Source organism: Manacus candei, unplaced genomic scaffold (genome assembly GCF_025592945.1).
Source record: "Manacus candei isolate 608988 ecotype Guabito, Panama unplaced genomic scaffold, ASM2559294v1 h1tg000019l, whole genome shotgun sequence".
In the NCBI taxonomy this organism is placed as follows: domain Eukaryota; kingdom Metazoa; phylum Chordata; class Aves; order Passeriformes; family Pipridae; genus Manacus; species Manacus candei.
Window position 1 is genome coordinate 376,681 of NW_026138067.1, and position 72,089 is coordinate 448,769.

The window sequence follows — 72,089 nt, forward strand, 5'->3', positions numbered from 1 at the left end:
TCTTTTCCAGATCTGACATCTGCTACAGAAATGTCACAGAATTACAAAATGGCTGAGGTTGGCAGAGTCATCAGGAGGTCATCTGGTCCAACACTGCTGTTCAAGCAGGACCACCCAAAGCTGTTTGTGCAGGAGCATGTCCAGACAACTTCTGAATATATCCAAGGATGGAATCTCCACAGGCTCTCTGAACAACCTGTGCCAGTGCTCATTCACCCTCACAGTAAAAAAGTGCTTCTTGATCTCGGGAGGGAACCTGATGTATTAGATGCTGCTATCTGGTATTTCAGTTTCAAACCCAGCCTGAACATACTGTGAGAGATTTATGTTCCTGTTACAACAGGGAAATGACAGTTTTCCTGATAGCACTATCTCTCTTGCTGTCAAGGAGGTCAGCTGTTTTATTGTTAACATCATGGCTAGGCTTCCTGAACAAAGATTTGGGAAGGACTCTACCCACATTTGCTACAAGCGCGCTGGTGGCTAGAGAGGCCAATGTGAGATAGACACGTCTGGTTGCAAAAGGCACAGCAGAAAGACTCTGTATCAGCAAGACACGATTCTTTCTGCATTGTCTTTTCTCCTCAAGAGTGATCCTGCATGCATTCTCAAAAGAAGCAGCAGTGACATAGATAGTGTGCCTCCAGACCTCCCGATTGGAGGCCAGAGTAGACCAGTTATGGTGATCAATATGGCCAAGGCTGAGATGTTGTTTCAGGGAGTCCTTGTATCTCCTCTTCAGGACTCCTCTCTTGCGGCAGCCGGTGGCAAGTTCACCATAAAGCAAGATCTTAGGGAGGCGGTGGTCCTTCATCCTGGAGATGTGCCCTGCCCATCACAACATGTTCTCAGCAGCATGGCCTCAATACTCGTAACTGCTGCCTGTTCTAGAACAGGTGTACTGGTCACATAATCTGACCAGTGGATGTTTAGGGTTGTATGGAGGCAGCATTGATGGAAGCGTTCTAGGAGTCACAGGTGGTGGCGGTAGATGACCCATGATTCAGATCCATATACGAGAGTAGACAGTACAGTGGCTCTGTAAACACTGATCTTTGTCCTTTTCTTCAGGTGTTTATTTCACCAGATTCTTTTATGGAGTTTTCCAAAGGCACTATATGCCTTTGCTGAGCTGTTGTCTATCTCTCTGTCAATCTTACCATCCGAGGAGATGAGGCTACCTAGGTAATTAAACTGCTGGACTGATTTAAACTGCTTGAAGGCTATTGTTAACACAATGATGGTAACTCACCGGGCTAAAGAGGTTCTGTTTGCTGTAGCATCCATCTTATGCACTCACATGGCCTATTGTGAAGGGACCAGGATATTTCGCCTCTTTATATTCTAAACTTCAAAACATTTTTATGAAATATAGAAAAGTTGTTGTCTTTATGTTTTAGCTTGGGAAGCTAGAGACAAGAGAAAGTAAGTAGTTTGTCAAGGGATACACATATAAGTAGCTGCAGTAGAGGAAGGCATTCATCCCATTTCCCAGAGACTCTCCTGCAGTCCTTGCTCACAGGGAGGGTGTGGTTCTTCTCCTCACCTGGTGATGATGACGTCCTTCACTGAAAAAAGACTTTATATAGTGCCAGCTGGATAAAAATTTCCCCTGATATAACTCCACTGCTGTCATGGATGCTGTATGTCACCATGGTTCACTGAGGACATACCTCAGATGAGTCTGGTTCACAGATAGAAGTACTTTTCTAATAGACAAATATTTCATTTTGAATTCTAAAGTCAAAACAAAATGTTGGTGATATTTACTTTTTATATCCGGAGTATTTGATGCAACATTCAAAGGTTTTTTTTTCTTATTTGCATGCATTTTATGGTTATAGAAAAAGACTAAACAAAATATTGATCCAGAAATAAATCCTTCTCATTAGATAGATTTCAGACTGGAGAAACTGAAATTAAATATCCTGAGCTGTTTTCAGAGAAAGAGAACCAGCACATTAAAATCCAGTGAGTACTAGCTACGGATCAAGTGGAAAGTTACAAGTAGACTTTTATTATGTCAAACTTCCACTGCCTTTGCTAGCTAAAAACTGACAATATCAACTCGTCTCCTGAAAATGGTTGCAAGGCAGCAGAAATTGAGTAAAGGGATGTAACAGGCTCCCTCTGACTTAAGAGCAGACAGTAGGCTATAACAAGGGCAGGTATTCTACGAGCTAGATTTTTTTGACAAGAACATTCTTCCTACCAACCTCCATCTCTACATTATAAAATAAAATGCTGGCATTAGCAGGCACCTTCCTATTTGTAATTCCTAACAACATTAGACAAACTCTACTGCCTATTTGTCACCCCTAACCAGAGAGTTCTCACTGGAAATGAGTAAGATAAAAGGGTTTTGTTGTTTTTTCTTACCTCAGTGCTCATAGGTCAGTTACTCTTTTTGCTGGAACAGGAGAAAAGTAAATTGTTTCTCTAACTTCAGCTTTCATAACCCAGCAGCTAGTCAGTGATTTTCAGTAGATTTTGCTGGTTTTGAGTTTTTTGTTGCTGTTGTTTGGTTGTGGTGGGTTTTTTGTTTTGTTTTGTTCTTTGTTTGGCTTTGTCTAGATGCCAGGGCTCTTTCTTGAATGGTCACCTTCTGTCAGGATGAGTCTCACTTTTGCACATTGGCACACAGGTTCACCCTGCCATAGTGGTGGGATATTGGAGTGTTCCTGAGGTGTCAGTGAAAGCTGTGATATTAAAACCTTCTTAAACTCTGACATGAAATCTACGGGAAATCAGCTGTTTTGGCATATTAGAAAGTATGTTTGAATTAGAACTATAGGTTACATCATTTTTATCAAGCCTTTAGAAACATCCTGTTGACATTCTTAAGTAGCTATTTGTAAAACAATTATTTTCTGCCTTGAAATCTAACTTTTCTTTAAATAAACTTATACCTAAAAATAAACATTCATTACTTAATACTCTTCCCATCGTTAACTTTGTTTTTTCCAACCATAAGTAGAGTGTCACTAATATGCAAAAATACTTTGGTATATCTTTAGATTTTTGCAACATGTGTAAGATTCACAGAACTAGTCATACGTAGATTAAACAAAATGACAGGTTGGAATATAATTACCATTGAGGAAACAACTACCTTGCTTTCCTTGGTGAGATACATAACAGAGCTTTATACATCTCTTAAATAATAGCTGGCATCAATCACAGGGTGCAGTTTTGGACTGTACTCTTGCTTTTGAACCCTACAAGCAAAAAACTAATGCATTAACTTTGTATTTCCCCTGCTTGATTTCTCACCTCCAGCCACTGGGGTGAAAGCTTGCTACGTTCTTGACTGCCTGTTTGTAGCAGAGGCAGTGTCTGACAGCTCTGCTTGCTCAACTGTGCAGTGATTGGTGAGGGGGGAGGCACTGCTGAGTTCATCTCAGCTCAATAACTGAGCAGAAGATCCCTGGAAAACCAAGGTAGTGAAAGAAATAGCATGAAAGCCTCCTTTCAAGGCAAACTTTGCTGTGCATGTTAAAAGGTGGCCCTGAGAAGAGTTCCCCCTCCATCACCACCAAGCCTCTTGCTGGTGACCTGGGGAGCCAGGTTCTGCCAGGGTGACAACACCAGAGCACATGGCAGTATGGGACTGTGTAAGGGGATGTATAGATATATATTGTACTTAATCAGAAAACATAGGTGTTTCTTTTCCTCCTACATCTTCAGTATGACTAGAAGGATGGTTACAACCACTCCCTGAAATGCTTGTACATCATCATGAATGGAATTCTATTTTCTAGCAAGCAGCTGACTGTAGCTTCCTTCCAAACACCAAACACCTTCCACCAAACACCATTTCATATCTGCTAAGGCTAAACTATTTTCCTTCTGACATATCTCTGCTAAAGTCTTCTCACGTTCCACAGTAGGTTCAAGTCTGACTTGTCAGCCTTTAAAATCCATCCTTTAATTTAACATCTGCACATAACTCTTGTCATATTTCCTTCCCGTCTTCAAGACAACAGAGACTACATCTTCCATGTCTTTCCACGATCCTTCTCTTTTATGCCTGCTACTGGAAGCTCCACCAAATAGTCAACATCTCTTGCATGAAGATCTCTGTCAAGCCCTTCAGTAACAAATCCAAGAAAGGAAACAGTATTTGCTTTCCTATGTGCTTTTGTCATTCCTTGTTTTCATGGGGTAAAAGCTGATTACTGTTTAATGTTAAATTTATCTATCTCATGCCATGTTTCTAGTGGATGAAACTAATAAAAAGATAGAAGACACCAGAAAATATTAACTTTCATGGCTTCCTTGCTATCTACCTCTTCCTTTCTGAAAAGAAAGCTCTTGAAGTCCTTTGTGCTTTTCGTAGCACTGGTGTTATTCTGCATGCTGCTTCCGAGACCTTCCTGCAGCTCCCCATCCTTCAGCACACTGGGATGACATTTCTACATCTGAAACAGCTACAATTATATATCAGCTCTCACTTCCTCCTGTCACCCTTGCTTGTCTCTCCATCTCACATCTATCAGCATTATTTTAATGTCTGTTATGCCAATAATTCAGTATTTAACCCATTCAGAAATATTTCCCCTTGAATTTAAAAACCTACTTCTTACTTCCTCTGCTGTGGTTTTGTTTGTTTGTTTGTTTGATTGATTGAGTCTTGGGGGGTTTTTTGTTTGTTTGATTGGGGTTTTTTTGTTTGGTTTGGTTTGGTTTGGTTTGGTTTTTATTTGTTTCTTTGGGGTTTTTTTGTTGGGACACAATACTACCACCTTCTCCCCTGAATGTTTCGACTAAATTTATTTCACTTGAAACACAGTTTTAAAAGACACAGTGGTGGAGATGTGAAGGATAACAGATTAGAAGCTGAGACAGCAGACTACCCTTTTCTCACAGGACAGTAAGCATTTGGAACTGGATATATGCTGAGCACACAAGGGTTTGTTTTTCCTTTTTATTAAAAGGAAAGCCATTATCTGTAGACTTGAGCAACCATTTCTGTGTATGCAGTGGGAAATACCACTGACACTGAACTATCTTCTGGGAGAAACAATTAAAGACCTGCTGCTGGTGCATCCCATCTCCAAAAAACACTGTGGTTACTGAAGAGACTCAAGCTTGTTTAAGTGCATAAACAAGTGTATGTACCAAGGAGGTCTTTATACCAACTCAAAGAGATATCAAGGAAATATAGCTACTGGTACATAGGTACAAATGCAGAAACCTGATAGAAGGAAGATAATCTTGGAGAATTGAAATAGCAATATATAAACTAGATGAGAGAATAGGTATTTAAGAATGGATTGTTCCAGCAGGGGAAGGGTGCTATACATTAATGAAAATCTGAAAGGAAATGAGTGAATTTGATCAATTGCCTACAATCTTTATTGATTCTTTGGTGACGATTGCACAGGATCTCCAGCAGCTGCAACTTCAGACCTATAGGAAGGGCACACTATGAAACTATCCTATAATCACCCAGACCACCTGGACTGTGACTGCTTTTAGGGAGCTATTAAAGAATCCACAAAGGCAGAAAACGTTAATAAAGACAGGTCTCATTTCTCCCCTCTTCCTTCTGCACTGTGGTCATTGATGGGACATTATACTGAGGCTATATTTTTTAGCATAGTAGATATTTTAAAGCTATTATCTCTTGGAGCAGCTGGTTACAAAACTCATAAGCAGAGAAGCATGGTTTGATGTAGTCCTCATGGGATCAGCTCATAGGTCCTAGTCTGAAGCATTATTAAACAACTATCTTGTAATGCTGACTGTAATATACTTATATCCAGCAGCCATGTAGAACTGAGAAAAGCTCCCAGAAGACAGGAGAAAAACTCCTAGCCCCACAATCCAATATCTCTTACCTTCAAAATCCAAAACTGCATGAAAATGATATAGTTTAATCAAAGGAAATGAAAAAGTCCTGGTAGGAGAACAAAATTATTGTAGGTGGCAGGGAGATTGCACAAAAGCATTGGATTAGAAGCTCATACTAAATATACTCCTATCCAAATGAATGAGTTCAAGGAACAGCCAGTTTAAGACATGAGTGCTAGTAATAAACATTTTCCAGCCATATCAGAAATAGCACACCTCTTAGAAGACTTGTAGGACCAAAAGTTAGTTGAGTCGTAAAAGGATTTCTCAATCATGATAAAGAAGAAGCAGAAAAGCAAAGTGCAATGTTTCCATCAGCAGTCTGTGTGAGAGCCTGGGCTTGGTCTTACTCCCTCAGCCTTTCTTTACAGGAGAAAGAATAGGGGAACCATCTCAGTCAAAACTCTCAGCTAAAGATGTTTTAGGACAATTTAAAAAAAATCAATAGAGCACTTCCAGAGCTGATAGCATTTGCCCAGTGGATCTTAAATAATTCAGAATTGAGTTGTTCGTGCTCTCAGCTGTGGTGGATAACCTATCACTTAAATTGGCCTCAGTACAAGATGAAAGGAAAAGAGCACGTAGAAGACAAGTTTTTAGTAAGAACTCCTGGGAAATCTGAGAAATTATGGGCTAGGAAGTCGTATTTATGTACTGGGCATATTAGTAGAAGCTATAATAAATAATATTACTAGCAGTATACACAAATTATTAACATTTAATAGGGGACAATTATTGTAGGTTTTGCAGGAAAAATTAACAGGTCTCAAATCTGTTTCAGTACCTGGATAACTCTTTAAACTATTGCTTATCTCTAAGCTAGTTTATTTACTAGGTTTGAATTTCAGAAAAGCTTTTGATTATATACCCATCTAAAAAGTTCTTAGAGAAAATAGATTGGGGTAAAAGGGAAGGCCCTCCACAAGAGTAATAGCTAGCTAAAAGATAGGAAAGAGGACAGGAAGAAATTGTGGGTTTCAAAAGTGCTGTGTTGGGACCTATACTGCTAGGTATTCATTCATACATGACCCAGAAAAGGGGTTACATAAAGTCATTGCAAAACATAAGTATATGTAAGTTTTCTGACTTTACAAAACTATTTATGGTAGTTTAAAATAAAACTGATCATAAAGATCTACAGAATTATATTGAACTAAATAATTGTTGACAACTGCAAAGAAATGCACCTACTAAAAATAAGCCTGGCATTAACTATTACTTTGCAAAAAGATGGATCAGATTTATTGTGGATTGTTTTATGAAAATGTCATATAATACTCACTATAATTTAAAACGAAAGCACATGATTAAGTACTATCAGGCAAGGACTAGAGATCCAGCATTTAAAGGTCATCATAATAGCACATAAACTCATCACACTCCTGCATTCTGGGGTTTGGTTACCTCACCTCTAAGATACAGAGACAAACAAGAGCAAGGAGAATGATCAGAAGTATGGCATGGCTTTCAAGCAAGATAAACTTAAACCAAAGCACACCAAAGGTAACTAGTCTGCAACAGGTTCAAAACAAGCACGTCAAGCTTTTTCAAACCACACAACAAATAAATACGTTGTCAAAAAAAGTCTTAGATACCAAAGTACGAGTACGTTTGACAGCAGATTAAATGAAAATAGAAAAAAAATCTCCAATAAAGCTTCACAATACAAAGATGCAGGTGCCATGCCTTGTTCAGGAAGTCTCTAATCTGCAGCTTTTTGTGAGCAAAGAAGATAACTAAAAAAATATCACTTGTCTTCCTCTTATACTCCATAAATAACCAATACTTAGGATCAAGGTAGATACAATTTGTCTGAACCCAGTTCAGGTGTTCTTATGTTCTAAGGTGTGCAGACAATCAAACTGTGGAGGACACACCTCAGAAAAGGTTGTAATGAGTTTTTCTATAATGACAAATTATGGCTCCCACTGAAATTCATGCAATGTTTCTGAAAGCAGGAGCTACTCAGAGGGTCTAACACAGTGGATGTCAAGCAACTTCACATGCTGTTATCCAGGTGTCCAGTGAAAAGTTAATTAGGAATGTTTTTACACACAAGTAATAACACACACTTGTGCAGACTATTCCTTCTAGAAACATAGAAGTATTTGATTAATAGCACAGCACTATTTTGACTGTATTCAGTCCATTACACTAAAACAGCTGCTGCCATAATTCCTTCATGCAAATATTTGCTTCTTGACATTCATGCTCCTCATTAAACACCAAGATTGAGGAACATCTGGCACTAAACCTTCTTTTTTAAAAATGATTCTGTAGAAGACTTATCAAGACTTATTTCTGTTAGTTTTCTAAAACTCCTTTTGCTAAAGATCAGTGACTTTTTAAAAGAAAAAAATTATGTCATGTCTTCTGAATACCCACTTTATATATTCATAAACATTCCCAGACCAAAATGAATCCAGGATGATAATCAGTTTACTTCTTTGCTCAGCCATGGACAATTTTTTCAAATCTATAAATGTCAGCATTCTGTATGATGATTAAAACTCTTGATGGATCTGAAAGTGTCAGCCACAGACTGCAACATGGAAGTTATTGCAAAGATTTATTTTTATTCTCCTTTTTACACTGGCCTCAGTTTTTGTCTTGTGGTTGAGTAATTAACTTCACCCAGACCACAGGTTTTCCCATTCATTCCCTTTGTTCCTTTATCCTCACTTGCAGGCATTTGCTGTTTGCAGGAAGAGAGGCCACTTCGTTCACTGTGGCTCTTACTCAAGGAAAGCCTCATCCAGTGCACAGTGCTCCCCACAAACTGGTGCTCTATCCGGGTGATCTCCCAAGCGCTGGTAGCTGTCCCACAGAGTGGGAGTAGTTTTTCACATTTTCAGTTAAAAGTTTGGTGATGAGAAAGCCCAGTAGCCTGTAAGAGTTCTTGAGTGCTGAGGACAACACACTCCTGAAGAGGGGCAATGTGTAAGTGCTGCTCTTGATTAGCGGCTCAGACATTCTTCATGACTGACACTGCAGTTTTCTGACCTCAGTTTCAAAGTTCAGATCAAGGAATCAGACCTGGACTTAACTTTCTATTTCGTCTTAGGCTTCTATAAATACACTGGCTTTGCAAATGTAGGCAGTACAGTCATGCCAAATGCTTTCACAAATCTTCCATTCTATTTCAACTATTAAAAATTATTTTGTTTTGTTTCATAAAGTAGGATATTTATTTTTAACATGACTACAATGATGAAACATTTACGTATGTATATAGCTCTGGTCCTTCAGAAACATCCAGAAATAAAACCATACTGAGCTCTAGCCTAGTTTCAGTGACTGCTCAGTGTTCATGCTTCCCTCCAGCTAAAGCAAAGCCCAAGACCCATCTATTTCCCTGCATGGTGCGACACCTCCCTTGAAAGGGGTTGCTGCCCATGTGCTTCAAAATGTTTAACTATCTGTACAGTGTAGAGCAGTTGCATAAGGAACCAGTAAGAATGTCATGCCTCCTGCCCAGGGTACCCACTTATGAGGTGACAAATAATGGGAGGGAGTCAAACTTCGTACCCTTCTGCTGTGCTCTGGGCAGTGCTGGGACTTCTGAGACACCAGTAGGTGGATGAGATTTCAGCTAAATTCATAATAATCTATAGGTATTTGGGAGACACAAATCAGTTGAAAAGGAGGATTCTGTGGGATTTATGCTTTTCTGGAGAAGCATTTTGGTGACCAGAACCTTGTTACAATTGCTGCAGCTGCAACCATACATCTTCCTTTGGGGATAGTCATGAGAAGAGCAGATGTAGTTACTCATTAGGCTGATGACTTTCCAAGGCAGGAAAAGCAAGAGATCCCTCAGTGACCTGGCACTGCAAATCCTTCACCTAGAGCGTGTTTCCGGATTACAGCTGAAGCAGGTAAAGCTCCACTGCACAGGTGCCAGCACAGGTTCGTATTGTGGCTGCAGATTACAGGGTTATACAATCCTTGCTGGCACTATTTTTATGATGTGAACTAGGATTCGACTCTTGCCATCTGAAACACTGCAGTGTAACACAGCGGTGTAACTTTTGGTTGCTTGGCTCTGTATAGCTGTGTTTAGCAAAAGTTTATAAATAACTGTGAACAAATAGACTTACAAAATTGTCATCAGCAAATTACCCATTCTTTGCCTCTTGCTATGAGACCATTAAAAATATTTTAGATATTTATAAAAAAGCTTCCCTCTTTCATGAGAGATGAATAGAATTTTCTGAAGTGTTGATCTGTACTCTTGCATGTTTATTGAATACATTTGGCATGTGAGTATTTATAGGCATTCCATAGATATCTGTAAACATGTTGTACAAAAGATATTTCAAATCTGAAATGTATGATACATATTACACTTATGTTGAGCTTACAGACAAATAACTTTTTATTGAAAGCAAAAAATTTTGCATTGAGTTGTACCTCTCCCAAAAAGGCATACCTCTCCACAAGCGAAATAGTTTCAAATGAAACCCTGGATATTGCTAACACCATTCCCTTACATCTTCCTTAGAGAAAATGTGAAAACTGTTCTTCTAATCCCAAAGGTCTTAAGAATTAATACCTGAAAATACTCACTGACAAGCACACTGAAGGCTGGGGTCAGCCACTGTACTGCCTGTACCAGGCATCTGACGCACCCAAAGACTTGAAGGCAGACTCACAGCAGTTTCTTGGAGGATAAATGGTTGAGCTGTGACCCTTCAACAAATCCTCAAGCCCTGAGCATTCCCCTGATCACTCAAAAGAGACGTGGAAGTCCCCAGATGCACACACAGCTTGAACTGTGAGTTATAAACAACAAAGATTTGCCACAAAGCTGTTCAGAGAAATACTGATAAACTTTCTGGACCTTTGATTGCTTATTAGGAGTTGATTTGCCAGAGACTGCAAGTCTTAAATAAGAACATCCAGGATTTTAAAGAAAAACAGTGAAGGTTTAAACAATTTATAAAAGAAAATGCACAGACTGGTTTAGTATTCTTGGTATCTCGTAAGGTGTTAGTTTTAAAAACAGGAATAATAGTTTTGTTGAACTCTAAAAAAAACTAAAAAGTTTTGAATTTGAAGACCTAGATTCCAGGTGAATTTATAGAGCAGTTTGCAAGAAAAAAGAATAATTGCCATTATTTGTGAAATTTTCTTGACTGTACCAGTGTGAATTTGTCCTGGACATTTCTTTGATGGGGAAAAATATTTTTCCATAACGTGGTGGTTTTTTTGTGCAGCCTCTTTGTCTGTAAGTAAATTAGCAAGCTTTTTCTGAGAGAGATAGGGTTGTGAATGTGCAGAGGAGAAGATGGTGGAGGTGTGGAAGGGGTCTTTGAAGACCAAGATACTTATAGAGGATGTAAGGCCATTTCTTCCAACATGAGTCCCATCGACAGTCTATGCAAATTAGCATAGAGGAGCAAAACAAAACTGTAAGAGAAGCTGCAGCGGAGCTGCCTCTGTGACTGTGGTGCCAGCAAAAATTGCTGCCTCATGATGCCTATAAATTTCCTAATATTAGAAGGGGCTGGAAATCAAGGTAGTAACATCAGGCAAGTAGAAGCTGATACAGAAGCTTTTTCTGTTGCACTGTCTCTGAGAGAAGCTTTCTTTAATCGTATTATGGTAAACCCAGCATCAGGTCTTTCCCTTATGTTGTTTTGACAAGAGAAGGGAACTGGCACGAAGGCTGTATCTATATTAATGAATTAACCAGCAGTGGGAGCGCTCAGAGACCATGGATGTCTGCCCTGCTTGTCAGCATGACTTTGGCCTGGGCCAGCCAGCACTTTCTGAAACACCTCCTGAGCCTGATTTGGCATTAGCACAGGACCAGTCTGAAGAGAAAACATGAAGGTATTCCCGCAACTTCGTGTTCTCTAAAACACAACCAAAACCTATAGAAGTATTTTCTCTGCCCCTGGTTCTCTCTGACTTTTTTTTATTTTTGACCACTGTCAGCAATTCTATTACATAGCTATTATCCCCATAAGCATTCTGCAGATGCCAGAAAGAAATGAGCTATTAAATATCAGTCATTAAGGTATAATTCTGTCAGATTATTTATTCTGGATTTACTGCAAGTCTGATGGATAACTAGACACAAAGTTATCCACAAGTACCATCTTACCAGTGCCTCTTAATAGCATCTTATTTCAAGAGTTACTTTTTACTGCATTATCAACATTTCTCAAAAACTCCATTGAATTTTATTTTCTTCCCTATTTCCTTTCTCCCATTAAAAGGGAAGTATTACAGCTCTATTTAAAGTTTCAGATCAGAGGTCCAGCTGCTTGCAGATGCCTCACACACACCTAGATTAAACTTAACAGCACATGTGGTGATGAAAATGCTGCAGTTAGCAGCAGGTTGGGCAGGTGGGCTCTCAGGATGAGGAACTTGGTGTGGAGCAGCTACTGGGACGGTACTGCCTCAGCTCTGTAAGCTGAAGTACATCTGAGTGCTCATTTATTGACCTGTTGAATTTCACCTCTGAACATACTTTGGATTATTTTGGAGGTCTGGAGGTGCCTGTGGAACAGGAGAGGACTTAACAAATAATTAATACTTAATTAATTTTTTTCCCTCAATGAGTAGGCCTGTGGCTAACAAGGTTTTATTAAACACAAGCTCTAAAAATATTCAAATTAGTGAAATATACCTTGGCAGAAATTTATATGCCATGTTCTCAAGCCACCAAAATATTAAGTACATAATTTACAAAATGATGTTGTCTAAGCTCCACCAAATTCTCACAAACAAAAACTCCTTGACTTTGAACAGCACTGAACAACTTCACATTCTGTCTTACTCAGCAAGTAAATTTAATTTTGAAGGTAAAATGGGAGAGACTGACCAAAATCATATTCACATTAATTCTTCTTCAGGCTTACTATGGCACTGGTTGAAATTGTTGTGTTGAAGACAAAACGAGCCACTTATTTCCACGTGTAAGGTCCATCTCCAGTAGCTCCAGGCAGGATGGGTACCACTGCCAGAGCTGTGAGGCTTCACTGTCTCCCCCAAGAAATGCTGACACCAGTTTCTAACGTGAGCAGGTTTGTCCATAGATGTTTACTGTGAGAACTGTAGCGCTGTCCTTGTCACAGAAAAGCAGCTCCTTGTCCCACCGTGGCAATACTGTTGCTGTTCTCAAGTGCTGCTGTGGGGGATTTATTGGCCAAATAAAAAGATAGGACCTAAAGAGTTACAATAACCCACTACTAGACACCAGAATTTCAATCGCCAGCACTTTTTGATGCTTTTAATTGGAAATCTCATAAGTAATCCACTCTTTTTAACACTTTCTAATGAATACTGAACAAAACTAAAACCAAAACCAAGCTGAGTACAATGCTCATTTCTTAGGCTAGAAACCCAGGTGGTATCAGACATCAGTCTCCTCTCTTCCAGGTCAAAGAAACAAAGAGAAATTCAGCATACGGTCCTGTGGACAAACATCATGGCCCAAAGTTGTATCATTTAATCCATATGCAGTTTAAAACACTAAGACACGGATTCATAAACAAATTCATAAGTGCTTACATCCCTGTAACTGAGATGATATGTAACCCTAAGACTAGGATGGCAGCACCTGTGGTACTGAGTAGTGGATGCCGTTCGTGAGGTATGAAAAGGAGGTGCTCAAGTATCTCAGTGCAACACTGGGCAAGGAGCTTCTGAGAAAATGGTACTCAGAGCTTGAAAACATTTCCTGAACTTAATACTTAAAATTTGTCTTTGATATGCACAAATAGCATAGTTTCCTTTGAAGATGTATCTGAAGTGCACCTCAGTGCCTGTGTGAATCCTCTCCTACATGTATAGATCTATACTTCAAAAATGTGTGTTGTTTTAACTCTTGACCTGAATTTTCAGGCTCCAGAACCAAGCTTCTCCTTTTAGCCAAGACATAGTACAACAGTTTCAGGTTACAAAAGTTCATATCTGCTTAGAAACATACTAAAATCAAAGTCATCCCATAAAGCAAGGTTAAACTAAGACAGAAATCTGTCTGGCAGGTGAAAGACTGCTGCTTTATTCACTAAGCCTTATAATCTTTTAACTTGCAGTTCACTGCCAAAGAAGATTATGGAAGAACTCCAGCCCATATCCAAGTGTTACAAGTCTATATTTGGTACCACATTGAACTTCTGTGATGAAGGTTGAAAAAGATTGCCAAGCGTGAAAGATTACCAAGTAGGTTGATAGACAAGTAGCAGAGCTTCATATCGGAAGATGTGAAAAAACAAGTTTGTACATTTATCAGTATCAACACAGACCCTTTCCTAGCTCTTTCCTATCATGGTTCAAAGCTCAGTGCTGTTTCTGAGCTGTCTGAACTGAATTAAAACTAAAATGCTGAACAAATGATTTAAATGCAGATTTTGATTTTCAAAATTTGGCGACAGGACATTTTTAACAATTTTTTTATTAATTCTTTAATAATTACCTTGATTGGTATACACACACAGAGTCTCTGTGGACTTCTTCAGTAGCTCATTGACTGGCCTCAGGAGCCTGCCTGGGTGCCCTTTTGCCTCACGCAACAAAACATGCTTATGTGAGAAGAGCTGGAAAAGGATGGGAGTCTAGCCCACAATTTACATGCACATTACCCTTTTGGTAACAACGAAGTGACACTAGAAGTCCTTTAAAACCCCAAAAGGCCCTTCTTGTAACCAGATTACTGGAGTGGACTCAGTATTTTGGAATGGGCTGAAGTAATAGAGAAAGGTGAATCACTACCAGAGGAGGCTGACTCAGGATTACCTCTAAAACAGCCCAGCTGCAGGCCGACACATTTTCTGAGAAAAATCACAGCTTTTAATTGTTATTTTTAAAAGCATGAGCATGATGGGCCTTCTGCTTTTACTTGTAATCATGAGGAGGAATGGCTGACCATCTTCTACAGGGTGCAAAGGATGTAGTAACATGTGTGTACATATACTCTCACGAATGTATTTTGTGGGCTAGAAAGGAAACCTAGGGATAGATTAGGAAAGGATTATAGCAAATGTTCCTGCTAACTGGGTGATATCTGGTGTTAGTCCTCAAAAAAAGATATTTTCCTCTTCTGCCGTATTTTCTCTGTAAATGCACAAGTAAACAAATTAAACCTGAAATAATTACAGATATTAAAAAAATGGATTATTACTTAGGATTATTGTTCAACTGCAAAACTTGATCCAACTATTCACATAGGTTTGAAAAACTGCAATCCTCTCATGAGAAATCTATCTAGGTAAAACAAATCCAAACAAATATTCAGATATCACTTTACTATCAGGTGTTTCACAAGGAATTTCTGATCTGCAATATAAAACACTCTAAAATATTGATCAATAATTTAAAACACACAAAGGCAAACTGCAAGCTCTACCATGACAAGTTATAAAGGTGGTTAATTTGGAAAAATATGTCACATCAACCATTGTTCCCTACAATTGCAGTAGAATCAAATAGATCAGAAATTTATAACAATGCACCTTCCTATCTCAACGCCTCTGGAACATTAGTTTTAACAGCAGGGAGCCCTTGCAGAATAAGTATCTGCTGCATGCACAAAAAAATTTGACCACTATCCAAATGCACATACATAGAAGTTCCTGCTTTATAAAACATTTTGATTGAAGACTTATTTGCTCTTTAACATACAAGTATCACACAAGTGAATATTTACCACTTCAGTCAAGAGTAGCAGAAATTTAATTCCCTCATCTCGTTGTCCTCTTCTCCACCCAACCTTGAGTGAAGTCGAAACCTTGGTTATGAACCCAAGTCAAAGGATGGGAGCTGAAGCCAGGCTGCCAAGCAGTGCCATCTAGGGGTAAACCATCGGGATTGTATCTTCTGCATTACTCAAGCTAGAGACCAGATCTCTAGTTGCTGTAGGATAAAACACATCAGGGCTTGTGTCCCCTAAAGTTGATCTGGTTTTCCAGCTCTGTAAGATGGCCTTAAAAAAAAAATCAAAAAAACACTTAAGTCCTTACAGCCTCATGTCTGTGATAACACCTCCATGAAGTCCTATAAAGATCTCTGTTGTACTTTAGTGGGATTATTAATGATGCCATTGTTTGTTCTGACTTATTTGCTTTTTTCTTTTTAATTCTGTCTCTGTAATAAAACTGTGCTTTTATTAATGCATCTGATAGGTCAAAAAGGTCTGAGGGGATTTTGATAAAAGTTTGTATTACTGACCATACAGGTAGAAAAGCAATAAAATAAGAGATCTAGTAGAACATCCGGGAACTAAGTGATGATGATGTGAAGCTTCTTTAGGCAGCTGAGTGAGTGCTGTGATGTGTGCTAGGAGAAGGCAAGTTATTGCAATAATCAAGACTTGGTGCAGCTACCTACTGAGTTTCTTAATTTGCAACATTAATAACATGAAAGCTGCAAAGATGCTGATATGTGTAATGCAAAAAATAACTTTTGTTAAAGTCTACTCTAGCTCAACTATACAAGCCATAGCTGAAATAATGGTTCTTTCACTTGAAAAAGTATATCAAGATGCAGAAAAGATCAATACACGAGGGAGTCTTTTATCTTGACATGATAAGGAGGTTAGAGAAAAGGAAATTTTGTAAACTCCTCCTTGCAACGATGAATTGATATAAGAGATTAAGTGAGTAGCCCAGGATTATTTAGGAAAGCCAGTGTCAGAACCAGGAAACAAAATGAAATAAGGAAGCAAAACAAAATACAGAGTTGGTAGTTTGAAGAAGTCAAACCAGAACGCAGGAGGCATGATTTTGGGGAAGGTAATTGAAGCACTGGAAAAACTGACTGAGGTTGGTCTTGGATTCACTGTCATGTTTGAGTGCATCACACTAGGATGGGAAGTCCTTCATAGAAGATGTGACTCCCCAGGAAGCTACTGACCAGGTGTAAATACCACTCACTGGTTTGCAGAGGCAAACCTCTGTTGCTCTGCACTTTGAGAAGGTCTCTGGCCTGGGCTGGGTAGGAGGACATGGAAGTTTATCATGATTGCCATATCTAACCTTAACCTTGAGGAATCAGAAGACCCTTCTCTGTCACAACAATGCCAGATGATTCTTCTCAGAATATTAAACATGCTAATAATCAGTTAGTTACTAAGTAGCCTAATGATGGATTAGGTACTTATTGCTGAAAATCTTGGCCAGTTCTTGCTGCAGACAGAAGTGACCACAGCTACCCCTTCCCTTTACTACTTGGAACTGATGATACACTGTGCCAGCAGCAGTCTAGGCCTCATGTGAATGTGGGGATTTCCTGGGATGCCACAGGAGAAGAGCAGACTGACAGCTTCAGCAAATCCCTCCTCTGTACTGCTATGAAGAACTGCAGAAGATGCAGGAGAGCTTGGAATGGAATAGCTGATCTTCTGAGAAAAAGAAGTGAGCTGTATTAGGGCCAGCCTGTGAAGGACAGCTGCACACAAGGCACACACTGTGATGTCCGGAGTCTGCTGCTCCTGCTGTGGGCCGCACACACTGCCACAGCACAGCTGCTTTCCCTGCAGCTCACTCCAAAGCCTTGCTGGCTGGGAGGAAGTACTCTCTTGGTATTAGTGTGGAAATCTGTGGCCTGTGATACAGAAGCTCGTTGAGATTATCACAGCTGTCCCTGCCTGCATTAAAATACATTAAGCCGCTAGGTTGTCTAGTTCTCCAGCCTGAATTCCTGCATCACTTACCATGAGAGCAAAACCCACCATGTGTAAGTAATGATTGTAATTCCTGCTTCTGTGTTTTGGTGACTTTTCACAATATGAAACTGTACTGAATAATTCATTATAGATATTAACTGTAATACTATTATACTTTTCAAATAAAATTAAATGCTGAACAGTGTAATATACAATTATAGGTGGTATGCTTTTTCTACTTAACTTCTGACTTAGGTAATAAAAGGTACAGGGAAAAAATCAATGAAAAACATAAGGAAGTCTGTTTGAAATCAGAGGCAGACAATTTGTGAATCTTGTGAATTTTGGCTTCTGAAAGAAGTCGATTTTGAAATACTTTTTTTTTTTTTTTGTGTCAGACTGAGAAAACTTTCCACAAAGCAACGAAAAGAAGGAACTAGAATTTTAAGCCCCTCATCTGGACCAAGGGGGATCATGCTGCATTACATACCTAGTGTCTCTTTGAAAGCTTGTGGTGAATTGCAGTGGTCTGAATCTTTAACCTTGAATTAACACAATCTTCACTTCCAGGTGATTACCTAATACTTCTGAAACGCAATGAAGAGACTCTCCTTCCTCTGCTGTGAGTGGCACAAATTCAACAAGGAATGATAGCAAAAAGAAACAAAAAAAAAAAAGATAGCAAAAAGGTGGCAGCTCTCCTGGCTACATCCCAAGTCTCTTGATGGAGTTACTGAAGGAACCAGGCTCCTGCAGTGGGGAAAAGAAGAAAAATTGAGGAAGAGGAAAAATGAAAAAGAAAACATTTATGAGTGTGATGCTACAAGGCACCTGTCTAGAGAGATATATGGATATGTGGTCTCAGAAATGAGGCATTGCCAAGACTGCTCCAGTATATAATTTGAAAGGAGAAACTTTGTCAGGATGTTAACAAGAATGATGGCCACAATGTACAGTGGGCTATGACTGTAGTCTTTTGGTAACTACTCTGGGAGGGAACAAGGAGGAAGGAGAGTACATGTTTCCCCAATGGTGTATTGTTATCAACAGATGTTGATTAATCGACATTTGTGGGTTTACAAAAAGCTAAGATCAGCATTTCTCGAGAACTTCAAATAGCTCCTTGTAATTGAATTTAAATAAGGAGATGTTTTGTTAGCTTAGTTTTGAATTTTTAGCATTTTGACTTAGTTAGCAGTTAGGTATGTAGGAGCAGTGTGCATTTAAGGCTGGAGAATCTGTAGTGCTATAATTGAAAAATGAAATCAAATCATTCTTAACGGGTTTAGAGTTCACCTGGTAAGAGATTTGGTTTTAATACAGACTTACATGCTTTGAAGCTTTTACATAGATTAGCAAGACTTAAAGCTCATCTCTCTCACCATAGTGTGTTAGTCTTCTGAGTTAGGTCAGTCTCCCTCAGAGACTGAGAAAGAGAAGATCACAACTAGATACTTAAAGCATTAAAGGCCTTAGCACAATAGCAAAAAATGGGATTAGAGCAAACATTGACAACTTCAGCCAAAAAGTCCTACAGACACATAGGCCTAGTGGAAAGGAGATCTAAATTTTTATATCCTGCATTTCCAGGTATGGCTCACCTGAAGGACTCAGGAAGATCTCATCCCTGCCTCATTTTGCCCCAGCCATGTCCTAGTGCCATGTAGAAGCAAGCCTGGACATGCACTGAACTCTACAAATCATCCTCCTTGATCCCCACGAATTGGAAATTCAGACAAAACAGAGCAAGGAAGTGTGTGTGTGGCCCCACAAACAGGATGAGCAGGAGATATGCTGCAAGGGTAATACTGCCCTTCACATCTGCCACACAGATGGACACAGCAGCATCCTCCTGCCAGGACAGTTGCCTCTTACATCTTCACATATTCGTCTAAGATATATCTTTATTTCTAGCCTGATCGCTGAGTGTTTAGTGTAATTTTAAGCTATGGAATGCCATTCTGGCATATCAGGGCTAGGGGACGGTTACCCTGCCCTAGTGATTGAGACAGGTTTGTCAAAGTTACAGGATCTGAGGAGTACAAGACTACATCTACTGCTGCAGACTTGGTCCTATACTCCCCAAAAGACCTAGGTATTTCTGTCAGGCACTTCACTGAGCGACCTGCACTCCAAATGTGCACACATCTTCAGCATAAACACTTTTTGTGTTACAAAGGTGTGCTTGGTAATTGCACAAATACATGTGCCCTGCTTCTGTAAAAACTAAAATCCTGTCACCACATGGAAAAACTACAGTTGGTTTCAAGAAAGACAGATGACCCTGACATTCAGAGTCCATCATTAAAGCAAATTAAAAATCCACCAAACAGTAGAATAGTACTATGACCACTACTCTGATTGCTTGATTCAGAACTGTATACTCACTGAGAATGCTTCCATTACAAACCAGTGCAGAATAAAGAATTTTCAGAGCTCATTCAATGAATAGAGATAAAAACATGTCAGCTAATATAAAATTATTGATTGTCTCTTTTTGCACTGACCTGACATTTATTGAAAGAATTTCGTCACAGCTGGATTGCACAAAGCTTTTGTCTATTTCAAAACTTGCACCCTAATGTACAACATTGTGTATAAAATGAATAGCTTAGGAAGGAGAGTAGAAAATTCTTTCTTTCCTGTCTTATATCATGAAGATCTTGAAGACACTTCATTAAGTTGGAGGAAGGGCGCATTTAAAATGTATAAAGAATATGTCAAGATATATACATATGTATGCATAAAAATTTATCAGAGCTAAATATATTATGGGTAAACTTTATAGAATAGAGCATTATAGAATATATAATATATACTACAAAACATATATGTACATGTGCTTATCTATAAATTACACCAGACCCTGCCACAAGTTAGGCAGGACGTGACCTAATGATTCAGATTTCCTCATACATGCCTGCTTTGATGGTTTGAACACTGAAAATTAATCTCCACAGAAATGGCTGCTGTTGGATGCAGAAACCTGCTTTGTCTGGATCTTGTGACTGGCTGAGGATTACTCTACCTTGCCTATTCTGCTGTTGTGCAAAAGTACTGATAAAATGTTAAATTCAACGCAATCGGCATGCCTTGGATATTGCAAAAAGAACTGTAAAAAACCACTCAAAGTGTTCTCAAGAGAATTTGTATATTAGTGCCTCTGGTAAGAAAGTTTCATGAACTATTTTCTACCTTGGTATTGACATGAGGCAGAGCAAGGGTCCTTATATTGTCCTAGCAGAGTTCTACTTTGAGCTGTGTAACAGCTCCTATCTACAGAGCAAAAGACCAATATTATTTTATTTATTAGAAGTGCACTGTATTTACATATTGTACACAGGTCATGGGCTACAATTTCTCAATGCAAACATAAGTACATTATGGTAGCAAGTGTCTAGCAGCCCTATAGATCTTAAATCTGAATAACAGGTTTCAAGCAAGGATACATCTTTGCTGTGAACTAGTCTGATACTATGCTTAATACATGCTGAAGAGCTGTATCCTGTACCAGTGCACACATCTCTGCATCAAACCTATAATTTCTGAATGAGCTATAGTATAACTTTTAGAAATACATTCAACCCTGAATTAAGCCTTTCGGTGGCGGAGAACACAACATCTGTTAATTGTCGTCATAGAGAGAAAAAAAAGACTTTGTTTCTAGACGTCATTAATTTATATTTTACTTCTGATCACTGAATCTCACTGTGTCTCATTCTTCTGAACAAAAGGCCTCTTTCTTATGAAAGGTCTATTCCACATATAGATATCTGCAGACAGAAAGCAAGTAGTTTAATTTGTCTTGAAAAAAAAATGTCTCCATCTCTGTCTCAGGCGTGTGTGTCACATAGAAAACAGTTTTGCAACTTTCTTTAAACACTTTCAATTTTCATTCTCTCTGTGAAGTAGGGTCAACATAAGTGGACACCACATCAATATTGGTCCTGTCATTAGCACTGCACAAATGTGAAACCATCCCCGTAGTCTTCCAAGATATTTCCCTGCTGATAAAGTCAAGTGTTTCTTAGCTCAAGACACACATAGGGACTTCATGTTCCAGTGGTGTCCACAAACGCCTTAATCAGACAGAGTTAAAGCTGGACAGCTGGAAATGGGAATAGAACTAATGGCAAGTTGAAATTATTGCTCTCGAAGTATCATCAAGATTAGATTGTCCAAGTTTTCTAGCGTACTTGTCAGATATGATTGCTGAGATGAACAGCTGCACCAACAAGCTACAATGTAGTTTGGCATGACAAACTGCTCTTTTTACTCCACTTCTTGTGGAAAAATGTTGTGGATTTTTTTTCCTAAAAGACAGATCCTAAATTTATTCAAATAAGGTGTGCTCTAACTAGGCTATGAGGCACTCTACAAGACCACCCAGTCTTGCTATTATTCTATGCTGTAATCTAACTTTTAACCTACTAGTTTCAGTGGTATTTTTTGGCTCCTAGATTGTGTGTGATAGGAAAAGAGGAGAAAATATGTTTTGGATTTTGGTTTTTTGTGTTGTCAAGGTATGAAAAAGTAAAATGTAAACACTTTTGCCCCATCTCCGTTCCTTAAGCAGAGTGGTGGGAAGAGTCTTTCATGTCTTTCTGAGATTTGGAGAAAACAAAAATAACCATACCTCAAGCTTTCTTTCTTTTCTTTTTTTAATCATATTCATTGCATCTCTGCCGACCCTAGAGATGTTCAGTGAATGCTGACACTGACTTTGTAGCATCTAAATTAACATTTGTCTGACATCCTGTTAATCTGCAATGATAATCAACTGGAGTTTTGATCTAGTAAGAGTTGAACGGAGATTAGGACAGGATGGACAACCCTTTAAATTGATTAAAATGATAAGCAGAAAAAGAGTGAGCTGCATTCAAAATCCTACAGCTCAGTGGTCAGAGGAGTGTGCACAGTATATTTTTTAAATCCCCAGTGACTAAGCAGCTTTGACTAAGATCCCCTGTGAACTTTGGGAGTGTAAGAGGGCACAGGTCTTGAATTTGCAGATCGGGAGGCATAATGATGTCTACAGCAGTTCTGTGTTCTCCTACAGGGAGAGCATCAGACGAAGCATATGTAACAGATTAAAAGATCAGACAGCAGCTGTAGGTTTGCATGTCAGAAAATCAGCTTTTGTTGTTCAGGTATCGGGGGAAAAAAGGATGATTTATTTGCATGTCTATGCTTAAAATACACATGCACTAGGGTAACCAGTAACATCAGTGAGAATTACCCCTTTAGATTTATAATTATCCCTTTAAAAACTGTACTGTAAATTTTAGATACACAAATGATAAAGAGTTCTATCCTGGGTTTAAAGCACCTCTATTTGCTTTCTGATGAGCAAAACCATACAAAACCTCAGAACAAATGCAGACCTACTGCAACGCAGACACTCCTGAGAATATGGTTAATGTATACCTTCAACATAAAGCTATAGGAGGGGACATTTAATTAGGTGGTCAACTAGTGAAAGGAAAAAATCAAATCTGGTGATGTGTGTACAACTGTGACAGCAGCCATCAAAGTTATTTCTTATACAGTAAAAAGAAACATGTTTTAGGACTGTTATTTTCCTGTGTGTCTCACTGACTGTTGCCATACAGTGTGTATCTGCAGGGGTTGTTGACAATGTGCAAGTAGGCACACACTTAAATAATATGGAGAAGATGGTAAAAAAACGGCTTACACTGACAGATTGAAAAATTTCCTACTATTTTGTATTGCGTTGTGTGTGGTTGCTTCAGAAATATGGGATCCTTTACAGAACAGAGTCACTGGGCTTTTCTACTTGCTCAGGTATCTGATGTTCTTCTGGCTGTGTTCACACTAGGTGGGTTTTTAACCTGTGGAATTTAGAAACAAGGCCAGTGTGGAGAACTCCTTTTGAGAAGTGTTAGCCAAACACACACACGCAAAAGAGTCTGCATCTCAAAAATTACACAATGGGTAATTTTTACATGGAAGGTGCACATAGTGAAGCATATGGGAATAATGAGAGTATTTGATAGAGTAACAGGCAAAAATCTTTGCTGTTGTCAAGCATTTTGCTTTCTTTGAAATAATCAACTTGAAGAACTTAAAGGAGAGAATGTGAAGGAGGAAAATTGAGTTGATCTGATGTATTTATGGATACTATGAGAGGGAGACCTAACAAGACCATACTCTGCCATGCTTTAAAGTTGATTGCTGATGTGTGCCACGATCAGTAAACAGAGATGGAGAAGAATAGCAGTGCTTTTCTGCAGAAGAACGTTATCTGCAAAGCATCAGGTTAGGATAGTGGTCAGGGGAATTTCTAAAATCACTTTCAGGTTTGTTCCCCTAGGAACTTTATTGTAGACTGTGCATGACTTTAAGCAGCAGTATTCACATTGTGCACAGCAGCATTTTTATGGATCTCTGAGTCAGTTCTTAATCCATTTCATGCATCTTTGACTTACTTTCAGTGTAATAAGTTTTCCAGTCATCTGGGCTGCTATTCTCATTATTCTCTGCCTCTGCTGATCTTCTTGGCCATCACTTCTCTGTTATGCATAATCTGGACCATAATCAGTCTTTACTATGTCAGTGAATGATGTGCTGTCTATGGATATAGTGAATGAGCATCTTTGCTCTGCTGAATGAGCACAGGCTTGTTTTCATCAATCTGCACTGAGCACTATTTCAGACTACATACCTGTGGCACAGAATCACCTTTAGTCAATGTCATCTGATTTTGGAGTAAAGCTGAAATAGAGTCTTTTCCTCACAAACAGTTTCTTCTCAAAAGACAGGGTCAAGCTGTTGATAGTGGTGTTAAGCAAGCCATGGGCTTCCTCTGCTAATCAGTTGTCATTTATCACAACATTATTCAACCCTCAGACTATTTAACAATTATTTTATCCAATTGTTTTTTAATATATTTTCAAGTATTCATGGGATGCTATATCAAATGGGTAATTAAAATCTACCCAATTCATCTCCTATCTTCATATAACCTAATAATTTTGTAACAGCCTTAGAGCACTAACTGTTAAATATCTGATTAATCTGTTTATTGTTTCTAATTTCATCATACTGCACATTCAGATTGTTTTTTCTTAATATTTATACCACTGATAACATCTAGATTTCATTTTATCAATATCTGGTTTAAACAAGCCTTTACTGCTTCATAATTTATCAAACTGCTGTCTTTAAATATCAGCATCCAGGTTGCCATCAATTTTGTCTTATTTACCTGTAAGCCTCTATGATACTTAAAATGTCTCTGTGTATTACTTGTAAAAGACTGTCTGACTTCTCACAACCTTTTTACTAGTTTTACTGCAATATATCTTTAATTTTTTCTTTTCTTATAGATCTTTTCTCATTGTATATGTAGTTAGACAACTGTCCCTTACCCAGTTTCATCAATGCACTTCACAGTCAAGTTTCTTAATACTGGACATTGGCCCAATTCTCTTATGATTTCCATAGGTCCTGTATTCTCATTTGTGGCATCCTAGCGTCTGCGTAATCCTGATGTTTGAATATAAAATGACAAGAAGCTCTTGGCATATCTTAAGGCAGTGTGCTGCTGAGACTGGGTAAACACTGTGAGTGTGCTGTGCTCAATTATTTGTGTTCAGTCTTAAGATGACAACATGATTAATAATTACATTCTACAGGATTTCAGTTCCCATCCTGCTAATTGGGCTGGGATGCTCATGGCTCACCATTTTTTCAGTCTTTTACCCCCTCTGGTGTGTCTGTTAGAAAATCACATCTGACCACTTGTGTAAATCAGTGTGTCTTGTTACTGCAGGTGCTTAATTAGGTATTATGTCTTCACAATAAACTGCAAAGGCAGAATTAGCTTCTCAGAATTTTATTTAGTGAGGGGAACTGGGATGGAGATTTCACTTAAATCATGACTTAATTTCCTCGACAGATGTTCATAAATATATACACCTGAACTGGAAATATTTTTATATTCTTATTACCTGCTTCCCGATGTGATTCTTAATCTGTGTGTATATGTCATAGAGGCCAATGGTCTTGATTTGTTTGAAATTTTACTCTTTTTTTAATTGATGTCTAAATATTAAAGTGAGCATTTGTTCTACCTTCCCTTAAAATAGAAACTCAGGGTTTTTTACTTCTAAATTAACCATCATTATGTTTACCATAAGATTTAGCTGTACCTGAAAAATTCATTAGGTTCCCTCATTTTTGCAACAGATTGAAAACTTTGGCTGCTCCCTGTTTGTGACTGCAATAGCTCAGGCTGTAGATTTTTCCTGTATATCCTGACCAGGGCTACTAAGCATCATGTGTACCCCTATGGACTCCCTTTGAGATGCTAGGACAGAGACTGAACACTCAAATGCACTGGAAGAGGAGGAGTAGCAGCAATTTAACATGATGGAAATAGATATTGACACCTCTTAAAATATGCCATTTAATTTCAAATGTCTCACTTTGAAGAAGAAACTACTGATTAAGACAGTGGGATTTCTGAAAAGTAGATTCATATAATGATGCAAAATGTTTGGTATCTTGCTACTGTCACTTAATCTGGTGGTTATCTAGTGCAATATATACAGAAAAATCCAGGAGGAGGAGAACTTTGGACTTTATCTTGGCTGAATACTTCACCACTAGATAATACTGCACTCTGTTTCTCCAGCTTTACCAGCTGTACAGTGGCTCAGCTTCAAGGGATATTGCAGAAAGTGCCTTTTCTTGCAGTAACTGTGATCAGTGTATATGCTTTGGATTCAAATGCCTCAAACAGGGAAAATACAAGCTGGGTTTCTTCTGGCTGAGACAAGTGCTCTAGCCATTTGTATGCTGGAAAAAGGTACATCAAACCTGCTCCAGTAAATTTTTAAATAAACATATCAGAACATTTTAGGCATGCTCACATAATTTTTACTGAATTAAATGTAATCATCTCTCTGAATAACCTTTGACTTTCACTGGTGCTTAGGAAGAAGAAAATCTTATAGATCTCCAGACCAAGGAGCTTCTAAAACATGTGGGAGGTACTTTAGGTACCATGAACAGAGATGAGTCTGGGATGACTTTAGAGGTGCCTAGAAACTTTCAGGACTTTTGTAAGTCAGGTTCTGCTGTGAAAGAGAAATACTTCTTGTTCCCTAGCCTTGCAGAGTTGTTTAAATTCTGCCAAATTTAGGCAAAGTGTAGGTGTAGGCGTAGTGTAGGTCCTTGTCCAAGGAGTTAATATATCAAACTCTTATCTCCTGACTCATTCTGTGGACCTGACACAATTAAGGAATTTATAGTGACAGTCCCTTAAACTGAGGATGCTGGTGACCTGATAAGGTTGAAGTTCTTGCATCGTTAGTCAACACCTCACTCAGAAAGCACTTGCATTCTTTAACTGCTAGCTAAGCTTTTCATGCAAGTTTGACTAAGCAGTGCATCAGAGCAAGGAACACTCAGTCTCTAGAACAAAACTTACAAGAACTAACATTGCTTTCATTTAAACTATTTTAATGACAAAGAATACATTTTAATATGTTATGACCACAAATCCAGAGAATCTATTAAATAAGGAAAAACACCATAGACATTTATCAGTAGTTTCTGAGAATAATTTATAATTGGAAAGGATATGAAGTTTATTGATCTGCATTGTTATTTTTGCAAGTGTCTGAGGCTAAACAATTTCTACAGGGTTTTTCAGCAATCCCTCTTATTCTGACAAATGCTGGAAGAACAGTTCCAAAAAGGACAGGTCCAAGGATGAAATTTTTTTTATCCAACAAACAGACCTGCACAGATGTTTTGAGTATTGTCAGGGATAAGGAAGTCTTGGTGGGCATCCACACCTGTTGAAGGGGAGTATAGTCAGCTTTCCTAGCAAGCACATCAGAACTGCTCCCAGTCATACCCTTATTCCAACTGGCAGGAAGAAGCTGTCTCTCCCTTCAAATAAACATAAAATCTCAGGACTCCCTTGTAGTTTCAGGGATGTGGCAGCAGGGTGGCTCAGGGGCAATCACCTTAGCTGCCTTTACTCTGCCTTTCTGCTCATATTTTTCACACCTTCCAAAACAATGAATGGTTCTTCATTTCATCCTAGGGTAGTATTTTTGGGCAAAATGTCTGTTGTTTAATGGCCATTACTTACCCCACATCATATTCTTGATGAAGAGCTCTAAAAACTTCTACCTGTACAGTAAGGAACACATGTTTTTTAGCTATCAACCCTGTTTCTGAATGAGGGACTTCTTTCTGATTTATCTGTGGTAACAAGTTCGTTATTTCCTTTTAAATGCTGTGATCCACTGACCTTTTTTTTGCCATGTAATTCTCAATTGATATGTCAGGACATCCCATCGTGTGGAGACGTGTCATAGATTATTTAGATGTTGCTAAGCAGACAGACCATTTTCTGAAAAACAGGACACTCGAGTTTTAAATTTTAAATGTATTTATCCCTTTAAAATCCAAATTAGGCCTCACTTCCCACAGACTAGAACATTTTGTCGATGCTTTTAAAATTTGTCTTTCATTTATACATTCATGTCCCACATCACTAATTTTCACTCTCCCAAAATCTTTTTTCTATCTTTACTAAAAGAAAAGTAGTAAATGTCTCTCCTGTTCCTCCATGTCAGACTTGCTGACATTTTCACTAAAAGACTTTTTCTCCATGTTATATATGTGGCTGTATCAGGAGGCATGTGCACATGCTGGCACCTGGCATTTGTGGACAGTTTCAAAGACTATATGTAGTAATCTAAAATAGAAATATTTTACCTGTCAGGGCCCTACAGTGTGTGTCCAAATAGCCCAGTGAGCCCATCGGGTACCCCTGTGGGTTCATAAGTAACGGTGGGACATCCTTCCTTTCTTAGTAGAGAAGGAGGGAAGGAGTGGAGTTGGAATGACAATAGCTTTAAACTTCATCTGGTCAAGTTGGAAGGAGGATGGTGATTATTAACTGTGTACTAAAAACTTGTGCCTGCAGCTGTTCAGCAGAAAGACATCTCCATCTACAGAATGTAATAATTTCTTCCTTCGGGAGTTTCTTGCAACAAGATGAAGGGAATGCCCAGGTCACTTCTCTCGTGTTAGTCAGGTAGTAGGCTCTTTGGCTTTCTCATGCCCAAGCTTTTATGATATTTATAGAGAACCTTCACAGATGAGAAATGCAGCATTGGGACACATAAAAAACCCACCTGAAAATCAAGAAATTGTTTGATGGGTGTTGGCACTACAGTCCTGAGACAAATACACTCACACTTTTCATAATAACCAAAATGCCTGGGTTCCTGTTGATATCCAGAAAGCTGGAGATATTGATGATCATCCAGCCCAGAAAAGCGTGTCTCTTCCTTCATGGTGCCTTGACAGATGTGTTCATTCTGTGGTAAAAGAGGGAGCCAGATTTGTTAAGGGTCTGGGTGTAAGGGGAGGAAATAATACCTCCTAGAACCAAGATCATGGCAGAATGGGTAGTCAGTCTGTTCCTGAGCAAGTCACTGCAGCCCATGCTGCCCTGCTTGTGGGGAGTCTGCTCAGCCTGTGGGGTGCTGAAACAACCTCTACATCCCCTCTGCTTGTGGTCATCTGCTTCCTTTGATATTCCTGGGCTGGGAACTGCAGAGCAGAGTCAAGGCCAGAGAGCGGGAGAGGTAAGTGGCAAGCTTGGGGTGGGTAGAAATGGCAGAATAAACCCACAGCAGCTCATGTCTCTCACAGGCATGGTCTTCCTTCCAAGCCATCAGTAACAAGCAGTTTTAATCCCCAAACCTGACAGCTTTTCTGCAATTTACTTAAGAGTGATTGTGTTTGCTGGGGACTCACAAATCCATGCACAGACCGCTCTTCCCAGACTTTAAATGGCCATGCAAGGATCATGACTCTGAGTTCCCATGCAATCAAAAATAGCATATTTTTCCAAGCAGGAGAATGAGCATAGAATCTGAGCATTTCTCTCTCACTGTACAGAATTCCAGATTTACACAGTGCAGCTTGAAACCGTAACCAGTCTAGTGAGGAAATTGTGCAGTCAGCTGAACATTAACTGTTTTGGACACTATTACTATAAAAATAAATAATCAACCAACTTCACTGCTGAATGGACAATCAATATGGTAAATTAGGATGTGGCTGAAATTATAGATATAGTAATTAAAGTTACTCTAGAATAGAATAGAAAGTGCCACTAGACAGAAACAGAATAATACTGTGCAAATGTATAGAAATTGTAATTTTTAAGAGAAGTTCAAATTGGCAAGAGATGTGTTCGTATTCTCCACTGACACTTTTCACAAGCTTATAATAGGTAGCTGTAAACTATTGTTGGAGAGGAATTTAATTTAATCACATCTCTTCCTTATGAAAAGCACTTTCTAAAGCCCATTTAAAGTCAACGCTAAGGTGTCTCTAAATTACCATTTAGACAGAGTTTATTCACTTCCGTTGGCCACAGTTTGACTGTATTCTCCTCTTTGGTCTATTACTCTCTTTTAAATTGCAGAAATTGTATTATGAACAAAGTAACCATAAACCCTGCTGTTCCAGCTCAGAGGCTATTCCCAACCAATGCTGGAGCTGCTTTTTACATAACAGAAACTGTTATGTAAAACTCCTGTTGGAAGTGACTTCCAACAATGAGATGCAGAATGTAAGGCAGTCGTTTGTTCTGGCAGAATGATTCCCACATTTTTCCACATTCCACAGTCTTCAAGTATAATGAGATTGTGCTGAATGAATACATGACTGTAAAACTAGCCAAGAAACCTGTATGTCATTTGATTTCTACTAAATATGTAGGTTCGGATTCATTAGGCTCTATGAACGTGTCTGATTTCAAGGTACATAGACAGTATGACTGAGGTCCTTTTTGCCCAGATCTGATCTTACATTCCTCTGTGTTATCAATGCTGATTACTCAAGCTTTCCAAGGGTAATATTTGTCTGATAGAATCTCATGCATATATTTTGATATTCTTTCTTTTTTCTTGTGTAAATTCCAGTGACATGAGAGAAGATAGCTGAGGCTGCTCTAATAATTTTTTAGCTGATGGGAACCTCAACAGAAAATTTTGTCTTAGATGCGTGTATGTGCAAAATTATAATGTGGGGAGGGGGTATAGGAGAAGATCATACAAAACACCAGTATAAGTGAGTTATTTGTTATCAAATTAATACCAAGAAGATAGGAGCATACAGTTGTAATACATTGGAGACAGAAAAAAAATGGCCATTACGTAGCAGAAAACCTTTTAACATTTTTCTGTATGCCCTTTTCTAATTGTCACACTGCTATCCTTGTGAGCCTAGGACAGACATAAAATCCTCTCTGAGGGTACCTGTCCAGGCACATAAGTCCATGAGAATGCTGTGACACTTGCTAAGCCTGCTTATCAAGCCTAAAACACAGAGAAAACCCCATATTTAATCTTAAAAACCACTTGATCATAAAAAGGAGGCTTGAACAGACAGGGATACCTATAGTATGTACACCTTCATCACTCTCCATCCCATATGGAATCCCTATCACTCCTCCTGACAAACCAAATCAGTGGGCAGCAAGTGTGTTGGAACTCTTCGAATTTTCTGTGGTCCAAGTGTAGGTGACACTCATAAAGATTTACTGAGAGTTACAAAACCCAGGTGGGGATGGGTTGCACTAAACCCCAGGGGAGAGTCAGTGCTGGAGGATATGACAGAAAATTTAAGGGTTTATATAAAAGATGATTATGCCTGTGATATATCTTCTTCTCTGGCAAATCTTTGGATTCTACAGCAGTTTGCTAATGATCTGTTATGTTATAAACAATCTTGGTTTGTTTTGTTGTGGTTTTATTTATTTTTTAATTCATCTGTTTCTAATGATTCACAATTAATTATAACAGCTCTAAATTTTCAATTTAAAATACTTTAAATTATTTTCCCATAGGCAGAGGCATGTTAGTGTTACAGTCCTGGTGAATAAGATTTCACAGGCGTTTTGAAATGAGTACAACTGCAATTATGCTCAGAGAATCCCTGCCAAATTTTTAATGGTTCATTTTTATTGTAAAAAGATCTTGTAAATATCTTAGTTTCTCCTGGGATGGAATTATTGTTTTAGAGTGTTCTGCACCAAATTTTTGCTTAGTATGCTACCTAGTAATCTATTTCTCATTACATAAAAGTCACAAGTTATATTTCAATAAAATATTGAACAAATAAAAGGTAAAATGCTGAAAATAGAGGTATTTGTGTTTGCTATAATATGTCCAGTAGTTATTATTTCTATGTTACTCCTGATATTTTAAAGTGCTATGCAAACATTAAGAGAATCATAAAACCGAAGAACTCATTATTGCTCTATCCTTATTTTACAAACAGGGAAAAAGAGCACAGAAGTGCCCTGCCCATTGCAACAGGGAAGAAAAATTAGAACTTCTGTTCTCACCTCTCAGCTGACTCCTGAAAATGCTTTGTGAATAACAACCCATCTTGTGAGAAAATTGTCTTTGATTTTACTTCTGCAATAAGATTTGGACTTTCTGTTCCTTCATGATCACAGAAAAAAGAGAAGGTGCTTACATTTTATTCATTGTGTTGATGAATGTTGTGCATCCAAATTTTGCACCATTCCTCCACTGCAGCTTGAAATCCAAACGAATACTAAGCAGGGCTGGTCACCAAAGCATAGCTATACTATTTTTCATCAGACCACATTATGGATATTAAACTGGCTCTGAAGGCTTCAATTTGTATATTTGAAGTTCAGCTTCCACCATGAGCAACCCTCTGGAGTGTTTATTTGCTTATAGAGCTGCCACTAAAAACAAAGCAACAGACACAGTAGGAAATAAATTAGATAGGTAATTTTTTTTTTTACTTTATTAACAATGTACAAGAATTAAGCACAAAAAAAACCATTAAAAACATTGATGGATAAAATGTGAATGTATTCATGACCACATCTTGATCTTACAGTATTGTCTTAGAGTAAAAATGCTACTTAGATGTTCTGAATGAGATGTAAATCAAATACCTTCTAATTTCATTGAGTTTAATTTCATTTGATTAACTTTCTCATAGGTAAACCATGATCCACTGACACTTGATTCTGAAACTCATTCATTTTGTTAAATTTAGCTTTAGCAGTATGCTGGGCTGAGGCTCCAGTCACACCTTTGATGGTGGCACCTCTCTCATTTGCCATGAGTCCAGTGTGACATCACTGATCAGTAATAACATTATTTTTCTTTTAAATATTTCTGTATTTACCTACATCTCACTTTTGCAGACTGTGCTAAATGTGGTTTCCCCAGTCTCAGAAGTGGTATCATGGGAATATGAAGGTATAATATATGAAGGGGAGAAAAATATTTCCCCAAGAAATGTGTTCTGTAGCTCAGCTTGTGGCACCATTTATTATAACAGCCAATATTCACTTCTTAAATACTTGCATACCTACACACTTTATCTTTGTATTTAATTTGATCTAACTATGATTTCCAGGTTTTATGTTAAGCAAGCATCTTCCTGGAGGATGACAGAGGACATCAAAGCAACAAAGATGATAAAGTAAAAAAACCCAAAGAAGATATGAATGATTTTCCATTCAGGCCAAGCAGGATTACATGGAAGTGCTAAATTTTAGAAATGCACGTGTCTTCTGTAAAATAGCTATTGAAGTAATTATGGGATAATCTGTACTATATGACTTGTTAACACCTTTAAAGATTAGTATTTTTTTTCTCTCAGTGGTGTTCATTCCCATTGGATTGATCCAGAAGTGCAAAATATATTTGTTTAGTCATAAGGACTCCTGCTAATTGTTCGATGGCTTCTGCTGTGCTGGAGAGATTTTATATTCATGTTGTTGCTCTGAACGCAATGCACTTCTGATTTATTTTAATGTTGTTTGGACAGCTGTGAAGAGAAATAAAATGGAACAATATTGTTTTCCTATGCTGCTCTTGAAGTGACATAATTACTTCAAATATTGCCTAAGATACCCACTGAGACAATCAGGGAACTTAATTTCAGATGAAGCAATATGTATCTGAGGACTGAAAGCAAAATGGTGTGTTGCAAAGTAATGGAGGAAGCATTGGAATAGAGATGCCTGCTAAGCACTAGGTTATCTACCTACTCATCCCAGCCAGGGGTTATATATTTTGAGACAACAGCCAACTTTCATGTCAGATATACTATATATTGCCTTAATTCTGTAACTCCCCTTTACAAATATCAGCAGAGATATTGGTGTGCCAATTGATTACTATTTCAATCTTTCACAGAAGATGAACTTTTTATTGTGAACAATGTTTAGTTATTCCTTCAGAGACATCATTTGTAGGTTGATTGCTTTCTTAATGTTGTGAAGCAGTCTTTTGATTAAATGGAGAAATGAGAAATTTTATGCTACTTCTTAACTTTACACCTCTCAGTGTGAAGTGTGTCTTAGCATCACTCTTCATTCATAACTGCTAATTTCTCCAAACACATGCTTCACCTCTACAGCTGACCCCACAGTCCACTTCTCCAGAGTCAGACCTTTTTATTCCTTTTATCCATGCTGGCATTAGATCCACTCTTCACAGCCTTCTTTCTCCCTCATACAAATGCTCTGGTCTCCTTTGCCTTGCAAAACCAGAAGTAAAAGCTGGATGCCTGGACCAGACTGTGAAAGGGTAGCTTGCCTCCTAGCATCGTGGGAGAAACTTTTCATTTGCTCCAAGGTAGAGGTGTGATTCCCACCCAGAGGCAGGAGGAGGTGAGCTATGCTATGCTTGTGTGAGTTAGTTTGGGACCCATGCAGGACTCATGGCATAGCTTAAAGCGAACTCACACAAGGTTTGTGCTGGAATTAGCAGTGCCCTTGCAAACAAGGAAGTCTCTGACACTCTCAGAAGAAATGCACTATCATAGGTGCAAAGGATTAGTGACCTAATACTTCAAAACAGCTTTACATCTCACATATCCTTTACACTTGAGCATACCCTATCACTTAAAGGTCCCTTAGCAATGCTCGGAGCTTCCTGGGGGAAAAAAGACTCAGATCCCAGGAGGTAATTTTTTTATTTTCATAGAAATAATTGGGAAAAACTTAATAAGAATCCACATCATACCTTCTGCAGTTGTTTCCTCTGTTCCTGCAGGGGAAAAAATCTTGAGGGGCATTTGATTACTTCTAATTTTCATGATTCTTGGCAGTTCTGAAACACAAACTAAAGATTTTGGATTCAGAGAATGGGATGGATGTATCCATTTTTCCTAGTATCCTGTCACTACGCACACGAAAGCAGATGCTTAGAGAAGAGAAAAAGAAAAGGTCAAAAACATAATGATGTTTCCTTAGAATATTTTTCCAGCTCCAAGGGCTCCTTGAGTCTGAGACGGTGTCTTTGTAATTAATGGCCCTGAGGTTTTTTTTTCCTTTTGATTTTTTTCATGCATCTTTTGAACTCACATAGATGTTTTGCATCTGAAAAAACCTGTAGTTTACCTGCACAATGTGAAAAATCAATTTCTTTCATTTGCTCTGAGTCTGCCATCTGCTCACTTCTGATATCCTGTAGTTCTGCTTTGGCAGAGACTGTGAGCAGTCATTCCCAATGTAACTCTGTGCATTTCTTTTAATGTGATACTTCTCCCTACTTCTCAGTCCAACTTGTCTCTATGCTAAGCTAATGTTTACTCAGTAACTGTCCCATATTTTCAAGAATAGTTCCAATTTTTTAATATTTTGAATATACTATTTTGAATAGTATATTTTTGAGTATATCTGTCACACTACTCTCAATCTTTCCCAGTTATACCCTCTTTTTCTGAGATCACAGGATGAAAACTGCACACAACAGTTCAAGATATAACTAAACCATGAATTTATGCAGCTGGGTAATGAGATTCTCTGCTTGTTTCAAAGGCTGCTCCATCTTAAAACTGATTAACCAGCGTGGACTTGCCAGCTCCTGTATGCATATTGTTTGGAGACCTGTAATTATGTAAGAGTCTCAGCTTGCATTTATGAGTTGCATAAACAAGTTTCTATTTTCTGTGACTACAGAAAAATTCTGCAGGATGTAAAACCTATAACTTTGAAATTGGAAACTAAATGAAAAACAAAAGCAGATTATTTGGGGGGGGGGGGTGTTATCTTTAAATATGATTTCCTAATTTGAGCATATATGTAATATTTGTGTGCATTAGTATTGCAAATTTTTGTGCCACTTGGCATACAGATTGGATGAACTATGAATCTCCTCACCCTAGCTCCATAATTGGCATGTCCTTACATTTTGACCTCTGCGTTCTCCACACGGTCCATCTCTGAGCGCAACCGACTTACTGTTAAGAGATGTTCTTACACATGAGCTCCCAACCTGCAGAAACAGTCTGGGAGAGGAATGGTTGATCTGGGATGGCTCACACAGGTTCTGGGGCCTGCAGTCTTTAGGTTTTGGTGTCATAGTAGCATTTGGAAAAAAGAGCAGGGATGATAATCTCTCCATGTGTCTCATTTTACTTTTGATAGTGACATGTGAGCAGCCAGAGTCCTTCCTGAGAGCAAAAACCTAGTCCTGATGATTTTTAAAATAGATTTCTGCCTCCTGCCTGTATTCTGAGGATTATGTCTGTTTGTTCTAGCTCATCAAAGTTAAGGTCAGATTACAATGCTAAACAATACCAGACTAAAGAGCTTTTATCCCACATTGTAAACCTGTAGAAGGAAATAGAATGAAGGCAGAGAAAACATATAAGCAAGGGTTAGAAATAGCTTTGGGGAGGGAGCTGGCATTAAAGCAGGGTCTTTGCCAATAAATGTCAACCAATTTAGGTTAAAGTACTCTTGCTTAGCTGTATAAGGACTCTGCATGATAGATGTGAAATGAGAGTGCTAATGAAGTAGGTACTTATTTTACAGTCTTGTTCTTCTTCACAGAACTGTAATTAGCTGTCTTTTTCAAGGAGTGTTATTACTGTTTTTATTTTTATTGACCCTTGAATCCTATTACAGCAGGTAGAATATTTTTTTAGACTTCTGATATTACTTACTGGATGCTTAGAAAAAGAAAAATTAGAAGTAGCATGTGCAAATAAAGTTTTGAGGAAACAGGTACTTCGATTAGTTTTATCCAGCTGAGGTTTACATTAAGTCTTCTTGGAAATGAAGTAGAAGGAACTATAAGGAGAAATGTGTGGGCCTATGTGCACACATGTACATTCTTGTTTACATTGAAATGGTTGAAAATGGTGAAAACAAATTTAAATTCAGTCCTATCATTCCCACTGCATTAATTCTGTCAAGTTTCTGAGAAATCATAGACCTTTAGTATCTCCAACACTCTTATATCTTCTTGTAACGTTGCATTTTGAAATTATCACCTTGAAAGGTAATGGTTATTTGTAAAAAGATTAGGTAATTGTAATCTGTAAGGGCAGAGATTCTGAATTTCCAAAGCAGCAATTGTATTTATTTAAGTTGATGCTATGTTAAGAAAGCTGAACTCCTGGAAAATTACAAGTCCCATTTCCACTAGTTTAGTTAGGAAATTTGCCTCAAATTACAATGACTATTTTCTGTGCAAAATTTTTGAGCTCCACTACGCTCTCTGAATCTTCTACTGGTCTCACTGACTCTGGGAAACATTCTTCTTTAGATGTTTTAAAAATTTTGTTACTTTTTATAGGATTTAGCAAATTGTTTCTGGAAGTCTTTTCTGGTTTGTAACATTGTGTTTATATACATAAATTGCATACAGAATTCATTGCCTTTCATAATTACTTGTGCTTTTTGAGGGTTGCTTTTTGACATCCAGTATCTTTATTTTGTCATCTGAGTTGTTTTTCTGCATGTGTTTGGTCTTTGTGAAATCCTAATTATAAGATTGTATATAGGTTCTGAATCACCATTTGGGTCTCATTAAACATTCTTAATGGTTCCTTCCACTGTTTTTCTTCCCTTCACTGTTATTGGTAATCTTTCAAGATGTCTTCTTTTTTTTATTCAGATCCTGGTTTTTTTAAAAAATATACCCATGTCAGACTGTTTTCTTTCTGTCTTTTCTACAGAGATGGTTGCTATGATAAAGTGGGTCCAACCTTCAGTTATGCATCATGAACCAGATCCTGTGCAATGCTGGAAAGTATATCAGTCAAGGGCTTCTCCTCTTGTAGACTTTCTGATTTATCTTCTTTATGGCTCCTTCATTGATGATATCTAAAAAAATTGTGTGAGTTGTTTTTGCTTTGTTGTTTTAAGTTTGTGTGGGATTTTTGTTTGATTGGTTGGTTAGTTTTGGGTTTTAGTTTTGTTTTTTGTTTTGTCTTGAGTTTTGTTTGTTTGTTTTTCCCTGGCTCATCTTAATATTTGTCTTCTGCTTCCAGAATATGTCTTATTTCCCTTACTATTCTGTACCATGCTCATTGTCCCCATTTTGGTTGTGTCATCAGTAGTATAGATATCATACTTTTCCTACTTAGGTAAAATACTTTTGAGTAAATATTCAGATTTCCACCAAATTCTTCTTGCTTCACTTGAATGTTTTTTCCTTAGTACAGCCTGCCTCGGCAACCTTATATAGTTTGCATCACAGAATGATACTGCTAAGTATTCCCTCAATTATCTTCTCTCCAACAAGCTTTTGAGGTGCCTGTTCTAGCAATACCATTGTTTAAAGCCAAATATTCCACTGCAATTCATTCTTTGAAACAATATTTGTGAAGTTTTTTTTTTAAGAGCAAAAAACAAAACAGCACACAGTGGGAAAAACAACAGACATTTTAATGGGTGTAAGTCAAATTTCTTCTTGTGAGCTCTCTTCAAAAAATCTACTGGTGCTATTAAAGTAGAATTTAATTACAATGAGGTTTCCTGCCTAGAAGTTCGACAGCATATAGATAACTCCTAATGATAAGGGTCTTACAAGAATGCTGGAGAGGGACATTTCATGTGGTCAGGTAGAGAGACGTGACAAGGAGGAATGGCCCTAAGCTGAAGGAGAGTACGTTTAGAATAAAATTAGGAAGAAATTCTTTACTGTGAAGATGGTGAGACACCGGAACAGGTTGCCCAGAGATGTTGTGGACTCCCCATCCCTGGAGGTGTTTAAGATCAGGCTGAATGAGTCTCTGAGCTACCTGGTGTACAGGAAGGTTCCCTGCCCAGGACAAGGGGGTTGGAACAAGATGATCTTAAAGGTGCCTTCCAACCCAAGCCATTCTATGATTCTATAAGTGCATTGAAATCTAGCAGACACTACCTACTGAGGGTGCAGCATCTCCTCCACTGAATATCTTTCAGACAGATAATACCTTGTACAAAGAATCTGGTTCTGCCCAAGTCAAATAACCCAAACCACATCACCTCTTCCAGCTTTACTTTCCTAACTAAACTTGACTTAGTTAAGCTTCCTAACTAGGTTTCAAACTTGCATAGTCCAGGCAGCTCTTCTGTGTGTCACTAATGCAGCCTGATGCTGACAATGTTTAGATTTCCTCTACTGTAAAATAAAGTCCTCAGGCCACAGTGAATCAATTGACTAATCATCAATAAAAACATTTTAAAAAAACACTCTTTGTAGTAGAAATTTCAAATGCCACATTTGCAACATGGAAAAGTTACTTTCAAAATCCTTATTGTAAATATTGTTTCAAATGCTACAATTTTATATCCTGGATAATTAAAACAAAGAAAATGGAGAATCTTAAACAATCCTTCATTTTTGTTCAAGTGATGCCCTCACCGAAATCTTGTGATGACATCTGGAACTAACATCTAGAATAACAGAACAGTCTGAGTTTAAAGGGACTGACAAGGATCAGTGAGTCCAACTCATAAGTGAATGGCCCGTATGGGGATCAAACCCACGACCTTGGTCTTATTAGCACTGTACTCTAACAAACTGAGCTAATCTCAGGGTCTTGAATTGTGAAATTTATCTCCAGATTTAGTATGTAAATGTAAGTATTTTTGATGGGGCTCATACTAACTATGAAAAGCAAGACTGAGCATAAATGACTCCAAGAGACCACACCTTCAGAGAACATGCACTCAGGTAAGCCCAGCACAGGTGTGGGGAGCAACAGACTAACACCCTGCTTTGCTTTGCCTGAGAGATGACAAAGAGTCTCAAAGGCAAAGGCAAAGATAAAAGACTGAGAGAGTCCACAAAGAGGACACGATGACCCAGCAGCAGGGTGACTAAGTGTGCAGGATGCTCTGGCTCTTCACAGTGCCTCTGTCTCCATCTCTCCTGGCTTCCCCTCATCTTGCACTGAGATGCAGACAGTCTCCATGGGAACCAGCACCTTCCCCACTGCCAGCACCCTGAGAGCCAAGAGCACTGGCTCTGCTGCTGTGTAGGTACCACCACAAAGGACGAGAATAATAAATGCTCCCTTCCAATACTCACCGGGGGGGGGGGGAGGGGGGGTCCAGACTAATAGCTGGGTAAAGCAAATTCTTAAAATGGAAATACTAGAAATACTGGAAGCTGCTAATTTTACAGCTTGCATAAGGATACCTCACATAGCTTTAGGAAGTGGAGGTCAGTGCTTGAGTTAGCAATGGCCTTCCTTCTCTACTTGAATCTACTGTGGAAGATAGCATGGCTGGACACATATCTATTTCCTTCTGAGTAAATCATTTTCACGTCATCCAGTTAAGTCATCCAGATGATAATAACCACAGAAACTAAAGTTCTTTCCCAGAAAATGCTAGACATAAATAGAGAGCAGGAAGAAAAGTGGTCTGGGGTTCTTCCCATTGATTTCAAGTGACAAGAAAACATTTAGTGTGATAGTATCAATCAAAGGAAGACAGATGGAGAAAGTTGTTCTTTTGCAGTCTGCTTCCAAGGATGTGCCCATATAACTTGTGTCCCTCCTCCTCAAGCAATGAGGCAGGCCTTCAGCTTGTCAGACAAGTATTTGTTTGACATCCCTAAAGGTACCCAAATGTCAATATCAGTGAATTCAGATAATTGCAAGGCACATGACCAGGGATCAGGAGCACAGGTTGCAGAACGACTGAGTTTAGAAAAGGAAATGCCAGTTGTGCATGGCCAAATGTCAGTTGATACTGCATCTCCACTCCAAGTTTGTCAGTAAAGGCACTAATCCCTTTAATTACCAACTGCACTGTCCATGGAGCATTTTCCAAGATAACTACTCCTAGTAACTGAGCTGCATGTACAACAAAAGTTAACTTTTTTCCCTTGGAAAAAAAAGTATTGTGTAACATTAAAGGAGATCCTGGCACTTGCTAAGACTCTTTCCTGAAAGCACTAACTTTTCTCTGGAGAGTGAAACCCTGATCCTGTAGAGAGTGAAATGAAACCTCCTGAAGGCTGATGGTTCTTCAGGGCAGTCCTTGCAGGATGGCAGCAAAAGCTTGTTTTTCCTCTCTCAAAGTAACCTGCTGTGACCTATATTCAATGCACATCTCACAGGACCCCTCAGATGAACCATTTCCTCCACTAAAAGTTACCTCCTCTGACTCAGTCAATGATACAGAGAGCTTCATCCCCTTGTAAGCAAATTACTTTAATTACTTTCTGCCGCTAACAGTGGCAGCATGAGCTACCTGAGAGCAGATTTATCTGAGCCATGCCTAGTCAGACTTTGTCTCCAAGCTCCAGTGGGGCAAAGGAAATGCCAGAACTGCAAGCACAAGAACATTAGCTTCAGTTTGCAAGGACTCACTTCACCTGTTCCTTTCTTCATTAAATACCTTAGTGGAGAAATTGCTGCTTGCAGATGCCCTCCCTTGTAAAATCATTTTTTTTACAATCTGTAGCATCCTGTTTCTTTCAGTGTTTGCAAAGATACTTTTCAGTGAAAAAAGTCCAGCCCTGGTAAATTACTTGCCTCAGACCCAAATGGCATAGAAGAAAAATACACTGTCAAAAAATACCTATGTCAGTGAACGATTCCCAGTCAATCAAACACAAGCAGTAGGCTTTACCTGGCAGTGCTGACTGCTTGTATTTTCTCTCATTAGTCCACGTTATTTTGCTGTTGTTTTCCTGCTGTGAAAATTGCTGTATGAATCCACAGTGGCTCTTCCAGCTAGAAATAATATATATCGCTATGAGTTTCTTGGGAGGAGCAATCATTTGTAATTTAGTCACACTGTGTCATTCCAGGGCAAGCAATACGATCTGACACATTGTTTACAGTATAATGACACAATAGAAATAAACCTGGCATAGTATAGTTTTATCCCGATTTTTAAAAAAATGATGCCCACCAGTATATGATAGCCACCAACTATGAAACAAGGGGTGGAAAAATGGGTGAAAGACAGATGTTTGTACAAAACTTACGTTTGAAAACTTTTCCCTTTTTACAGTTGACCTTAGAGTCACTTACATAGTCATAGACAGAGATTCTTTTTCACTGCAGGTAATTTTGATGAAGATTTTCAAAGCTACTATCAGCTTCAGCTAAGCTGTGTTTTCTCTGGCTGGCCTTTCACCTGAGCTCATCAAATAAGACATAAGAAACCACAGCAAGAATGAGAAGGAATGAAAGTTGACAAAAATGGTTTGGCAGAATACGGCACTGATGTTTCGGAAAATACATTTTTTTTTCTAGAACTGCTGTAGAAATTATCCTGTAGACTGAACTGATGCCAACGAAAGGGCAGTGTGACCCTTTTTTGTTGATTCCATTTTCTGGATGAGACATTATCACGCATCAGCACTAAAACCTGATTCCCTGGCAGTTTTTTCCTGAATACACTAATACTATTTTTTGGCAAAGTTCAAGGTTAGATAAGTAGCATGATATCTAATTAAAGGACTCTTTGGCTTCTAGTAGGTTCAGTTTCATATCTGATCCTATTTTACTTCCTATTCCTTTCTAGTGCTGTGGCACATGTGTGGGGTGAGATTGAACTCACACTAAAGTTCATTAGACATCATGTTTTGACATCATAATGTGGTCAGTTATCCTCATGTCAGTGTGCTCAAGAGTGAATGAACCAGTCAGAATTCCCAGAGATACTGTTTTCTGCCTAATTCTGACCTCACTTTAGTCAACTGAAAAACTGTATTTCACTAACTCTCTGGACTCTTCCACAGCCATAGGGAGAGAGTTAATGCAGGCAGAGAAGCAGTTTGGCATTACAACACTTTTTCTTTGGTTCAGTGAATCACATCTTGGAGGAGCTCATCTCTGTCCATCATCTCTAAAAGAACTTCCAGACAAGTAACTCTCACTGTATACTGAAATGACAAGCTACCTTGACGAAACTCACCCTGTGCCAGACTCTCTGAAGCAATATATTGACAATAGCCTCAAGAACCTCAGTGTAGCTGGTGGCAGAAACATTAGTTCAGTGTAAGGAGACCTTTTAAGTTTTCAGAGTCAACCCTGATGTGTCCATGTACTGTCAGAAACAGATCACTGTAGTAATTTCTTGGTGATGGCTGTGCCAGGTGCCAATGGTTAAGGGCATCACTCTGGGGAACCAGCCTCACACAGAAGGGCTGAGGCTGAGAGCAACACCAAGGCCTGTGTCATTCCCCACCTTTGATTTTGACAGTCAAAGCTCCAGGCTGCTGAGGGTAACCTATGCATGACGAACATGGTAGCATCTAAATTAAACATACTACACACATATGAAAGAAATTCACATATTAAGAGTGTGGTAGGGATTATGACTTATACCTAATTCGTCGCTGACCCCAGTACACTCCGAAGTCAAATTAGTGGCCGTGCTTATGTCAAAAGCATGATTTAAATCTGGTTGCTTCTCCTTTCTGACCCAAGCAGTGCCCAGGTATCACAGCCAGCAAACAGTGGGTGGCTGTGAAACGTCTTTTGTTCTTCATAAGATAATTGTACTTGCAACTCAGAAGACCGACTTTTCTATATTCACAGAATGATAAATGCGTACAAAGGCTACTGAGACAAAGGAAATGTGGAAGGTTTCTTTTATCAGTTCTCTCTATACAGATGTTTACTCAATGTAAATTGATAATAGTCCTTCATACAGAGTACACTAATCAGTATATGAAACGTAACTTGATACTTCTCAAATACTGCAAGCACATAGATATATATATATAAAGAGAAATTCTACAGACAGATATGCTAGTTAGATGTATAATATTGCAGCTTCGAGATCTGTGGTTGTATTAGTTGTATTTAATACCTGTAAGCAGTCTTTCCCTTTAAGTATATTCATTGCATCTTACTTGAGTTAACGTTGTTCAATATTCATTAGCCTACAAATTAAATGTGAAGAATTAAAATCTGATAATCTCACTGCCCTGCCATCTGTTCATCAACTTGAAAGTAGTAGAGTATCATGCTGTTTTGTTTTTTTTTCTCTCAAATATTCATTACAGACAACAAACTACAATAGAACCTTAGGCACACAAGTTTCATCACAGTGCCCAAAATCAGACTTGTTTATTGTGAAAATTTTGGAACCATTGTAAATTCAGCAAGAGAACAAAGAAGTGGTTTTTTCTAAATGCAACTGAAGCTGTGGGAGAAAGTGTCTGCATAGTACTGCCAAAACTGACCACCAGAGACTGGAGGCTTTGGTCCTGCTGAAACTTTGGGCAATTGTGGAGTGTGTAGCAGCAGCAGGATCTTTTTTTTTTTCCCCCAGACATAATGAGTGCCAGCAAATCTGAAAAGGTGGTAATATAACATTAATGTTTTTCATCAGTCTGCATGGAAGAAAATCTAAAGCCTAGTTAGAGTTCTTGCGCGGTTGCCTTGTTAAGACAGTGAAGTCAGAGTGATTAATTTTGAACATTTTGATAGATAAAATTTTCCTGGAGTTTCTCATAAGAATTCAGTTTAAAATTGAAGATACCCAAATGTAATCTTGGTTATCTCAGTAAAAAACATTAATATTATTCTTTAATAACTTTTAGAACTATCTTCAAACTTTTGAACTTCAGTACAAGTAATCGATGCTAATATTTGGTATCACCTCACATTCCCAGAGATTGGAGAAATGGCTAAGGATGAGGCATACTGCTTTTCTGTAGCAATCATCCAAAGGGATAATTAAAATGCAGGTAAAGTTAAAATACAGATAAAAATTTTCCTATTTAGAAAAGGTAAACCAGGCCATCAGTGTCATATGACACTCTCCCTAGAGATCCATTGCCTGATGGGAAATTCAGCTCTGAACAGAGGGCCAATAAAAGTCTAATTTTAGTGCAAAATTCTTTTTTTTTCTCCCAACAAGAGTGAATCAAGGCTAAAGGGGCATAAAGGTCATCTCTGTATTCTCCTTTTTGAGCAGTCGTAGCTGCAGATCTGATTACTGCTGTAAAGGATCACCTTAGATAAAGAATCACCCTTGGTAATTGTAGCAAAAGATCAGCTTTGCTGAGGGGCAAATTTCTTCCTAATGTAGCATCTTAAGTCCTTGTCCCAGTGATGCAAAAAGGTACAAGATGGGAAAGGTTAGTGACTCCTATTAAAACAAATAGACTATGCTGGGTACTTGGAATCCCCAGTAACTTTTGTTACTTTTTTTCTGTTACAGCAGGATTCCTGCTCTGAGCTCTATAAATCCTTAGTATCTCCATGGTCATCACCATGTAAGATTAACTGCAGTGAAACCATGACAGAGCAATCTCAATTACTGGGAAGCACCTGGGCAAAAAAGGTTAATAGGAACAGCCAAGGGAAAGCATATGTGACACTGAGCAGTTATAAAATATTGTTTCAGTAGTATCCACCACAGCGAATCTACCTGGGTTCACTGTTGATGTCTGCCTTTGCATACCCATCCCTACAAAGGCAGTAAATTCCTGTGTGGCTGGTACATTTCATATACAGATTCATCATCTCCCCTCCTCCAAAGAAACCTATCAGTAATGTGTTCTTATAATATATTCTGATGGTTACAAGAGATACTGTGCCATACTGCAGATTTCCTTTAAAGCCTTGATCTGTAGTAAAGTAATTCTAAGTCATCTGATTGATACTTAAACCGTAGTGCAAAGATTTGAAACAGACGGTGTCTTAAAGAAGTTCAGTAGAAGTCTGCTCTGTTAAATGATTTACAAGGAGAATAAAAGGTCAAGGAACTTGTTCTTATTGCATCCCTGTAGTCTGAAAGTCTTTTACACTCTGAAGTCTCAGGCAACTTAGAACAAAACCAAACCAAACTGTACAGCAACTAATTGCACCTCAAGGCATTTTTTTAAAGGTTACAGCTGGAGCTGGACAGGAACTGGAAATCTGATGAGATTCCCACCCCTCCCCATGCACCATGGGGATGGCAGGTGCTGAAGCTGAACTTTTTAAGTGGAACTGCAGACTGTTGTCCTTTTTGTTCGTTGTACAACCACAAGAGCAGGAAGAAATTTCCAGGGTAGGAAAGGGGTCCAAATAAACTTTCTCACAGGTATGTTTCAAATTCTGGGCTAAGGCACCTCAGCATATCACTGTATATTCTGACCATATCTAAAACAAGATAGTGAAGCTTATTTGAGGGAGTACAAATTACTTGAAGCATATATTGTGTTCTGACATGTTTTGTAACCTCTTGTGAGGCGATCATCCTAGACACCATGAGTAACTTCCTGAGGCGAGATCCTGAGTGGTGCCATAAGGTAGATGGCTTCTGTGAGGGAAAGGGTCATTTAAAATTGCAGTTTATAGTTTGTGGTGTGCAGGGTGCTGTTTATATGTGTGCATGTCTGGATGTCCATGTCTGTCCTATATGGAGAGCTTTGACTCCTTGGGAGTCTTACTTGATCCAAGCAAGTGCAGCAGCAGATGCCAGAAGCAGTTATCCCAGTTATAAGTTACCCTGCTCACCCCTCTCCTAGACACTGCCACCTCCACAGCAGGGATCTTTTAGAGGATTGTGAACCCACCCTGAGCCACCATTTCTTTAGCGTAGCTGAGATGTCACAGTATGCTGAGCTGTAAATGCAGTTGCATAGGTGTAGCCACATGGTTTGCTCAGGTGTTCCTTCAAAGGAAACTGAAATCTGCAGAGGAGAGGCAGCAGGAACACAACAGGGAAAAGTACATGTGAGCTGCATTACTCGCCTGGCAAAGATTTGTTCACCTGACACCCTGAAACCTTTGCCGTGTGAGGGTTTGATGACACCATCATGAACATGAGGGATTTGAGCCTCATATTTCTGCTACACCACCCTCAATGGAGTAACATACAGCCACTCCAGAGTTCTATGTCCAAGGACTCTCTGAGCTCGTGACTGGGAAGGAACAAGAAATAGTTACAACCTCCCACAAATTACAGTTTCCCCCACACCACTTGGTATTTAAGATCAATGAACAAAAATGTCCAGTTCAACATTTCTTGCTGGTACCTTTCAGCTGTGTTCAGGTTTGATATTGCCAGGCTGGCCCCAAAGGTTCCTGCTACAGCCCTCTCAAATCACTTGCCAAACAAGATGAATAGCTGTGGAGAGAACCTGCAGAGCTGTGGAAAGCTAATCAATGCCTGTCTCATTCTCCAAATGCTTTATGTGCTTTCACAGGTAGTACAAAAGTCAATATTCAAACAGGAGATCACTGAAACACATTGTCATGCCCTTCTGAGCATTGTTTTGGTTTGCAGATTGGTTTGCAGATGGCTTTTCCTTCTTCTGCTCTTTACGGCAAAGAAAGCCACATACTGTCAGTTTCTGCCCAGAGGACATGATGCATCACATTTCTTGTATGTCCCCATCGCTAAATCTAGAGAAAGCAAGCATTAAAAAATAACCAAATTCAGGGGAAGATGTCGATAAATGAAGAGACACCAGCCTCAGTAGTTTAGGTAAGATTCCTGGATTTTAGTGACAGAGAATTAGAAGAAAATGACTGACAATGAAATTCCTCTTTCTTAACTTTAAGTCCTCGAAAAGACATTTGGTCTAAACTAGAAGTTTGGGATATGGACTCAGCTAATGGATAGACACACATCCTCAAAATGTGATTTATGGCTTCATAAGAACACAGTCAGGAGAGACGAATTACCTGTTGAATGTACCCATTCTTCCACGTGGGTGCAGGTGTCTCTGACAGGCTGCCAAACTTCTACCAGGACTCCCAACAACTAAGGGAAAAGCATGTACAGATTGATTTAGTGTAATAGTCTCTAAAGATGTAGGAGCTTAAGCTCCATCCATAAGGATGGTTTAGGTAGCAAAGAGCATTATAGCATTGTAAATCAAGGAACTAAGGCTCCAATGTGTCTGTTGCCTCTGAAAGTGGGATCCAAGCTCCTAAGCTGCTTGATCATTTGAGAAATTACAGCTACTTCTGGAAGACTTTGAAATTACAACATCACAGAATCATATGGAATCACAGAATCAACTAGGTTGGAAAAGACCTCTGAGATCATCTAGTCCAACCCATGACCCAACACCACCTTGTGCACTAGACCACGTCAGTAAGTGTCACATCCAGTCTCTTCTTAAATATCTTCAGGGATGATGAATCCACCACCTCCCTGGGCAGCCCATTCCAATTATTGACCCTTGCACTATAGTGCAGCAGCTTCAAACAATATGTTAAATAATTTAATAATTTGAGAAGTTAACTGAAGGTTGAGGTTTTATTTTTAACTTGAACTCCAACAAGGAATGTATATCCTCATCAAAATAGTTTCATAATTTTAAGGTAAACCTCTGAGTAGGGAATCAAGTTATTCTTAAAAAATTAATTGTTTGATGAAACAAAATGCCTTTTAAAAAGGTAATGCTGTATGCTGCGAAGCACTTCCTCCCACTTGTAACCCGTGAAAGAGGATAGTACTCTTAGCTTCTCCACTCCTCCACAGCAGGGGGCCTATGCTCCAAAGCACTAATTTCTGAACTGTGAAAGTCTGTATGCAGGTCTGTGAAGTCAGACCCAGGCTGACATTTGTGCAGCCATTTCAGAAGCTTTCTGCCTCTAAAGATATAGCATAAATCTTTTAGAGAGAGGCTGTACCTAGGCTTACATGCTTTATGGACAAGGCTAATGTTTGCTATAGTTACATTAACTCTAGCAAGAAAGATTCAAGAGCACTTGACTGCTACGAGTTGATGTCAGGTTTATGGATTTCAAGGTTTGCCAAGGTGTTTGTGGTTGGTGTTTTAATTTAGCAGCACTGAACAGTAAGTGCTTTCAGCAGCTGCTTACTGTGAAAACACATCTAGAGTGTTGCACAAGGGCTAAATGTTGTATATCTTTCACAGAATCACAGAATCACAGAATATGCTGACTTGGAAGGGACCCACAAAGATCACTGAGTCCATCTCCTGGTGCTGCACAGAACCCTCCCCAAGAGTCACGCCATGTGCCCAAGAGTATTGTGTCAATGCTTCTTGAACTCTTTCTGCACTTGAAGAATTAAAATTATTTCAGAAACAGCAATTTATCAGGATTTTCAAGATCTACAATCAGAGGCTGAAGAGAATGGGGGGGGAAATGTAGGCAAATGCAAAAAAACAAAGGAAAGATAAATAATTATTATGCTGGTGTATCCTGATTAGATGACCCCAAATAGGGATATAGTTAGAAATTGTACACAATTTCACATGCATACAAATGGAAATGGAAAGAGGTCAGGAGAAAAGAAGGAAAGAGAGTGAGATCAACTGCACTGTCAGATGCTCTACCCACATTGCATTATATGGACAGCAGAGTAAGGACCCAGTGCTTGATTGCATTGACATATGTAATCGAGGATCTATGGAAACGCTATATCCTCCCATTATCAAACCACACTAGTCACCAATTCGTGCAGCTCCTAGACCTTGGGAGATTAAATACTTCATAAGGGACTGGGAACAAGGGACAAAGAGTTTGTATGTGAAAGTATGGAGAACATACAGACTCTCTAAGGCTACAGATATGAACAAACCTAGTGAATAAACTCTCTTACAGATGTAGAGAAAAATAACACTCTAAGTAGAAAAGATCAGAAATTTACAAGGAAAGATAGCACCAAGTATGTGCAAAATGCACAAATACAAACCAGGAAATTATAATTAAAGGAAGATTTTGGGGGAAAAAACCCCAACTTATAATGGTCGTTACTCAATATATGGAGCCATTTGTGATAGCTATGGCTAGGGAAATCATTATATCAAAGTTTGCAGACAAGAAAAGCCAAGTGAAAATGTACCATACTGTGAAAACAAGCAGTGACTCATAGGAAGAACTACAAAATGATGTAATACTAATTAAAAATAAATGGTTGGTAAGACAAAGCAACGGCATTCACATAAAAGTAAACTGAAGACCAAATATACAATGCAGGTTACAGTATCCTAGTGAACACACAAAGCTTCCCCAAAGGAACATAAAATTCAGTGACAGCACGGTCATTGCAGTGCTAAGATGTGCTCAGCCAGAGCACAACAAGGGAAAGGATGCAGAATGGAGGATTAGACAGTGCAAACAACTCAGAAATCATGGCTTTCACCTAAAACAAATATTGTGTGGTCACTAAACCTGTATGAACTGTTCCCATCGCATACAAAGAGATTTATCCATCCAGGATGGCAGGCTATGAGGCACCATGTGGCACCACGGCAGTGCTGCTGTCACATGAACTCATTTGAAAATCCAGACCAGGTCAGACATACCTGAGGAAAGAAAACTATTTATGAAGTTACTATTTAGCTATATGTGAGAACACAGGTTTTAGGACAAAATAATGTACTTTGGCAGAAGAAATTATACATTCCTTGCCTTTCATTTTTCTCTACCCCCACCATATTTGAACATATTCAGTATGTAAAAGGTATTTAGAAAGTTTAAACTATTTTTTCCTTTTCTTTTAGTCTTTTCTTTTAATTCATGCTGATAACATATGTGGGAAAACACTTGACTGTTCCTGACCCAAAGACATTACTTTTGAGAGACAATAAGAACAGATCAGCAGGACAAAAACGTGTTTTGTGGATCTAAGTGAAAGTTCATCTCTTAAAAGGCCACATTAGCATTTTTTTTCTCCACTTGCTCCTTGTTATGGCAGTGCTGAACACTGATAGCTGAAATGAATTCAGAGGCAGCTGAAGTGACCACTGCAGTGGGTCAGTGCTAGTGTCATAAGTTGTTTGTTTTGGATGGTTGTCATTTTAAAGCCAATGAGATATGACCTATACTGTACTTAGAGTCCCAGCCTGGGATATTCCTTTAAACATCCCCGCCATCCACCCCAAAAAACCCCCAAAACCTACCTTCTCAAATATTATATAATAGAAGAGGAAGAGGAAAGATTACTGATGTATCCAAAGACTCAAGAAATCTCAAAAAAAGAAAACTTGGCTATTACAGGCACAGGAAAGTAGTAAGTTTTCTGGAGGAAGGTTATTAAGACACTTTGCGTATGCTATATTTCTGTCTTCTCCTGCTTAAAATGTTGTTGTTTTGTTTTGTTTTTCACTTAGGAGTTGGATTGAGCAGTTCTAGTTTGAGCCACAATCCTTTCCTCTTTCTTTTTTCATGGAACAATTTATTCAGTGTTACCATGGAAATGATTTCATCTTTCCGGTAGTAGGATTCCAGCCCTGCAGTCTTGGTTTTGTCAATATAGTGTCCAGCCCTTAACATACCTACTTTATTAATGTCGCCATTAGATGAGACTGTTTACCTACATCAAGAAAAAAAATCTTTAAAACAGTTTAACCATGCAAGGAAGCCAGGACTCCATCATTTCATAGTTTTGTTCTGCAAATAAAGGACCCACTGTTGTGACCCTCACTATTTATTTAGTCTCCTCACAGGGCTTTGTCTAGTCTGTCAGATCTGTCTCTACGGGAACGATAATGGACAGACAGTGGTGTAATACAAGCTTTCTCATTGTTTTTTTTTTTCCTTTTCCCAATTTTACATTTTTTTTCATACTTCCACAATGGTTTTTTGGTAGAAAACAGGCATTCCTGGGTTTGTATTCCTACCTTTATGCCGCTGTTGCTGACAGACTTGCCAGGGGAAAGACATAATCTAATCCTTCTTTCAGCTCCAATAGGGTTTTTCTGTTTTATAAGGCAGATGAAGGGGCTCACAGAACACCCTCAAACCAGCTGACAGAGAGCAGGAGCAGCATGTATACACACACAGACACAAATAATCAGTGCCACGTAAAAGAGGTATCATTTCCTCACAATTTGCTATGCTTCAGTTGAGACTCCTTAGCAAAACACAAGCTCCAGACACTCTACTTGAGCAAAAAATAAATCAGTTTCTCCTTTGATGTTTATCAGCAGATTTTAAGAGTCTGTTTGGGAGCAAGTGAAGAGTGATCTAACGTTTGATCTGATTTTGTTTGTTTGCAAGGCTTGTATGCCCAACAGCAAAATAGGAGATTTCTCTTTAAAGCATAATAAACTGCAAGCATTTTGATGAAAATGTTCTGCCCTGTCTTTGTCTGCTTTAGCCAGAAGTCTCTTGGGGTTCTCCAACACAAGGCAGTACTTCACAGCAGTCTGATCAGCTGTGGTGCCATTACTCCATTTTAAGTCACATCTCAAAGCCAACTTGGCACTTCTTTAAGTTTCCTGCCCACCTTTTTCAACCTTCTGGTTTGTTTTGTTCAAAGTTCAACTGCTGAATGAAGTACATCCACGTTTCATTAAGAATCACCTTATTGTCCTTCCCTCTCTGAACACTGAACCATAGTATGAGATTAAATGGCTTCAAGTTGCACTGAGGGAGGTTTATATTGGATATTTGAAAGGCTTCTTTCGGGGAAAGGGTAGTCAAATATTGGAACAGGCTGCCCAGGGAAGTAGTGGAGTCACTATTCCTGGAGGTATAAAGGAAATGTAGATGTGGTGCTTAGTGACACAGTTTGGTGGTAGACTTGACAGTACTGGGTTAATGGCTGGACTCTATGATCTTAATGGTCTTTTCTAACCTAGATGATCGTATGATCCTATGATTCTAAAAATTTCTTATAAGAGTAGCCTCTTTAGAGAGGGATAAATTACCTCATTGATTGAAGACTTAAAATTAGCAAGGCAGAGCTGATAAGTGTGAATGAATGTGTCCTTTTAATATTTTGGGGCACTCTATACATGGCATGTCATAATATTACATTAAATTTTCAGATGTCTTGTTGCCTTCTGTGTTAAAAAATAGATAGTGACAGAAGAGGGAAAACCATCAAAGATAAGAAATGTCTGGACAAAAAGACTATCTGTTCCAACACGCTGCACATTTCGATTATGTCATTCCCGTTTTATTCAGGCTCAGAGTTAAGTGACTGGTGGAACACAATGTGGTGCTGTGCTGAGTTCTGGTTTGGCTGCTTCTGCCAGTGGCGACAATCAGGATATGACAAATGGAGCTGATAGCTCCAGTGGTAATAATGGTGATTCTGATATTTCCTGTTGTATTTTCAGCTGCTTAAAATTTTGCAGACTATTAATGGTTTGGGTGGAAGTTTTCCATGCTATCTTTTTGCTTCTGAACAACCTTTTTCTTAAGTTTCACCTGACATAGTCTGGCCATTTCTGATGCAGAAGCTTCCTGTTTGCCGCTTAATGAACAACAGAAAACAAAACTGGAAAGAGTGGATGATAGACCAGCTGAGTGTGCTGCCATTCAGTGGGACCTGGATAGGATGGAGAAATGGGCTGACAGGAATATTATGAGTTTCAGTAAAAGGAAATGCAAAGTCCTGCATCAAGGGAGGAGTAACCCCAGGCACCAGAAGAGGCTGAGCAATGACTGGCTGGGAAGCAGCTCTAAAAGAAGGAGTTAGGGGTCATGGTGGACAACCAACTGACCATGCGCCAGCAATGTGCCCCTGCAGCAAAGACAGTCAACGCCATCCTGGGCTGCATTAGAAGGCAAATTGCCAGCAGGTGGAGGGAGGTGATTCTTCTTCTCTGTTCTGCACTGATGAGAGACATTTGGAGTACCAGGACTAGTCCTGGCACTCCAGAGAGAGTGGACATGGAATTGAGAAGAGACATGGACTTACGAGTCCAAAGAAAGGCCACTAAGATGATTAGGGAATATCTTGCACACAAGAACAGGCTGAGAAAGCTGAGACTATTCAACTGGAAAAAGATAAGGCCCAGACTAGGTCTTATCTATGTGTACACATCTCTGATTGGAGAGAATGAAGAAGAGGGAGTCAAGCTATTTTCACTAGTGCCCAGTGATAGGACAAGAAACCGATGGGCACAAAACTGAAACATGAAACTCCATCTGTACACATAAAAACATTCATTTACTGTGAAAGATGTTGTGGAGGTCCCATTCATGAAGATATTCCAAACCCAGGTGGATATAGTTCTGGACAACTTCTCTAGCTGATTCTGCTTGAGCATGGGATTTGAACAAGATGATCTTGAAAGATCCCTTCTAACCCCATTAAGTTTTTGATGCTGTGAATGAAGAAATCTTGCCAATGCTTAACAGATCATTTCTAGTTTGAGCAGAAATTTTAAATGTCTTTGTAGAAGGAGTCTTCTGCTGTCAGTTGTCTTCCTGTTTTCACCAGAAATTTTCTAAATTCACAATATGTTCAATTTTCCAGGTATCAATAGAGCATCACTGAAATTTGACTAATAGGGAAATCCTGCAGGCATCTTCTGTAAGGAGCACAGGCCGTCTCTGGGCTGCAGTGACTGGATGCAGTTTACCCTGCCCTTCATTGGCTACTTGTGGCACTGTGCTAGAAAGCTCAGAGAGAACCACCCTTCTTCAAACTTGCAAGGCTCTAATCACTGGTGCCCCAGAAGGGAAGACTGAGAAGCCTTACTTGACTATGGCAAAGTGACGTACCCCTCTCTACTGATTTTGGCTGGAGTAGAGTTAACTTTCTTCACAGTGGCTGGTAAGAGGCTGTGTTTTAGATTTGTGCTGAACACAGGGTTGATAATACAGAGACGCTTTTGCCATTGCTGAGCAGTGCTTACACAGAGCCAAGGCCTTTTCTACTTTTGTACCACCACACCAGCAAGGAGGCTGGGAGTGCATGGGAAGCTGGGAGGAGATACAGCCAGGACAGGTGACACAAACTGGTCAAAGAGATATCATACCATATGACATCATGCTCAGGATATAAAGCCAGGCGGAAGAGTGAGGAAAGGGGGACATGTGGAATGATGCCATTTGTCTTCCCAAGTAATTGTTAGGTGTGATTGGGCCCTGGTCTCCCAGGGGTGGCTGAACACCTGCCTGCCCATGGGAAGCAGTGAATTAATTATTTGCTTTTCTTTTTTTGTGTACATGGCTTTTGCTTTCTCTATTAAACTGTCTTTATCTCAACCCATGAGTTTTCCAGCTTTTACTCTTCCGGTTCTCTCCCCAGTCTTGTTGGTGAGAAAGTGAGCGAGTGGCTGCATGGTATTTTCATCTCCAGCTGTGGTTAGACCATGGCACCCTCACAGGGAAAGGATTGCAAGAGCCAGAGAGTCAAACGGAAAAAAATCCAGTGCAGAGGAATTAGAGTAACAAGACTGTAACCTAGGGGTGTTGGGGGGCGTGGAAGAGACTGCACCCAGTTGCAGATGTAGAGCAAGTCCAAGGGACAAGGTCATTTAAAATCAAGCTACAGCATTTTGTGAGCATAATATGATTCAGTGGCTAATTACTGTAGTTTTGAAGTTCTGCATATGAATTGTAAAGTTTAGTTTTGAAGTTAATGCATATCTCCCCCCATTCCTGATGTACACATGTGAATTATTCTCACCAGGCTCATCAGATGAACCCTTTTAAAATGCTTTGAAATATACTATCTTGATATAGAAAGTGCTGTAGGATCTTTTGAGATAAAATTCTCTAGAGTGTCCCATTCATCTCCTCTTCCTTAGTTTGTGGAAGTACTTAGTCTTTATATAATATTCAGGCTTGATTGCAGGGTGTAAGACTTTTTTTCTTTCTAAAAACCTAGTTATGAAAGAAGGCTAGGTTTGGGTTTTCTGCTTTTATGCACAGCAAACATGCAATTTTGCTACCGGTAGTAACAACCAGCTTGGAAAATGATTAGGCTTTTAAATGACTGGGCTTTTTGAAAAAAGCATAAACAGGAAAACGTGGGCTGTTTCTGGAGTTATAGTGATTGCACTAGAGGGAATTTAGGGAAGAGACAGCGTAAGTGAGACTCCTACACCAGTTTCCATGTGGACTCTACTAAGTCAGAGGAATTCCTCTAAATTCATGAAATTTGAAAAATTTTGAGTGTAAAATTTAGCACTTGCTGGTTTTCAGGGCTAGAGTTGAATATTATCAAACTAAATGATAACTCTTGCAATTTTGAAAGGTTAATTACAATGTCGAGCAATATTTTAATTTATTCTAATTCATCTCAACTGGATTTGTTCGTCTAATAGTTTTGCATATCTTTATATTCATTACAGTCCATTAAGGTAAAACCTTTTAACAAATATTCATTTGTGGCCACTTTCACCATTTTCCACTTGAACCTCATTCTTTTTCAGATGTCAAACTCTTCAAAAATCATGTCACGAAAGGTCACATTTGTATGAAAATCATATCCAATATTTTAGCTCTGGCATAGAATGACAAGTTATACCAAAGTTTTATTCCTTTCAAGAGGAATCTCAGAGAGAACCTCAAGTTTTTGGGTTTTGATCTTTTTTTTTTTTTAATTCAAATTTCAGTCTTCCCATCAGTTTTTAGCACTATGTCTCTCACAAATGTGCGTCTACTAATCAGTTTTCATTAAGATTATCTGACATGATGAAAGGATGGCCCATAAAGAATGCAAAGGCATTTCTTGTGCTTTGGTGGTGCAATTTGCTCTTGCTCTGTGCCGAGAAGACTCACTAGTCCAGTGCTCATTCAAGACTAGTGTTAATGAAGAGGGTACAGAACAACTGACAACATGTAAACTTGGTCTGCTTTGCACCAACTGTCATAAATGTTGTGACAACATGTTAAATATTTTATTGTTTGTTATTTGTACTGTGGTATTGCCTGCTTCCTCAGGTGGGCTCGTACTCTGCAAATACACAGTAAGAAGGTATTCCTTGCTTTAAGAGCCTTCAAGGTTTAGAAAAAGAAACTCAACAGCAACAGGCTACAGCTGAGTGACTAGGCACCTGGTGACTAGGAAATAATTGGTTAAAACAACTCAGAAAAAAATGCTGTGGAAGTAATATGTTTGCAATTTTTTTATAGGCACCATAGCAAATATAAGATTGTGCATCTACCTATATAAAATTGTGCATTCACCTGGGGCTGAAATGGCCATTTAGAGAAGCTGCTAATGATAGCTGTCAAGTGATAAAAATAATTCTTGAAGTCCTGGTAAAACTGGAATAGGAATGTTTATTGAGTTAGCTGATATTTCACAAATAAACGTGAGAAATGTATGAAAAAATGGCTTTGGCTTTTGCACAGTGCCTTACACTATTCTTAGCTGTACTTTTTCACATGCATTTTTAAGAGTCTCAGTAGTGGGACTTTTATGCTTTTATTCTTGCATTGTCCTTGTGGCCCTGCATCTCAAAACCCCAATTGTGTTGTCAGGGCGAGTTCTCATGGGAAGTAACTACCACTTTGCCCCTCTTTATCCTCACTTCTAACCTCTGTTTTGTAGACCTTAGCTATTATTTGAGAAAACTAAACCTTGAATAGCAAAGTGTAGAGCAGCAATTTAAACAATCAAACAATATTATCTAATCATTTATGTGCACACTGCCAATATGCTAAATTTGCACCCTATTATATATACTCCACTCAGAGTTAATAGCACTATAAGTGGAAACAATGGGGGCTATGAATGGCTTATAACGAAAAGTATATAGTGTTAGGGAAAAAATATGACAAAAAGCATCAGTCTCCTTGTCTACTTCCCTACTATCTGCTGCACTGGACAGCCACTGCCTCCCCAGAGAAGAATAGTTTCCTGGGACTCTACTCTTCCTTAGTGGACACAAGGAAAATATTTCCCTCCTGCATTTTCTATTCCTCTTCCTCTCCCTCTCACCTTATGTTTTTATTTTTCTGCAGAGGTAACTTGCACTGTTGGAGTAGACATATGTCATCAGATACAGTTCCCACTAATATGTGTCTCTGCAGTATTATCCTGTCTCACTGTTCTTTGTGCAACATCACCATTTCTCAGCTATACTGCCTACCTTTAGAAGTTCTGGGCTTTATGTGAGTTTTTAGTATCCTTTGCACTTTGATGTAAAGGTTGATTATCTGACTGAAGTGTCTGTAATGTACACTCTGTTCTCATAACCTCTATATTTGAATCAACCAAATCAATTTCCATCTGATTTGCGGTGATCCATTAAAATTCTCCCCTTTCAATGACTTGTTGAAAATAGCCTTTTGGAAGATGCTGCCAATATCTGAACAGCATCAAAGTATGACAGTTGCAATTTATTTATCAGCACATTAGGTTTTAACCACAGCATGCCCTCTCATCACTCAAGAAACAATTGCAGTCTACAGTCTTATATCTATATCATTTCTATGAATAATATGTATAACCAAATTTATTCCATCACTTGCTATTATTCTGTCACATGAATGTCAAAATAAAGGAGCTCTAAAGCAAACAAAAAGAAGAAAAATTATAGTCATAAGGTAAACAGTTCCAAGAGAGAAAGACAACCACAGGTGGAACATTCATTGGAAACCTTCTTTTTTACCAGGTACTAGAAAAGTAATATGGCTTGCCAAGACCTAATAAAATGAATATTAAAGAGCTAATGGACTTCTCCAGGAGGGCAGATAAGAGAATTAGCCTACTGGTCTGTTTGGGAAGAACAGACTGACAGAGATGTAGGCTGTAAAGGATGGCCTAGGCAGTTGTATCAGTCCCCACCTTGAGTTGAAGAAGTTTTCAGCATAAAACTCAGACACATAAACCTTCCACTACCCTATATCTGCTACATACCTTTGACTGAGCAAACAAGAATTGTTTGAAGAAACTGCCTTGAATCATTCCACATGACTGAAAACCAAGATAACACATTCATCTTTTCTCAGTAGTCAAATTACAGGATTCTGCCTTCAGACAGGTGAAGGAAGTGAAGCCCATCACTGGGAAAATGCTCATGACATGTGAGATGCAGTTCCCACTGTACCTGGGATAATACCTCATTCAGAAATTTCTGAGTGAATAAGTAGGCATGTTTTCATTGCAGCAACTCAGGATATGTCAGGGCATTACATGGTTATTGAGCTAACTTTATTGCCATATTACTTGATAACCTGCAGTCTCTTCACTCTCATCAAACCCATGTGAGGTAAGGCTATAGGTTCATTTATCCTGTATATTATAGGCCAAATAAAATTGAGGTTCCCAGGGAAATAATCAGGGAGAATTGCACACCTCTAGGACATGCTGCCAGGTAAGAAGCTGACGGAAAAGTCTTATTTTTCTTCTAATGAGGTTTGCATATGTCTCCAGAGCTTGCTACAGTCTGAGAAGGAAAAATATGTTTTTCAGTATTTTTATCCTCTAGGAAAAAAAAAATAAAATATTACAGTAACTGAAGTTTGAACAGGACTCCAGAGATAATTTCAACCGACAAATTTTGGAGAATTTCAAGGATGGAAAATTCATCTTTAGATCCTTGAGATTTTCGTAAGTGTATCAACCTTTGTTTGCTTCATTTTCTCAGTTTCCCATAAGAAAAGTGGAAAGACTCGCTCTCTTGAAGTTCTTTATAACTCAGTACTAGCCAGTGAGTGTTGTACACTGTCAAAAAACTTTTTTTTTGAAAGCACTGAATTTGAGGCAATGGTAATAATGGTGTTAGAGAAGCAAAAACACATGTATATTCATAAGAAAGAACATGTGTCAAAATTATCATTTGCTGAAGTATTCCTGGAGGTTCTGTAGGCAGGAAAAAGTTTCAGTTTTCAAAAGTAAAAGACAAAGGACAAGCTGAACTGTAAGAAAAAACTTCAAAGCTCAACACAAAACTTGTCTGCATAAAGATTTTTGAAATTTAAAATTCTAAACAAGAATATATTAAAAAAAAAGAACCCTGAAACTGTGAGACATGGCTCTATATCTCTAATTAATCTCTCTTGATGTCTGCACTTCCTTATTTTTATTATTTTTCTTGTTAATTTTAAGATATTAATAATAACTTAAGAAAAGAATTTTTCTACTGAAATAAGTAATTATGAACTTTCAGAAGGATTTTAAAATTCTGGGATTCATCCTTCTGAATATAAATTCTGGAATTCATCCTTCTGAATTTAGAATGAGAATAACATCAATATAGAATTTTCCTTCATATATTCTTCATTTTCAGATGTTGTTTTGTTTGTGCTAATCTTTGAAGCAAGTCATCAAGTAAAAAGATCTCAGACTTTTAAGACAAGGAGCTTTCATCAGGAAAAAAAAAGAAACTAATTAATATTTTGTTTTCCTCTAACAACAATTTAGGTTATTAGTTTGAATTATTGAGAACTTTTCAATTATTTTTAGTCTGCTGCATTTTACGGTGTGCTGCCAATGACACGGAGAAATTATATCAGTCATTGCTTGTGATTGACATTATCACTGTCTTTCTTTGGTTTATTAGATTTTTTGTGAGCAGGAAATCCGGATGCTGTCAGGTGCCTACAGAATTTCTAGAGACTTTTACTGCCATCCTCCTTAGGCAGAAACTAAATTGTTCTTTCATTGTTGCACAGTCTGATTGACACACCTACATTGAATGGGCTCCTTTCTACCAATCCTTTCTCTCTTGTCATATTTCATAAATTCCACAAAGTTGCATTACAGAAATCTGTGAGGATTGTGAAATTATGAATATGGCAACAGGCAGCCATCGTTGGCCACTCTTCATAGTGAAGGATGCAGTTTAAAGTAATACTGATGATTGTGACATATTTCTATGTTGGCATAAAAACTATTACAATCTCTTTCTGCCCTTTTAAATGGGCATACTGTGAAATAGATATTTCAATGAAGCTATTTCCTTTCTGGCTAATTTGAACTTTTTTATTTTGTAAAGCTGCAACATGTATTTTAGACTATGCTACCTAAGAAAAAGGATACACAAGTGCTTTTTTAGTTATTATCTGTCATTAAATAAGAACAGTTCTTTTCGTCTACTTTAATGGCCCAAAGGGAAAAGTTTTGTGTTTCAAGCACTTTTAGCAGAATCAGTTTTCAAGTTTTAGTTCTTTTCTAGGTGTTCCTGAGTGAATAGAAATCTGGCAGCCTAGGGTTTGAAATCTACTGCTCTAAGTTAGGTGCCTCAGTTCCTGAAGTATTGCATAGGATAAGTGAAGTTAGCTGTAAGAATCTGGCATAAAGAGTTGCCAAAGCTGAATAAATGTTATGGTAGGGATTTTTTCATTATACAGGGCTGAGTGGTTGCAATTTAGTTGCTGAATGAAAGAAAATCTCAGTGATTACAGAACATCACTCGGTTTTCAACATACAAATAAGCGGGAGGAAGGAAAAGCCCCACCAGAACTGTAAGTCTGTGAAAGGCAGGATAACATGAGAATGTTAAAAGAGCATTTCATCCTGAATCACAATCAGTTCCAGAACACAAAGAAAAGTCAGAGGAAATACAGAGGACCTCAAGAGAGTGATTAACCTTGACATAGGTGTTTTAAAATCCTTAGAGAAAATTACCTTCCCAGAATAGTAACTTTTCTATGACTTAGTTCCTGAGGAGGGCTTGCTCAGCAAGGCACCAGTGCATTGCTAGGAAAACAGCAGAAACACACTGCTAGGATGAGGCAGTAACCACACCTAAGGAACTTGGAGCTGGGTGGGAAGAATTGTAGCACAACTGACAGAACCAATGTCTCCTCCGGCAACCACTGCAGCCCAACATATATGGATCTGTTGAGGAAACACTTTGTACAAACGTGGCATGTGTTTCAGGGCGGTCTCTAACTTGTTCTTCTGGGGTGTATACCCATTAGCAGCTGTAGTAAAATAGATGCACACCTAGAGTTTATCTTCCCTTCTGGTTTTAGCCAGATGGAATCCAGTTTCTGTCTTCCATGAATGCTGTATGATATGAAACAAAACATGGGAAGTATAAGAGGACATTGGTTTAAAATACCTAGCCTTGATCTGAACTAAAATGCTAGTGTAGACACACTTAGACTTCATCTGCACACAAATAAAGAAGAGATTGTCAGTGTTTGGACAGGACTCCACTACCAAATCTGCACTGCATTCTCGCTTCTTTGAATCTATTGGCTTGGCATGGAGGAAGCCCTCAGCAAGAAAAATGACAGCATCATTTTTTCCTTGCTGCCACTGAAAGATAAAAAAGCTCTTTTCAAGGATGCAAAACTATTTGAATTGAACAAGCTTGGAGCAAATATGCAGTTGGGCACTATTTATTTGGAGCCTAGGTGTGGGGCTGACTGTCTGGTCTAGATTGTTCTTCATGTTGGCTGTTAGTGTGCAAACTGACACATGGCTTTTCAAAGTCAGAGAAAAATATTTTTTTTCAATAGGCCACTGATTAGATGCGGCTGAGTCAGAAGGGTATGAGTCACCACTCAAATGACAAGTGTAAATTTAGAGCTGAGGGGAAGGGAGGAGGCTTTTAAAAGCAAACACATTGTTTCAAACTGAAGAAATTGAAGCCAGGCCTCCGCCACAGGATTTTGCTGGCATACCTGTATTGTCTAGAGGTGTAAGAAAATCACCTACAGAGTCGACACTGGTCTGTTGGCAAATCCATAGAGAAGACACAGGGAGGCTTAAAGAAGAGTGTTTGTAACAAAGCTGTTGCTGTGCAGGGAAGGGATATAGCTATGCTGATGAAAAGAAAAATGTCTTGTGGCAAGATTTTGTTGACATGTGCTCCAGTCTCAATAGGCCTCTCAGAAAGTGGGAATCCCTGTGTATAGCTTCAAGATCCTGTATGGATCTAAACACGAGCTGGCTCTCACCTACACAGAGTGTGTTTGGAAATGGGAAGATCTAGGGGTTAGGGAACATTGTACTCTCAGAGTGTTTAGTAAAGAGGATGCTTTAAACTTCTGTTTTGGAGCTCAGGGTCTCAGTTTCCACCAAATATTGCTTTAGGTGCCCACATTCTCTAACATCATTTCGAGAAAATGGGAGAAAATGATCTAGATAAAATTGTCAAAAGGTGACTTTGCAGCAAAATATACCAGAGTAAATATTAGTAGATCACACCAAATTGGCACAGCGTTTCAAGTGAGATCTAAAAGGGCACTCACCCAGGTGCCAATGAATATTTTGATTAATGGAAAGGTTGATGGAACAGAATATCTTACAAAGTGTGTAGACAAAAATGCACAAAGCAGACTAAACACCACTGACGACAGGATTAGAATTCAAGATAATTACTTTAGAGTGGAAAAAAAGGGTTTGAAAACAATAACAACAAAAAACAACCTCAATTTAAAAATTATTGAACATCAAGGACCAACCCATAGGAAGAAAAAGGCAACTACATAAATATATATATTAGAAAAAAAAAGACCAAAAAAAAGATAGATAAGTAAAACAGTACCTTGGAGTATTAAAGTCTGTTGTGGACTCTAAACTGCATGACAGAACTACAATGCAATGTTACAAACAAAGCAAATCACTATCCCAAATGAACAGAACTGTCTTCTGCAGAACTTATGAAGCAATTAATCTTTTTGTCTCCATATAGCTTGAGGCACTAAACTTTACGAGAGATGCAGCCACACTAAGAAGAATAACAGAAATACTGAGAGATTTAGAAAATATGATCTATCCATCAATGCAGAGGTAATTCAGTTTATTTTTGGAATAAAAAAGAAGAATGGGAGAACATGATAAAAATTCCAATATTGAAAATATAGTGAGAGGATAGCGATATGTGACTTTCCATTTTGAGGGAGTGAAAGGAAATAATAATAATTAAGTTTCTGCTGGACAAGATATAGTTTAGCTGTTATGGAGTGTGTTCCTAACCACAGAGATCAATAAGCACCAATAAGCTACCTAAGTTGTGGCATCTTCATTACTGGAGGTTTTAAAGATAATCTTAGGAAACCTTTGCTGGGGAGAATATTAAGGTTCTTAGTTCTCCTGAGAACAGGAACAAGGATTAGCTGTCCTGTGAAAGTAAATTCCAACTTTGCTGTAAAGTAAATTGACCTGACTCTTCACAAAGGCAAGCGGCAAAAGACCAAGGGGCAACAGGCACAGGTCCAACAAGAGTATTTACAATTAGATGCGAGAAAATATATGTAGTTCAATTGTGGAACATGTTGTCCAGCACAGTAGAAGGTTGTCCAGCCTGTAGAATCTCCAAGTTTGGAAGTATTCAAAGTTCTACTGGACAAGGCTCTTGTTGCTGCTTTAAGCAGGTGGTCAAACAAATGACCTCCAGAAGTCCCACCCAATCTCTAGAATGAAATAGAATCATGGGGATTCTATGGTCCTATGACTCAACTGTTCAAACTTATACATTGAAGGAGTGTCATATCACCCTGGGTATAAAATGTGGCTTTTAGTCCAGAGAAGGGAGACTGAAAGCTGCCTATATTAGCATTAGAAATGTATTATCTGTAGGGTGTCTAGGATCTCTTCTATAAAAATAAAATAAGTTATTTTTCATAATTACGTTCAATCTACATAAACAAAACCCAATCTGCATTAAAATACTTTTCAACTCCCCACCCATTCCCATCCCTTTCTCTTTAGATGATCAAATTTATTAATATTTTTAGTCAGAGAAGAATACAGAAAAGAGCATCATCAAAAGCTGTCTTTGGGAAGTGACTTAACTGATTTCCCTTTGATCCCTGTCATCGAATAATTAGCTTAAAAATTGCAATCTCAAAGTGACTAGTAAAAAAAAAAAGCAGAGAAATTACCTTTTATTCTCCATTTTGGTAGGACTGCTAGATCCACACTTGAACTGAACTTGACTACATTACTATGAGGTAGTTAGAAAGGCACCTCTTTTATATGTAAGGAACCTCTTTTACTGTAACTTATTTCTCTAGTGTGTAGTATTAGCTGCTTCCTTCACAGTTATTATAAAAGTTTCTTTAGACATACAACATTTTGTTTTCAGTGAAGGATGAGAATTTTGCTCTCTCTCAGCTAGAAGTGTGCTCTTTGTTTCTTAAAGTTGCTTTAGGCTTATGCAAGGTAGGTGAAGATGGCATTTGGCCCAGTGCCATTTCAAGCAAAGCATTGGGTTAATTTCAGTTCTGACCTCTTGTACAGCAGGTGAGAGGTAGGTAGGCAGGCAGTCAGGTATCACAGCAACAAGCTTCCAAATCTACCAGAAGGTCCTCTGTAGACCTTTGACCATGAGTTGACCTCAGTTTGGAGGGTTGTCCATTTTCCTTTCAATGAATCTGTAGAGAAACAGTCAGTCTTGTGTAAATGTTGCTTTCCATGAGAGAAATGTTACAAAATCAGGCTTTTAAAATCCCCCAGGAATAGAAAAGAACATGCAGAGAACTAGTGATGTAGGAGACACTTGAACACAGGCTATGAAAACTTTTAGGAGAAATGTAGAGCAAGATGCCCACATATGCTATAATAGATGATTTTTATAACCAGTTTGGAAATATTTGGTGTGATCACAGCACAGAGGAACAGGAAGAAGGTTCATAGAGACAAGAGGATTTCTCTATAACAGTGAGTGGCACTGGAGTTTCAGAACAGAGGAAGGACAAGCTAAATGAATTAACTTGGATTTCCAGCAGTTCTCTGAGGACTGCTTGAAGAAGTTAAATAAGTCCTCTTCAGGTGGCCTGTTTCCCAGGAGAACTACAGTCAGTGGTAAGTGAAAATACTCAGGGAATGTAATTGTATTCTGAGTGCAGAACTTGAGATAAAAGCCTAAATCTACCTAGCACCTTCACAGACTTTGGACACAAGCTTGTACAAAGATGTAGGCTTTGGGCCAATTTGTGGATGTGACAGAAAAAAGTTTGATCTACTCCTTAATATGGGCCCAGCACCTGCCTATCCAAAATGTAGGAAGCCAAACTAACTGTGGGCTACTTGTAGGGTCCCATCCCCTCACATATCCACCCTTATACTCCCACTGCTCGTATTGTTCTGACCTCTTGTGAGTCCTTTCTGTGAGGCGTTTTGACTGAGCATGGCAGAGACCTAAACCAGCACACCTGCTCTTGGATGAACAAAGAGGGTGAGCCTGCTGAGGGTCAGAGTCAGTGCAGAAAAGCACAACAACAGCACAGGTCCAGGAGAGATGGAGAATGACAAGAGAACTCTATGTAGGAAGCTAAGTGACAATTCAGCTGCCTAACAGATCTCAGTCTTAGACGCCTTTCCTGGAGTGCAGTGGCTCCATAGGTAACCTTTCCACTCCAGAAACTGCAAAGAGAACCTTAAGTAACTAGGTCAGAGTTAGGCATCCAGCTTTTAGATGCTTACATGAATATGTATTAGACACCTATACCAGTATATGTCCCCATTGTTAAGGTGATGCAATAGGTTCAGGATTGCAAAAATAGTCTGTTTGCAAGTTGTCCCCAGAAGGATAGGGTGTAGTAGTAGTCTGAATTCTGTCTGCCTTTTCAGTACTGAAATCATGAGGTTGCTGTATGGCTGCTTACTATGGGAACCAAACCTAGAGTAATGAGGACGCACTGAGATGTAGTGGATAAGTGGTATTGAAATTTAGTTCATTGGGGCTTGGAAATCTAGACTTCACATTTGTACAGTGTGACCCTGACTGCCTATTTTGTTCAGTTTCTCACAGTCAGATTGCACACAGGTACTTCAGTGAGAACAATCTGGGTCTAGTTAATTCTGTGAGTTAGCCTTTCTGTTTGCAATGATCTATACTGGAGAACAAAATCTCTTCAATCAGTTGCAAAAACTCTATCAGACACAAATGTGAGCACTGGAAAAAAACAGAAAACCATGAGAAAATGTGAAACATAAATTAATTTTTAGCTTACAGTCTCCATGTTTTTTACAACCATTATCTCCTCAAGGTGGACAACAACTCTCTAGAGAGAAGCAGGTTTCCAATGAAGGCTATTTCCTCCCTACTAAACCAAAGCTGTTCTGTGGTAGGACAGTGACCCCAGGAAACAGAGAGTTATGCTAAAGTCACTACAAAGACAGAAAGATGGCTCCAAAACTCAGTCAGCTGAACAAGAGCTTGTGAGTGTCACCCACATCAGTGGGTGGCCAGGCAAGTAGCATCCTGCTTTTTTTAATAGGCAGTTCTCCCATGCATTTTATCACACTAGAAGGAGAGTGTCTCTCACTGTATTAAGAGGTTATGGTGAGGCATTGACACATTTCTTAGCTGGAAGGAACATCATTGACTCACTGGTGTCCCAGAGAATACTTATTTTAGCCTGACTCATCCTTGGAGCAGAGCACAAGCTGATATGCTGTGAAGCCTGTTGCATAGGGCTGCTATCACCAAAACAAAGGCAAACAGGAAATTATTATGGTCTTTTAAGTCACAGGGCAGCATCTGGCAGTAAATCTGCATTATATGGGAAAACTGTTGTTTAAACATGTCTTAAAATGGCTTTTTGTGGTCTCCTTGCAAACACATGTTTCTTCTTCCCAACACCCCCCACAATAACTGTTATCTCCCATGCAGGAATGTCCTGGGAAGATGTCCTAAGGTGTTCTCATTGGACCTTGTTAACCCCTTCCTGCGACTGGGTGTTCCTGTAAGCCCCTTGAGACTTCTAACTGGTTACTCTGAGTCCTCCTAACCCTACAAATGTAACCCCCCCAACAATAAACTCTCTCTTGCCTCCTCTCCACGCCGGTGTGCTGTCTCCATGCCGGCCATGGAACCACGTGGGTGGGGAGAAGAGGGGAGGGCACCTCTCCCCTCCAGGCTCAGGGCCTGAAGAAACCCCTGATGCTGGAGTTCCCTTTCCCTATGGTTCCTCAGATGGAAATGGAACTAGAACTGGACCACCCCACGCCTTGGAGGGAAAGGGATCCAGAGCAGCACTAAGTAATAATATCATAGGGTACCACCAAGTAATAATGTCTTCCCTATTTCAAGTTGAACCTGGTCCTACCTCCACCACTGCAAACAATATACAAGGAAAAATGATATAATTTGCACATGTGTAATGTAAAATAATGAGAATTAAGAATAAAGTTCTACCTCCTTCAAACACGAAAATTGCTGGTCTGCCAGCATGTCCATTCCTTTTTTTTCTAGATTTCCTATTGAGTTGGTACCATTCGCTTAGCAAGGTGCAACTCGTGTGGAGGTTAGATTTAATATTGGAGGAAACAGAAAATATTCCGTTCAAATGCCAAAACAGATGAAGGACTTCCACTCAAACATAGATGTACTCAGGAAAATAGGAAGCAAATGACTTAATTTTTTTTTTAGGACTGAAGAGGTGAGCATTTCAAGGATGGGAGTTGGCTCTCTGCCTTTTGTTTTCAAAAGTAGCAAATTTAACTCCATGAACTGATGAAATTTATAATAAGACTTACTACACTATAGGCCACATCTGTAATGATGCTGTATATACTGATGCACCTTGTAAGTCAAAAACAAGCAACCCATAAATCCTAGCAGATTTTACCACTCATGGGGTTAAAGGCTTTCATCATGTCGACCTTAGAACCTGTCTCCTTTAATTCCTGAGAACCGACTGCTAGACCCTCAGCACAATTATGGCTGGAAATAAACTACATTGCACAGCGATTTCAGTTCATGATCAGTAGCCATGGTAACTATAAGCAATGCAGTTTAAAAAAGGAAATGGCCGTAAAGGGCAAAAATGTGCATCTTGAATCCAGACAACTGTGATACTGAAGACTTTTTGTTTCTTCAGAAGGAAAAATTCCTTTTTCTTTCTGCTCCAACTAAATTTTTAGGTTCTGTTTTAAGACAATTAACTTCTTCATTTACCTCACAGAAACTAGCACTCATACATTTTTTGTTTTCAGTTGCATACTCATTAAAGTATTGATATTAACTGTCTATTGTTTGAAGCAGTCATACATTGGGGTCTGTACTTCTGTGTGGCCAATTATTTTAATACAAAATCCCTTTCATCTCAGCTTTTGCTTTGAGCTTGTAATTTGTTGTTGTGTGTTTATTTTGGTGAACGGTGCAGCCTTGGTCCAGTTTACTTTAAAGTGAGAAAATCTACCGTAAGACAATGTGATTTTGGCAGTGTGTTCAGTATTTCTTAAGACCAATCCTGAGCTCTTTCACCTGTTGCACACCCTCTAAATCTAGCCTCAGTCCCACTGCCTGTAATAGTTTTAAAATGTGGGTTTAAATACTTACAAAGCTTTCAGATCACTACTTTTATTAGTTTGAATTTATAGTGCATTTTTCATTCTGTGGGCAATATTAAAAATCCAAGAAAATCAAATGGACAAACAGCTGCTTTTCAAAGAACTGCATAAATTAACTAGAAACAAACACACCAATCTGTTAGGTCTGTCAGTTTCTGTAATAGGAGACAGATATTATTAACTTTCTTAGGCAATCATCATACAGAAGACTAAATCTTTGATTTTATATTTGTTCTTCTATCCAAAAAGCCAGTTGCTGCTACAGAAAAAATTTTAGTGGTCTGACATGATTTGGTCTCAAGAAACCTGAGTCTATTGCTGCTACCCATCCCCGAGTTAGTTTTCCACATTTTCTAATGATATAATTTCCTGTTATTTTTTTCCCCAGGGATTGAAGTTAAACTGACAATAGAACAATTACTGTACTATTTCTTGGATCTTTTTTTCTTCCTTACATTAAAGATATAATCCATTCTCCCCACAGGTACAGAGTTGTTACTGGTTCCTTTCTTTAGGTCTTCATGCATCTTAACAAAAAGTTTATCAGATGAGGTGAGTTGAAAACATCTAATGTACCTTGTTTACTCTCTAGTGTATATTTTCCATATTACAGTCTGAGACCTTACCTCTTTGTTTTTTTCCATAGCTGTATTAGGGCACAGTTGACTTTTTTGCTGACAATAGGCTCAAAAACCACATAAAAATTTGCCTTATTGAACTATTTGTTATTCACTTTTCCTGTCCAGTAGCGAGCAGCAAAGTATGGAATTTGGTCTTCCTCTTCCTTCTAATATACTGATTGAAGGTGCTGAGAATTCCATATCATTCCTGATGTTTCCTCATGACACTTCACTCATGCTTTATCCTTCTGATGTTGTTTCTACCTTGCTTATTTTGTCGTTTTATACCCATCCTTAGTGACCTGATCTAGTTCCCACTTTCTCTGTTCTCTCTTCTTGGGCTGGATGTCAACGAAGACCTCATAGTTTAACTAACCTGATCTCCTAGTACATTTTTTTATCCTCCTGCACTGGAACAAGATCATGCTTCTGCCTTTAGTAGTGTTTTCTTGAAGAACGGCAGGACTCTTAAAGGCCTTCGAAAACCCATTGATGTTTCCAGAAATGTTGTGCTATCCCAAAGATGAACAATATACTCCTCAAAAAAGTTTTATGTTTCTTTCATAAAGGTGACATTAAGCCTGGAAAAAAAGCTTAATCTACATGACTTCAGAAGAGGCAAGGCAAATAATCTCCAGTTAACTGTCCTCATTAAACCCTTCCAAAAACATTTTTACCCAAGGTGGCTTGTAGCACACCATCACCAATGAAGTTCTATGCTCACCAGATGAATATTTACTTGGAGAAAAAAATTAATTTCCTTCCAGGAAGAGAAAGAAAATGAAAGATTAAGAAATATTTTTAAAGATAGGCTGAAATTTGATATCTTAACCTTTTCCCTAGTCTTGAATTGTTTTGGGGTTTTTTTCTAAATCTAATCTACTGATCAGTTTATTAACTATTTTGTGCAGAGCTGCATGGAATTTCATTGGTTTCCTTTGTATTTGACATTGCCTCTGTTCTGTAAAGGCTATGCTTAGGCCATATATTTGTTGTTAGGTGACAGTGGCTCTTCTACTGGTTATTAAAATACTGTCACACTGAAAAGACAGTCACACCCTAATTGTGAGTCTCTTGTAGTATACAGTTACAAAAAAACATGTCAGAGAATAGATTTTAATGAAACTTATTTGATGCCTTAAGTGGTCATTGCAAAAATTCTCCATTTTATTGTATCTTCCTTCTTCAGCAATACTGATTAAAAGGAGATAATATTGCAGCAGGCAGGATAGTCTTTGATTTCAGTCTCTAAACCAGTCCAGAGCTATCAGTGTATCTGATTTATGATTCCTTCACTCTAAAACAGGATCATTCCTGTATATTACTGAATTTATTTTTACAGCACATTTCTAAATCACTATCACACTCACGGGAAATCCGAAGAATAGGAGGCCAAATGAATAGGATATGGCATAGTCATGAGCAGAAGTAGTCTTTGCTGTGTTCTTTCTCAGTCACCAAAAAACTCCCCTGTAGACTGTAAACATTGTAAACTGTGGAACATTTCCTTTGGAAGTGCACAGGAGCTGTAGGGTATTACTCAAATGTAACTTTAGCTGTTTAAATTCATAACATTTCCTCATGGAACCACTGAGGACTCAGAAAGACCCTATGGAGGTTTTACTTGCTGTACAAAGGGGTATCTAAGTACTACTGCCCAGGTTTGATACCTGAAGCTAGATTGCCTGAATTCTTGGTTTGAAGGCAAGTTTGTAACCTACTTTCCTCATTTGGAATGCATTTTCTGGGATGCTGGATATTAAGGATGCTTAATAGAAAAGTATTTTTGAAATTTATTAGCCCTACCTAGTAAATAATACCAGTTATAAAAAAAACCCACACCAAAACCAAAAAAAGCCCAACCAAACAACACATTGCAGGGAACATCACTACAGCAAGACTATGAGAACACTACAAAAAAAGTCATGGCATAAAAAGTCTTGAGCAGAAAGCCTGAGTAAGAGCTGAGAGGTGTGAACACAGCAGACCTTTACAGAAATGAAACAAAATTGGAACTTACTAGGGGAAGTGAGAGAAGTGAAGGTAAAGAGGTAACCAAGTGTAAGAAAAAATTTTAAGCAGTAATGTATTGTGATATTGTGTACTGTGAAATGGCTTTACACTGAAAGAGGGTGGGTTTAGATTACATGTTAGGAAGGAATTATTTACTGTGAGGGTGGTGAGGCGCAGGAACAGGTTGCTCAGAGAAGTTGCAGATGCCTCATCCCTGGAAGTGTTCAAGGTCATATTGGATGGGGCTCTGAGCAACCTGGTCTAGTGGAAACTGTTACTGCCTGTGGTGGGGGAATTGGAAATAGATGATCTTTAAGGTCCTTTCCTACCCAAGCCATTCTATGATTCTATGATTATGCTGACAGGTAGAAGAGAGAACTGCACTGAATTGAGAGAACAAGACCTATAGAAACTAGTGATAATCTGAAATTCATACTGCTAAAACTTGTTGGCTACAAACCATGTCTTTATTTTGTAACACAGGGCTTAGGAAACATCCAACTTTCCATCTTGTAGACACACACAAAACCTTTGTGTTTTTAACTGTCTTGCATATTGATTTTTTTGGACTTTAAACTGTTCACCAGGAAATCAATACCTGGTGCACAAGACTGTCTGACAGCAGAGCTTCCTTATATGTAATTGTACTTTTAATTCTGCAGAGTATCCTGGAATAGTTTGTATGAAAGATGTTTTATGTAAATAATTATACAATTTTTTTTAAGAGAGTCACTCCAGGGCTAGAACAGATCTTTTTTCAGAGGCAGGCAACTCCCTGTAGAAAGCACATCTCCCAGGCCTAACTGTGTTTTGAAGGAAATATTCAGTAATCCTTGGGGATTTTTATCTGACA

At 38.7% G+C, this 72,089-nt stretch overlaps 1 long non-coding RNA gene across 2 annotated transcripts; it reads right to left on the reverse strand.

Moving 5' to 3' along the window:
• Window positions 1–27,107: 27,107 nt before the first annotated feature.
• LOC127470171 (uncharacterized) lies at window positions 27,108–47,699 on the reverse strand. Of its 2 annotated transcripts, XR_007904189.1 has the most exons (6): window positions 47,414–47,699; window positions 34,564–34,650; window positions 32,024–32,261; window positions 28,656–28,845; window positions 27,606–27,642; window positions 27,108–27,303 (listed from the first exon to the last, which is right to left on the reverse strand). It is a non-coding gene; the product is annotated as an uncharacterized LOC127470171 (long non-coding RNA). The 2 variants fall into 2 exon arrangements; XR_007904190.1 differs by lacking the exon at window positions 32,024–32,261.
• Between the last annotated feature and the right edge of the window lie 24,390 nt (window positions 47,700–72,089).